General features: G+C 39.1%; 3 protein-coding genes and 1 long non-coding RNA gene across 5 annotated transcripts; 3 read left to right on the forward strand and 1 right to left on the reverse strand.

The window, feature by feature from the left end:
- The first annotated feature begins 6055 nt into the window (after positions 1 to 6055).
- On the forward strand, positions 6056 to 7207 carry LOC104598300 (uncharacterized). The gene is made up of 2 exons (XR_002022725.2): positions 6056 to 6407; positions 7008 to 7207. It is a non-coding gene; the product is annotated as an uncharacterized LOC104598300 (long non-coding RNA).
- A 3053-nt stretch (positions 7208 to 10260) lies between these two features.
- On the forward strand, positions 10261 to 14707 carry LOC148790347 (soluble starch synthase 2-1, chloroplastic/amyloplastic-like). Its single transcript, XM_088891154.1, has 2 exons — positions 10261 to 11990; positions 12092 to 14707. Exon 2 carries the CDS (start codon positions 13033 to 13035, stop codon positions 14377 to 14379), a length of 1347 nt encoding a protein of 448 aa, XP_088747280.1. The 5' UTR covers positions 10261 to 11990; positions 12092 to 13032; the 3' UTR covers positions 14380 to 14707.
- A 30645-nt stretch (positions 14708 to 45352) lies between these two features.
- On the forward strand, positions 45353 to 49935 carry LOC104598301 (uncharacterized). Of its 2 annotated transcripts, XR_735347.3 has the most exons (11): positions 45359 to 45719; positions 46108 to 46774; positions 46865 to 47007; positions 47095 to 47420; positions 47519 to 47622; positions 47721 to 47805; positions 47889 to 47985; positions 48274 to 48368; positions 48471 to 48543; positions 48616 to 48790; positions 49557 to 49935. XR_735347.3 is itself a non-coding variant. In XM_088891920.1 (10 exons), the coding sequence occupies exons 3-7, from the start codon at positions 47328 to 47330 to the stop codon at positions 48285 to 48287; spliced, it is 393 nt and encodes a 130-aa protein (XP_088748046.1). In that variant the 5' UTR covers positions 45353 to 46774; positions 46865 to 47007; positions 47095 to 47327; the 3' UTR covers positions 48288 to 48368; positions 48471 to 48543; positions 48616 to 48790; positions 49557 to 49935. The 2 variants fall into 2 exon arrangements, 1 of the variants encoding a protein (XP_088748046.1); XM_088891920.1 differs by having other exon boundaries at positions 45353 to 46774.
- Positions 49936 to 63975: 14040 nt separating this feature from the next.
- LOC104598302 (uncharacterized) lies at positions 63976 to 65436 on the reverse strand. The gene is made up of 5 exons (XM_088890919.1): positions 65346 to 65436; positions 65158 to 65251; positions 64869 to 64948; positions 64572 to 64750; positions 63976 to 64182 (listed from the first exon to the last, which is right to left on the reverse strand). Exons 1-5 carry the CDS (start codon positions 65388 to 65390, stop codon positions 64170 to 64172), a joined length of 411 nt encoding a protein of 136 aa, XP_088747045.1. The 5' UTR covers positions 65391 to 65436; the 3' UTR covers positions 63976 to 64169.
- Between the last annotated feature and the right edge of the window lie 6653 nt (positions 65437 to 72089).

Consider the following 72089-nt stretch of genomic DNA (forward strand, 5'->3'; position numbering starts at 1 on the left):
GGTTTTAATTCCTAGGACTCATCTGAGCAGAGAGTGCGACACTGCACCTTGCAGCCAGGGGAGAGGTCCTTTCCTGTCAGGCAGTGTTTGATCATTATAGCCTGAGAGGTTAAGTGTAAGAGACCATTTAGGATTGTTTTACCTAATGGGCTATATCTCACTTAAGTCTATTGTCCTTGGGCCTTCATAGGATGGTTTGACTCAATGACCATTTAATGTAAGTGTTGGGCCCATTAAGATCTCATACTGATGGACTTAGGGGTTCACAATATCCTTGATAGTGAATTCGGTTAGACATTTTTCACAAAGGTTGGGCCGAACCCATGTGGGCTTATGTGATGTCATTATTGAGGTCCCACGCCATACAAAGAGAACCAAATGGGTCAGCAACTACTTAGGGACGTGAGCCACTTGCTTATTGGGCCTAAAACCCATGATTAATTGGATTAATCAGAGTGTTACATGACAACTTAAGCAGTCATGTGATTTGGGTGAATATGGGTATGGATCAACCATTAGGATAAGAGGATAAGTCTTATCTACTTAGAGAGTCCAAATCCAAATAAAGATTTGGATTAGGAACCTTCTAATTTGATTAGGAGTGGTGATCCTTAAGACTTATAAAAGGAGGGCAAACTGCTCCAGTTATCATTTTGCTCTTTGCTCTTGTCTTCCCAGAAACCCTAATTCGATCTCCAGTTCTTGAACTAGTATAGATCAGTTCTGAATTCTAATTTTTGCAAGAAAATATCAGGTCCAATTTGTGCTCACCTCCCTTGTTCGATCCAAGGTGTTGAATCACATTTTTGCTGAAAACTGTGTTGCTGAACCGACTTCAATTGAAGCTGCGCCATGTTTAGTGGAAGTTAGTTTTGGAACTGTCTTTGGGCGTGAACTACCACTTTGGGAGCTACATTTGTGGAATCTGTATCAGGTATACTTCTCATTTCCTTTTGGTTTAAGGTCTGGTCTAGTTTTGGTGCAAGAACAATATTTGAAAAATGCAATTTTTCTAAAATTGAGAATACGATTCCCGAAAGGGTAAAAGAATTTTTTTGAAATTTTGCCCAGCCATCTAGCATGATTCGGCCATCCATATAATGAATTTCCCTTTTCTTCAACTATGTAGAGAGTATTCTTAGAAAATTTGGATACTATGACTGTAAACCTATTAAGACACCTCTTGACTATAGTATTCCCTTAAGGAAACATGTTGGAGAACATGTTTCACAAAAGGAGTATGCAAGTATAATTGGATTTATGTCTTACATAATGGATTGCATAAGACCAGATATAGGTATAACTGTTGGAAAATTAAGTCAACATACTCATAATTCTGGAAATGAACATTGATAAGCTCTAGTAAGATTATTAAAATATTTAAAAGGAACTATAAATTTTGGTTTACACTACTCAGGTTTTCTTCTTGTTTTAGAAGCCTTTACTAATGCGAATTGGATTTTAGATTCAAATGATAGTATTTCCACTAGTGGATATGTTTTTACCCTATGTGGAGGAACAATATTGTGGAAATCGGTAAAGTAGTTCTGTAATACTGGCTCAACAGTGGAGGCTGAATTCATTGCATTAGAATTGGTAGGGTCTGAGACAGAGTGGGTAAGGAACTTATTGGCAGATATACCACTTTGGCTACAGTCAGATCCGTCTATATCTCTCCATTGTGATAGTCAAACAACAATAGACAGAGCTAAGAACAAAACTTATAACGGTAAAAGATTGTTAGACAGTTTTGTATGCCCTTAGCTTCAATCAGAATGATGTACTTTATGAGTTTATTGTAAATGAATAAAGATGCATATTTGATTCATGTTCCCTTGGTATGTTTCTGTGTAATACCCTTAAACTGGACACTTAATGAGACTCGTGTTAGTTTAGAATGTTCACAGCCGGTGGGTCGGTCTAGGGAGACCTATCCTGACAAGGCTGACACTGTAGTGCCACCAAGTCGGTTGGGGTGGCTTGTCTCAGCTGCCAGGGTGAGACCCTAGGCACATACAGTGTAGGATTAATTGAATCTTTGAATTGGACCAGATTTCCAGTATTGCCCTGGACCTTGGAGATTGATGGGCAAAACTGGAAAGTTACACCCGACCCCTAGACTCGATTATGATACTACACTAGGTGTCGGATTGGGCTGTCTTTGATGTACCAATCAGTGAGATCCTTAGCGGGGGTCAAAACCTGGGTATGTTGGGACAGTCCGAGAATTCATCTGAGTGGGTGATCATAGTGACAGGATCAGCCCCTTTGTCGGACAAAGGTAATGATCGGGGATGCACTCTCACTGATGGAAACCAAGACTGCCGGCAGCCGATTTCAACCGTTGAGATTTGTTTTGCAAAATATATTTTATATAAGATATAAAAGTATATATGTATGGTTTCTAAATTGTTTGCAAGAAGGTTTTAATTCCCGGGATCCATATAAGTGGAGAGTGCAACACTATTCCTTGCAGCCGAGGGAGAGGTCATCTCTTGTCGGGCAGTGTATGATCATTATGGGCTGAGAGGTTAAGTGTAAGACCATTGAGGATAACACCTGATGGGCTAATCTTGCATCTGCCCACAGTCCCTGGGTGTTACAAGGTGGCTTGGCCCAGGGACCACTTAGTGTAAGTGTTGGGCCCATAGAGCTCATTTCATGGGTTTCAGGGGGTGCACTGTCATTAACAGTGTATTCGGCCAGGCCTTGTAACAAAGGCTGGGCCAAACTCATGTGGCTGATGTGTAGATCAATGCTTGGGTCCCACGCCATACAAGGAAGCCCAACTGGGCAGCAATTTGGAAGCCTTTTGAGTACATAACCTTAAATGGGCCTTAAGCCCATTTCGAACTGGGCTGATTTGATCAGTCATTTAAAGGGGGCGAATTCTAAAGAGGGTCAGCTGAAAGGATTGGGCTTAGACCCTATCCACTCAGAGAGTCCAAGATCTAAATGGGATTTAGATCTGGAAACCTCCTAATTAGATTAGGAGACAGCTGATCTTATCTGCAGATAAGATAAGGGTTATCCCTTATCACTAAGGGACTTCTAACCCAAATATGATTTGGATTAGCAGCTCCTAATCTGATTAGGAGCTGATCCCTTTTGAGATTATAAAAGGGGAAGGGGGCGGCAGCCTTCTACACAACTACATCATCAACAACATTCTTCTCTTAAAGAAAGAGAGATTGAGAGATTTCCTGCATACTGCGAATTCTCTCCTACTGTCACCTTCCTGCCATTGCCATTCCTTCAGTTCGATCTCCAGTTCTTGGGAGCAATCAAGATTGGATCTTGATTTCAATCTTTTGTGAAAAGATTGGTTGGAGCTGTACTCAAGTCGTCCAGTTGATCCTTACGAAGGATCAAGTTCTTTTGAAGAACGTTGCTGATTCTGCTCCACCCTGCACTGCGCCATCTTCAGTGGGAGCAGATTTTGGATTCTTCCTTGGGCGTGAACACCTCCATTGGGAGATAGTATTTCTCCGTATCAGGTATAATCCTCTCCCACTCTTTTTGGTTCAGATCTGGTTCAGTTTATGGTTCAAGATTGATCATTGAAAATATGATTTTTTAAATAGGGAATACGATTCCCAGTTGAAGGGAGAGATAAAATTTTTGAAATTCGCCCCTTATTCCGCAATCATTGGGCGTCCATGGGATGGATCTCTCATCCCTTCAAAGATGTCATATCCGCTTAAGGCATAACTTGGTAAGACAATACTAGACATGTAAAACGGGTCATGCCGGGCTGGCACGGCATGGCCCGTAGGCCTTCCCGGGTTGTGCTGCACTCCCTTGGGATAACTTGGGGGGTTGGCCTAGCACGACCCACATTCCAAGCCCGTGGATAACATGGGACTATAGGACTTTTACAATTCTATGCTAGATTGAGGAAGAGACTCATTTTTTTTTTTTTACAAAAGCTATGGCATTATCCAATGCAACAATGATGAAAATGTACTTAAAGATATCTAAACCCCCAAGAGGTTCCTTGCAGGTGGTGCTGATGGCATTGATACACTGATGATTGGAATCAAAGTCCTTAATCATGAGTTGATTTGGTTGTGTTGTAATGGTAATCTGGATATGGGGCCAAGGCAAGTATTATTATTTTATAATAAACATATACGTAAAAAGAAAATCAGCTACCAAACTCTTGGTCCTAGCTAGGCTTGTATTGTTAGAGTAGGATTTCTGTACCATCTGTAATATGATTGAGGAATCAAGATATAATAAAATTACTAGATAATGAAACTGCCATATCTCTATAAATTTAAACTCAATATAATGCAGAGACCATATAGATGACTAGTCTCAAAAACTTCATACTCATAGCCTAAATGGCTTTAAACTTCTATTAAAAACTTGATTTTGGTTTGTTTATCAATAGAATGATTTTGATTTGTCTTTGGTTTCTTAGCAATATAGGTTCTTTGAGAGGAGAGGCTTTCAGAAACCATAAACAAAGATTCCTTTGTGTGTATTTTGGTCCAAATGATGGCTACAAGAATTGGGTTTGTGAAGAGATTCTTTCTTGGGTCATCGTCCAAGGTTAATGACTTCTCATGAGGACTACTTAAGGTCTTTGGTCTATTGTCCATTTCGTTCCAGCTAGGGGTGCCAATTGGATTGGATTTGGTCCAATCCAATCTGGTCCAATGTGAGTCCATTACAAATGGATTAGGTCCAACCCAATTCATGAATATTTTGGATCATTTTTTATCAGTCCAATTCAATGTTTGGATCGTTCAATATGTTCACATTTGTTTTGATTTAGATTGGTTTCAACCCAAATCCGATCCGTTAACACATATATTCTTATCTTATATCAATGGACCTAATATTGGCTTAATCCAACCTAATCCAATATAAATTTATTATGGATGGATGGGTCCAATCCAATCTAATAAGTATTTTGGGCTAAATTGGTCTAATCCAATATGTCTTGTTGGTTGGTCCAATCCATCCAAATTGATTTTGAACTGAACAGGGTCCAATCTAAAACCGTTCCATTGACACCCTTAGTTCCAGCTATCTGTCATCTATAGTGAACAATGAACACCTTGCTTAGGTGGCTACCTGAATCAATTGACACTTAACAAATCCATTGGCTAAACAAAGTCAAGAACGACTTGTATTTGCACGATAACCATCTTGAATATAAACAAGGTTGAGCGGTTTGTTGCTATCTTTATAGCCTTTTAAGCTGTTCTGTGCCATTTTGGTGGCTTTCTTGATCGCATTATTTATTTGGTGGGATTATTCTGGTTTGATCCCACACTTCGGACATATTTTGTTTTTGGTACAGACCAAGACAAGGTTTTTAATTAAAATCAATGTGGACAACGAACTGGTCAGGGGTTCGGTTTTTGGATCGAACGGACCGATCATTCGAACTGAACGATTGACGCTTTCTGACAAAAAATAAAAAAACAGTCAAAACTGTTGAACGGTTCGAATGGTTCAATCGTCCAAATCAACGGTTTGTTGATCAAATTAACGCTTTTTTGATCAAAATCCAATTTTAGGGAAAAATAGAACCAATCACCTGACCGATTACCAATTTTTCTGATCCGACCGTCCAGTCCGATCCGATTTTGAAAACCATGGACCAAGAGAAGAGCTAATTTAAGTGGTGGTGTTGTTTATTTGTGTTGATTATCTTTTAATTCATCCCCGATTCCCCGTGGCCTCTTGCAGTCTTACTAGTACATATAGATAAATATAAACTGTGAGATGTGTGAGAGGTTGAGGTTCAGCGAATCAAAACTTGTGCGAACTTTAAGAAACATCATAAGACAAAATGGTTGCCACGACCGAGAAACATTAACCCTTATCTCTACTTCACCATTCACGAGACCCACAAACCACAGTTCTACTTAAACTATCAATGACAGACAGCTTTTTAAACCGAAGAATGCAAAAAGAATACTCTACTGTGGTCCAGCTTACTCCCGTGAGTTTTGAGTCACGACAGTCCTCAGTCACGGGCCCCAAACTTGTGTTCCTGCTGATCTCTATATAAGCGGAGGAGAGACTGCTCCATTGCTGTAAGTGAGGAGTTCAGAATAGTGACAGTAGTCCAAACATGGAAATGCTCCCAAGGATTGTCGTGGTGTTTCTGGTCATGACGGTAATATTTGGGATGCAAGAGGTGATGTCCAAGGAAGTTAGCTTGTGTAACATGAGCGAGAACGACCTATTAGCTTGCAAGCCGGCGGTGAGCAAGCAAAATCCTGCAGACCCGTCGCCGGCGTGTTGCAAGGCTCTCTCCAGTGCTGACTTGTCTTGTCTTTGCTCCTACAAGAACTCCATCCTCTTGCCTTCTCTTGGGATTAATCCTGACTTTGCCATGCAACTCCCTACGAAATGCAACCTTAATCCACCTGCCAAATGCTAAGGTCTCCTCCCTCTGTCTCCCCCACATTGCTGCGTGTATATGTGTGCAGGGATGCAAGTCGAGTGGGTTGGGTGTCCGGCCTGAGTCTGAGGTCAAGCTCAAACTATTCGGTCCGAGTTTGGGTTTGAACCATTCTTGGGTTGGAATTGGATTGGTCAATTAGCTTATACTAAAAATTGGTATATATCTGTGTATATGTATGTATAATTTATTAAAAGGATATGTATATATACATATATACATACATATAATTGGGTTAAGCTTAAATTGCGATAAGGTTGACTGAGTTCGGACTTCTTAAGGGCTATGCCTGAATCCAGCCCGAAAAATATAAAAATCCGAGCTTAATTGGTCTGAGCTCGGTTGTGCCCACCCAAGTTACACCCCAATCTGTGTGTATAAGTCAAGTAGTTGGATTCATCATTTTAACATCTTTTCTGTCCAGTTAAATTCGCTGGTTTGATGGTCTGATTTATTAGCTTTTATATCAATGATGATCTATAAGATTGCTGAACATAATATAAAGTAGATATACTAAATTGATAATCCTTCAATTATAATCAATTTGACCTTATTGTGGTCGATGTCTTTGTTCTTGCAGGAAACAAGGAGCTAATGAAGTGGTTGCTCTTATCTAAATGTGTTTGAAGGATGTGCTATGTTTTAGTTGTCCTCGTATCGTCATGTAGTGTATGCTTGTATTGTTCTTCTTTTTCGATCTTTAGTTCGGATGTGGCCATTAAACTATCTGTAGTTTGAAGGGTTAAAAATATAATAATATCTTAGCTAGTGTTTGGCCAACTCTTCTGTGCTTAGGCTCAGTTTGAAGATATATATATCTTGAATATTTGAATTCTAATTAAGCTACCTGACCAGACAGACAAGCGTGACATGCATTATCCATCTCCAAAGAATCAGTTCTTGTGAAGTTATTTGCCCAAAAATTATTTGGGTCTTGTTTGGTTCACAGGAATAGGGGTCTGGAAATTCCAACTGTTTGGTTGGGAGGAATCGGAATCCCAATTCCATTTCTGGTGGAATGGCATTCCCCCATTTGAAGGAATGACCATTCCCTCCCCTTCCCTTGGGAACGAAATCTCATTCCATTTGATTTCAATTCTAATTCTGATTCTTTTTTGAACCAAACAGATTATGGGAATAAACCATTCAGATTCTGATTTCAAAGGATTTTGATTCCGATTCCATCTACAAACCAAACAGATCCTTGGTTTTGTCAGAGATTCTCATAGGTATCGATGAATTTAAAATGTGATTTTTGTTATAATATAATTCATCATATTTTTTTTTTCAACTATCAAACTTTACTTCAGGTGAAAGAGTGGCCACCTTAAAATTTTATTAACCAATTTCAGATGAAAACAAACAAAAAAGTCCAGGGGAGGATATAGAAAGGCCTTGCCTTAATCCCAAAATACAAGAGATGCACTCTTAAACCCAGGTCAGTCCATTACAAAATACTAGTGAAATCTAATAACAGGAAGACCTAGTTGGTCCTCATGAGTCATGAATGAGACACCGGACCCAACATAACATGGGTGTACATTGCACAATTCAAACTCGTTCATGAAGAACATAAAAAGAAACTATCACGTCCCTCTATAATTCTGCAATTCTGTGACTGTCCAACCATTTCAACAAACACCAAAGACTTAGCTTTATAGGTTAGTTGATGATCTGAATTGCTACCAATGAGTCACTTTTGATCTTGACTACTGAATACCCAAGCTCTTAAAAAGAATAAAAAAACATTGTTGAAATGCCAATATATGGGTTGGGCAAACCCAGTTCTTGCAAAATCCAAGGATAAAATCTGCTTTTCTCCTATGATTGATCTGAAATAACCATGCTATGTTGGATCTAATCTAATTAGTGTAGGGCAATGGTGAGATTGGGAAGCGGTGAACTAGGTTTTGATGTTGAGAAGAAGAAAAGGTAAAGGGGTTTGGGTTTTAGGGACTTGGGAAGACATTAAGGGCTTGTCGTTTCCTCTTATTTCTTACCTCTTGAAAGGAATCTTACACCTTTAAGAGGAAAGTGGTTGTTTATTTCTTTTTCTCCTCTTAAAGAGGAATCTTACATTTTTTTGTTTGCCAATGATACCCCCAAAATACAAGACACTTCTCCTTCCTTATAATTCAAAGGCCTCATATGCAATAATAATAATAATAATTATTATTAATTAATTAATAAATAATAATAATAATAATAATAATTAAAAAGTTAATTAATTACTAAGCAATAATTAATTAATATAATAATTCATAATTAGTAATTATTATTAATTAAAAGAATTATTATAATTAACTATTAACAATTAATAATTATTATAATAACTAGTATTACTGACAAATTAATTATAATTAAATATGAATTATTATTATACAATCACAATTTCCAATTAAATGGTGTTCATCTAAGTTTAGTTCAAGTATTGTTTTTTGGGGTTATGTCAATAGTTTATCCAATCACAATTTAAGTTCTAAAGTGGCCAATTTCCTATTCTCTAGATAAATTTGTATTATTTTTTTTTGTATTTTAATGCTATTTTTTAAAAAAAATTATTAATTTTTATTGGTTTGTTATTATTTTTGTATTATAACAATTATATAAACCACCTTTGTGTTTTGACCCTAACAAAGGCCTCCCTATAATTTTGAGAAAAAAAGTACAAATTCCTCCTTTCCCTTGGCTTTTCGGTAACAAAGTCATTGAATTTGCCAAAATACCCTTACCATTGTTAATGCATTATCATGCATAATTTAAAGTTTCAACTTTACCCTCCACTAATTTATTTGGCCAAACAACTTTCAAAGAATAATTCTCCTTACTCTTCTTAGACAAAGTAAGGTGAAAAGGCTGAAGTGAAGTAAAATTAATGCATTACATCAACATTTTTCATTTGGATTAATGACGGAAGGAAGGTATTTGCATATTTTTTCAAGGATTTTTAGAAAACCCAAAGAGGTTTTTGTTAAGGCCAAAACACTAGAGAGTTCCATAGGATTGTTAGAAAACCCAATGAGGTTTTTATATTTTTCTTATTTTTAAATGAAATTTAAATTGATTTTAAAATAATTAAACTATATTTAAAATTCATATTTATTACTATTATTTTTAAAATTAGTAATATTGAATTTATTTAAATATTATTTTTTTATTAAATTTAAATTCATTATGAATTGTAATTAACTATATAAATTTTTATTGTTTAATGGAACTTAAGTTGGTTCTAATTAATAAAATTTAATTATAAAACTAATAATTGTTTGCTAATTTTGTATTAGTTTTAAATTTATCTTATTCCTTTTATAAATTAAATTATTTTTTATTATATTAATAAAATATTTTTTATTAATAACAATAATTAATAATTATTTTTATTTTATTTAAATAGCTTACTAAATTATTTGTATTATGGTTAATAAATTTATATTATTTTCAAATGGAATATAAATGGATTGTTGTCTTAAATGGAAGTAGATTATTTAGCGTAATAATATATCATTGGATATCTCAGTTTCAATATAATTAATCTTTAGTAATAATTACAGTTTAATGCAAATATATCTAATACATGTAAAATTGTAGTTAAATTGAAATAAATATATATAGGTAAATTTATTGTATTTTATGCAATTTAATGGAGTAATGGTGATGAGAGAGTTAATGGCACAATTAATGAGGAGAGATTATTAAAATAGTTAATGGGAAAGAGGGAGAAAGAATTCATCGGGTATTAATGATGAGTGTTAAAAATCTTAAAAGTGATTGATCAGTTGAGTTATTTTGCTTAATTTTAAGTACCCCTACTGTTTACCCATTGTCTTGCATACTCTTAAGTTTTCTACAATTGTCATTGCCATAACGAAATGTCAAATTTGCCCTTTTGTTCCTCTTCAATGGAGCAAGGTCTTGGTCTCTCTAATTCTCTCTCATTCTCTCTGTTTCTCGCGAAAACATTTCCGTTCTTCTTTCTCTATTTCTCAATTTCTCTCGCTCAAACCTCCGACAATTTACTGAGAACTATGGTGAACCACGGCGACCGGCGACAACAGTTTTGCAGCGGCGACCCTCAGCTTCTCTGGTTCTCTCATTCTCTCTGTTTCTCAAGGAAACCATTTTCAAGGAAACCACAACGGTGACATAGTGACTGTTGCAACAGGAAGCAAGCCAATAGCGGCGACCCTCAGCTCCTCTGCCAGTGAATCATTAATTGCAGCGGGGGTTTTAATGCGAGATTTACGAGTTAATTCAGGGATTATTGCAACAGGAATCAAGCCTAATAGGATACTGACTTCCAAGCTGATGCAAAGGAACATATACGGCAGTCCGCAATTTCCAATTCGGAATCCAGTACAACATAACCCGCGGTTTCCGTCTCTAGCATCCGCAAGCTTAAGCGGAAAGTAAGAAGAGAATGGTTCTATTATCGGTTATTTTAATGGGGAAACGGCTTACCGGAATGCTGAGTTCACTGCCGAGAACAGACCCAAAATCGTCTTTCACAGAAAAAGCGACAGAGTTGCAGTTATCGTTTTCCCCTTGTTCTTGAGAAGAAACAGAGGCACAATGCTCTTGGCTTTGTGGTACAGCCCTTGAGCCCTCTGAAGTTCTCCTACGAGGTTGATGACATGCTAGTAACAGTCCTCAGTTTCTCTCTGCGTCTTCGCGGCCTGATAATGCTAGGAGAGGCCCCTTCATGCCAAGTAGGAGTGACTGCTCTAGAAGCTTCTTGAGTGGGTACAGTGACTATCCTAATTACATGGCAAATACTGAATCATCCAGGGCCAAGGTCAGATCCCTTTGGGGGATTTCAGATCAAGTTTGCAGAGGGCTTCGGTTTTTTACGCCAACTTCACCAGTAAAGTGTACCCTGGTTCAGGGCGGTTGGATAGGCTTGGAATGCCATATTGTGGGGATTCTGTTGGCTCTAGTGGTGTATACCGCATCAGATACTAATATTTGTCGTGGAATCAAAGTTTTTCTGCTTTGTGTTTTCATGGCTTCTTGTGAATTGGGCTTGGGTCATGCTCACTGTTGAGTTAAGACTTATGTGATCTTTTTAATCTCTACTAGTTTGAGATTGTTGTTGGTTGCTATTTGCTAAGCTTGTCAGCAGTAGTGATGAAACAGGGGCGAGAGGGAGATAGAGAACGAAGGAACGGGGGAGAGAGAACGAAGGGGACGGGGAGAGAGAGAGCCGCTGTTGGAGAGGGTCCGCAGCAGTGGCGGTGATGAAACAGGGGCAACAGGGAGAGAAAGATGCTGTTGCAGCAGTAGTAATGAGGAGGCGGAAGACGGTGGGTTCAATGCAGATAATCGATCTTCTTCGATTTCTGAACGGATCTTGTGGTCCTGGTGGGCGCTGAATAGTTGGTCACCGGAGACCATAAGAGATTTAACTGTGCCCTTGCCGACAGCAACCACGTTGTTGGTCTGAGACGGCTCTTGGGCATCAGCTTCTCTTCATCAGAGAAGCTGCTGCAAAGGAACTTCCCCGCGAGGACGAGGGAGAAAACGTAAGAGGAATGGCCTTTGAGGGTGGAGATGATGGCATCCAAAGGTGGAGATCCTGGAACTTTTTGCACTCGCATGAGAACATCTTTAGATTGTATTCATAAATTTAATAAAAAATTGGATGAGTTTGTTTCTGTTATTGTACAGAGAGGATTAGGGACTGAACAAACGCTCCAGACCGAGATCTGGTCTCGATCTAACGATGTGGCTAATGACCCTCAGCGGTACTGGTTTCGATCCAACAGTTGTCGCTCGTATTACTGTTGAGAAGGAAAACAGTAATGGAACCCATGTGAAGCCCATCTCTCCTAGCCACTCGTCTGCCGGTGGAGAGAGGACGGGGAAGAAGCTGAGGTTGGAGAGGACGGTGAAGAAGCTGAGGTTGGAGAAAGCACTAACGATTCCCGTGGTCGGATATAGACGACGACAGTGGTGGCATGTCATGGTCACACCATCCGGCAGCGCATTGCGGCGCAGTCATCGGCAGCAGCACGCACAGCAGGCCGCACAACAGCAGGCACCGCCACACAGCAGCACGCACCGCCGATAGCCCGCATCACACACCACCAGGCTGCAGCGTGCACCGCACGGCAGCACGCACCGCGCACACGCCCGGCACCGCACAGCAGCGGCACCATGAGCCGTGCGCACGCACTGCGCGGCAGCAGCACTAGGGGCCGCATGTATGCACCCGGCAGCAGCAGTAGAGTGGGGCCCACACGGCAGCTCATAGGGGTGGGCCCACCCTTATCTGGACACATCATGCCAACTCGCCGCCAACTTATCTTATCCCTTATCCCTTATCCCTTATCCCTTATCTTATCTTTATCTTATCTTAAGTAAGAGTGTGTTATCAATAGGAGTAGGTAATTAGGAATTTGAGTTTAAGTTGGAGATTGAGTTTAATTAGGAATTTCCTTCTGTAATCTCCTATTTAAGGAGCTACAAATTGAAATAAAACATTCAGTTTTCCAGTCAAGAAAATAGTGAGGAGAGTTCGGGTGGTTTCTTGGACAAATCACCCGTTCAGCTTCCGCAATAGGGTCTGCACGCAAGGGAAGGCGCAAGGGGAAGCAGGGCTTCACACCATGGACCGACCCGTGACGGGATCCTATGCGCGGGACCATAACAAATTGGTATCAGAGCCAAACGTCATGGACGATATGGAGCAGCTATCTTCCAAGGTCGACGAATTGGAACACCAACTTGCAGAAACCAGCATGGAGGTTCCTGAAGTCAGGGAAGACGTCCGGGAGATGCGACGCCTGCTGGAAGCATTCCTCTCCAACAAAGAAATGAGTTCGGAGGGAATCGCCAACACCAACAGACGCCGTCCGGATTGGGCAGAGGCATGCAGCGAACAACAGATCGTTGCCCCTACAGCCGTAGTTATTTCCATGGATCAGTGCACGGAGGATGAAACTGTAAAGTCTCCTCCTTTGGCCGGGGACAATGTCACGAACATTATAGTAGAACCTGCAGAATGTGCTCCTTTGACGAAGGCAGGTGGGCTTGGCGATGTTGCAGGGGCTTTACCGAAGGCCTTGGCTCGACATGGACATAAAGTTATGGTGGCGGCACCACCGTATGGTAACTATACAGAAATCCAAGAAACAGGAGTGCACAAGAGATGTAAGGTGGAGGGGCGGGATATAGAGGTAATTTTCTTCCAAGCTTATATTGATGGCATAGATTTTGTGTTCATGGACAACCCTATGTTTCGTAATATTGAGGAAAATATATATGGGGAAGGCCGAGAGGATATTTTAAAATGCATGGTCCTCTTCGGTAAGGCCGCTCTTGAGGTCCTCTACTGTAAGCATACCTGGTGCATTCTTATGATCCATAGCATAGCACACTGGGGTCGTGGTCCAGTACGTAATTTCTGTTATGTGGACCTTCCACAAAACTACTTCAAACTATATGACCCAGGAGGTAGGGAACACTTCAATGTCTTGGCGGCTGGCCTGAGTGTAGCAGAGTGTGTAGTCACTGTAAACCATGGCTACGCTTGGGAGCGGGAAACAAAAGAAGATGGCTGGGGTCTGCATCAAATAATCCAGCGTTATGCACTGAGAGACGGGGCAGTCCCTGTTGTTCATGCTGTTGGTGGACTAAGAAATTGTGTGCAGCCGTTTGATCCATTCGCAGAATCCCAAACCATGTATCCAGAACACGAGCTTGAGGACAAGCTCGTAGTCCGGGAGGGGTGTAATGTTATGGTCACACCATCCGGCAGCGCACTACGGCGCAATCATCAGCAGCAGCACGCACCGCCGATAGCGCGCAACACACACCACCAGGCAGCAGCGCGCACCGCGTACATGCTCGGCACCGCACGACAATGGCACCATGGCGCGCAGCACGCACTGCACGCACTGCACGGCAGCACGCACCGCGCACACGCCCGGCACCGCACAACAGCGGCACCATGAGCCACGCGCACGCACTGCGCGGCAGCAGCACCAGGGGCCGCGCGCACGCACCTGGCAGCAATAGTAGAGTGGGGCCCACATGACAGCTCATAGGGGTGGGCCCACCCTTATTTGGACACGTCATGCCAACTCGCCGCCAGCTTATCTTATCCCTTATCCCTTATTTTATCCTTATCTTTATCTTATCTTAAGTAAGAGTGTGTTATCAATAGGAGTAGGTAATTAGGAGTTTGAGTTCAAGTTGGAGTTTGAGTTTCATTAGGAATTTCCTTCTGTAATCTCCTATTTAAGGAGCTACAAATTGAAATAAAACATTCAGTTTTTCAGTCAAGAAAAGAGTGAGGAGAGTTCGGGTGGTCCCTTCCCCGCAAGGGAAGGCGCAAGGGGAAGCAGGGCTTCGCACCGTGGACGACCCGTGATGGGATCCCACGTGCGGGACCATAACAAATGGTAGCGGAGAAACATGGAGTGGAACGGTTGGAGAGTGGTTCACTATAGCTACCGTCGTGGAGAGGGGTGGTGAAGGAGGGAGAGGGACGAAGGACAAAATTGGGTTTTGAAAAAAATTCATACATCACGTGGTGTTACGTGTGTATAAATTTCGATGAAACATTAACAGATATTAGAGATATTAGGTGTAGAGCTAGTGAGAAAACTTAACGATACCGACAAGACAATAGCTGAATAGTAGGGACCAAGTGTTATTATCTTAAATAGTAGGGGTAGTTTAAAAGATTTATCCTAATTTTAAAATTAAAAAAATTCCAAGAAAACATAAAAAAGGTAAGTGCATTTGAGAAGAAACCAAAAAAAAAATATAAGTGACTTTTGAGAATAAACCACAAAGAAGGAAAATGCCAACTTGGCACATTCCATTTTAATATATAGATACTAGCAGGGATTCATGCGATGCACAGGAAAATTTGAAAGATTTATTAATTTTATGTTTCATTTAATGTTGATTTATAAAAATAAATATTGTTAATTGAATACGAACAAATATCTTTTAATAAATTTAGTTTTATTAATAATTTATAGTAATTTTAATAATTTTTATTATTTTTAAATGAAACTTTGATTAACTTAAATAAATAAAAATAATTATAAAAACCAACATTTGTATTAGTTTCACTAATAATTAACAATTATATAGGAATGACAACGGGGTGGATTTAGGGCCGGGCACCCCATCCCTTTCCCTGTCCCATAGTCAAGACACTCTACCCCATCCCCGCCCTGTCCCCAGTGTCACGTGGGTTCAGGGCAAGGTAAACACTCCTCAATGATCGACGAGTTCAGGGCAAGCACCCCACTCCTCATCAAGGATGGAGAATCCTTGAATTTCCTTGCCCCATCCCCAATATTGTGTGGGTTCAAGTAGAGATGTAAATTGGGTCGTGCTAGGTCGACACGACACAACATGCATGTGGCCGACACAAAGTGCGAGTCATGTCGTGTTGGCCCACAAGGCATCCCGGGCCATGCCTCCCTCCTCTAGGATAATTTGGGGGGTCAATTTGGCATGGCCCATGGCCTAAGCCCGCACGGGCCCATGCCATGCCGTGGGTTGGGCTGGTCCATGGGTCGGGCCTTGGGCTAGGCCATACTATACACCAAGCCAAGTTCAATGCAAGGCACCCACTCCCTATCCAAGGTTTTTAAAATTGGACCGGATAGGGAACCGTTCTGGGGTTGAATGGTCTAACTATTTGGTCCGAACGAATGACTCGCTCTGACAACAAAAACAGGCTAAAAACTGTTGTCCGGGTTGACGGTTTAACCGACTAGGTCAGTGGTTCGCTAACCAAATAAACGATTTTTGGACAAAAAGTAGTTTTGAAGTGAAACAGTGCCCGGTTCCCAATTTTTTCAGTTTAACCATCTGGTTTGATCCAGTTATGAAAACACTGTCCCTGTCAACCCAATATTCAATTTGATGATATAAATGATCAAAAGGATTTATTGGGTATCAACCATATGGTAAATTTTTAAAAGTACAGTAAGTTGTCTTTAATATTCAAAAAATGTAATTTTATGAAAATTTTGGAAAATTTATTGTACATGTGTAATTTTGAAAATTTATTCAAATTTATTTAAATTTTTATTAAATAATTTATTTTCTTTTTAAATGGTTTACTTATAAAATTATATTAACTTATCTTATAATTTCTAATATAAACTAACCAATAATTTCCTTTTTTCAATATTATACTAATTTATCTTAATAATTTATGTAATTATTTGTTCAAATTATAGTTTTCCATTTCCCAAAATCATTTATCTTTAATAATTTTCAATAATTTGTAATGAAAATTACATAAATTTTCAATGGTTTTCCAAAATCTATCAAATGTAATAAATTTTCCTAAAATTTCCAAAATATTCTATTAATTTTCAATAATTATTTAATGCATTTTAGTAATGCATTAAATAACTTAATACTTTATATCTTTTAATTTCAAAAATGTTATTTTACTTAAATGTAGTTTTATGAAAATTTTTGAAAAATTTTATTACATTTATGTAACTATGGGGATTTATTGAATTTTTTTAAATTGTTATTAAATATATTTTTTTATTTAGTAGTTTACTAACAATATTGCACTAATTTATCTTTTATTTTTCAATACAAATTAATTAATAATTTCATTTTCTAACATTATAATATTTTGTTCACCCATTTGTATTTGGTTATTAATTATAATAATAACAATGACTAAAATTTTATACTTTTTGATAATTGTTAAATATAATTCTCAATTTTATAGAAATTGAAATTTTATAGAAATTAGTTAAAGGGTTTTCAATTTCTATAAAATATTGTTAATGAGTTAATTAATAATAATATTTATTAACTTTTGGTAATAACAATATTTAATACTCATTGAATATGGGTGAGATTAAATATTAACCATATTTAACTACTTATTAATTAATATGAATATTTTAAATGAGGGAGAGTGGATATAGATTGGGGGGATTAATTTTAGGAATTGATTAAGGAGTGGGGCAACATAATACTTTCCTATTAGTTTAAATGAAATACCTTAGGAGAGAGATTATAGGAATATTTTTAGATAGTTGAGTGACATGGCTTAATGGGAGTGGTGGAAAGGGGAGATGAGAGAAAGTGGAAGAGAATATCTTGATCAGTCAAAGAGAATAACGGATTGAGTAACCCTGAATCTTTACATTTCTTTTCACTTTTGAATTATAATATCTTGATCAGTTTTTAAAGTGGGCAATGTGGCTGCCCCAATTTGATAGCGATTTTTTTTTTTTTTTGATTTTTTGATAATGGGGGATAGTGGAAAGAGGTTGGTATTTATGAAGTGCTCATTGGATAATGATGATATTTTCTTTAACTTTGAAATCATTTTTTTTACCAATTTGCTTTTTTTTTGCTGCGATTTTTTTCCAAATTGTTTTAGATATATGCATCCATGCTTTATTGGCTCGGAAGGACAATTCCTGTTCTGAGAATTTGGCTACGGCTAATGCAAGCAGTTGGTCACCCCAAAACGTGGTATACAGGTCAAATGGCCAAGTATACATATGAAACTAAAGAATAGCCTTTTTCTCTGTTTTAGAAAAATTTCCCAAGGGGAAAAACCTACTCATATGTCAAATGCTTAAATAGACATCGTTCGACTTTTCTATCCTCCTTTATATTTGGGTGTAAGAGTTTCTTACATCAAAATCCATTTATGTACTCTACCTGGTTTCAGCACTAGCTACTTTCCTTTACTGGGTTCTATCTTATCTTTTCTTAGTTTTAAGCTATTGGCCCTTTGATTACAACTTTTACTAGGTTGAAACATACTAGCAGTATTAAACCTAGCAAATGTCAAGTATGGTTTTGTAGTTAACAGTGTTTCCATGTATTTTGAAGCTATTGTATTTGTTTAATTTTCTTAATATATTGCAGAAGACTCACATGTGGCAAGAGTGAAAATGAAACAAGTAAAGAAGTCAATTTCAACCTTCGGAATGGGAGGCATCGGGAAATGGTAATGTCTCACATATGTATATGTTTTATATATTTTGGATTAGTTTTTTGTATATGGGTTGTGCTAATTTAATAACTGAAAGGTCTGACACCAACCACTTTGTGTGAAAAATGCCAAAGGCCTAACAACAGTGGGAATAATAACCTTATAACCTTAATATGGAAGGATGCTAAAGTAATTACAACGAATGCTAGCAATAAGCATGGAATAAAGTAAACAAATATGTTCTGAATAGAGGAAAATAAATTTATGATAAAAATAAATATATAACAAATAAGCAGTAACCGTGGAACAAAGCAAATCAGTGAAAAAAAAATTAAACAAACAAAAGTTTGAGAACAAAACAGAAGTTAATTCCATCACACCATTCGTAACCTATTGTCATTTCAAAACCACAATGAAAGAGTGTGAGGCAAAATGAAGATATGTTATAGATTGAGATTGAAGATACACTAGCATGAAAATCCAGAAAATTGAGATATGTGATTGATGAAATACCAAGGTTAAGAATCTCCTCAACCCAAACCTTACCATCCCCATGGGATACAGAGAACTAAACAAGGGAGAGTACTGCAGTGTATATTACACTGAATTGAATCCTGATTTTCGTAATCCAGACATAAGTTCTTATCCAACTATCCAATAAAGGGACTTTACTTTACAATAATCCCAAGGCTTGGCATTTCAGAATTAAGTCCTAATCTTTGGCAGTTTTAGACAAGACTGAAGCCAACATTCTCTTGCTTGGCATTCCAAGACTTTACCATTGCACCGCCAATGGCCCCCTCATACAACCAATTCAATGGTTTGGACTAAGCACAAACTTTTAAGTTCAATCATTTCTTAGAGCTGGATTTTCCACAAAGTAAATGAAATAATATCCTAAATGATGGTTACCATGGTAACACATTTGGCCCATATCTGCCAATGGGCCATTAAGATATTTTTTTTTTGAAAAATAAAATAAAATTCATTTGGAAAATAATACATTAGGAAGGTGATAAAGCATCACCCAAAGTGGAAATAAACACAAGATCCCAACTTTGATCTCACAGATCCCATACTAATACCAGTAGAACCAAATGGCAAAATGTTATAATCTTTTCTCCAAATAACCTTTATCACAGTCCAATAAAACAAACGGATATATTCCTTTATTGCCAACAGATATTGCTTGTTTGCAATGGATTTTGCAGCTCGTTATGTTAAAAATTGTCATTTTAATTCCATCTTGGTAATTTTTTACCAAGTTAAATGATGGTTACTAGGTTGACACATTTTTCCCTATATTTGCCAAGGGGTCATTAAGATTTTTTTTGAAGAATAAGATAAAATTCATTAGGAAAGTGATAAGGCATCACCCAAATAGGAAATAAACCCAAGAACCCAACTTCGATCTTACATATCTCATACTAATACCCCTAGAATCGAATGTCAAAATCTTATAAATATTTCCCCAAACAACCATTATTACAGTCCAATAAAACAATCTAAGATATTCTTTTATTTATTGTCAAATGATATTTCTTGTCTGTAATGGCTTTTGGAGGCCGTTATATTAAAAATTGTCATTTTAAATCCATCTTGGTAACTTTTTATCAAGTTAGTTCATGGTTAACAGGTTGACAAATTTAGCCCCATATCTGCCAAGAGGCCATTAAGATATTTTTTTTTGAAAAATAAGATAATATTCTTTAGGAAAAAAAACACATTAGCAAAGTGAAAAAACATCACCCAAGCGGAAAAAAACACAAGAGCCCAACAATGATCCCATTGGTCCCATATTAATACCCCTATAAACGAATGGCAAATTCTTATTATCTTTTCTCCAAACAACTTTTATCACAATCTAATAAAACAAATCAAGATATTCCTTTATTGTCAAATGATATCGCTTGTTTGCAATGGCTTTTGCATTCCTTTATATTTAAAATTGTCATTTTAATTCCATCATGATAAGTTTTTATCAACCTAGTTGATGCTTACCATATTGGCACATTTGACCCTATATTTGCCAAGGGGCCATTAAGATATTCTATTTTTTTGAGAATAAGATAAAAATCATTAAGAATGTGATAAGGCATCACCAAAGCGAAAATAAACCTAAGAACTCAACAATCATCCCTCTTGTCCCATATTAATACCCTTAGAATCGAATGGCAAAATCTTATAATATTTTCTCCAAACAACCTCCATCATAGTCCAATACAACAAACCAAGGTATTCCTTTATTGTCAAATGATATTGTTTGTTTGCAAAGGCTATTGCATTCCTTTATATTTAAAATTGTCATTTTAACTCCATCCTAGTAAACTTTTACCAAGTTAGATGATTCTAATCAGGTTGGCATATTTGGCCGCATCTCTCCAATAGGCCATTAAGATATATTTTTTTTTGAAAAATAAGATAAATTTCATTTGGAAAAAGAATATCACCCAAAGAGGCAATAAACCTAAGAGCCCCACAATCGTCCCTCTGGTCCCATATTAATACCCCTAGATCCGAATGGCAAAATCTAATAATCTTTTCTCCAAATAACCTCTATCACAATCCAATATAACAAACCAAGGTATACCATTATTGTCAAATGATATTGCTTGTTCGCAATGGCATTTGGAGGTCTTTATATTAAAAATTATCATTTTAACTCCATCGTACAAAATTTGACCAACTTAGTTAATGGTTACCATGTTGGCACATTTGGCCCCATATGTGCCCATAGGCCTTTAAGATATTTTTTTTTTGTTGAAGAATAAGATAAAATTCATTAGAAAAAAGAATACGTTAGGATGGTGATAAACTCTCACCCAAAGAGGAAATAGTTTCAAAAGCCCAACTTTGACATCACAGATCCCATACTAATACCCGTAGAACCGATTGACAAAAACTTATAATCATTTCTCCAAACAACATCTATCACATTCTCAAAAAACAAACCAAGATATTCCCTTATTGTCAAATGATATTTTTTGTTGAAGAATAAGATAAAATTCATTAGAAAAAAGAATACGTTAGGATGGTGATAAACTCTCACCCAAAGAGGAAATAGTTTCAAAAGCCCAACTTTGACATCACAGATCCCATACTAATACCCGTAGAACCGATTGACAAAATCTTATAATCATTTCTCCAAACAACATCTATCACATTCTCAAAAAACAAACCAAGATATTCCCTTATTGTCAAATGATATTTTTTGTTTGCAATGGCTTTTGCATTATTTTAAATTTAAAATTATCATTTTAATTCTATCATAGAAAAAGTTTTACCAAGGTAGATGATGCTTACCAGTTTGGCACATTTGGCCCAGTCTTAGCCAATGGAACATTAAGATATTTTTTTTTTTGAAAAATAAGATAAAATTCATTTGGAAAAAGAATACCTTTGGAAGGTGATAAAGCATCACCCAAACAAGAAATAAACCCAAGAGCCTCATAATCATCCCACTGGTCACATACTAATACCCTTAGAACCAAATGAGAATATCTGATAATCTTTTCTCCAAACAACCTCTATAATAGTCCAATAATACAAACCAAAGTATTCGTTTATTGTCAAATGATATTGTTTGTTTGTAATGACTTTCGGATTTCTTTATATTAAAAATTGTCATTTTAACTCTATCTTGGTAAATTTTTAACAAGTTAGTTAATGGTTACTAGGTTGGCACATTTGGCACCATATTTGCCAAGGGGCCATTAAGATTTTTTTCTTTTTTTGTTAAAGTATAAGATAAAATTCATTAGGAAAAATAATAAATTAGGATGGTGATAAACCATCACCCAAAGAGGAAATAATTCTAAAAGCCCAACTTTGATCTCATAGATCCTATACTAATACCCGTACAACTGAATAGCAAAATTTTATAATATTTTATCCAAACAATCTCTATCACAGTCCAAAAAAATAACCCAAGATATTCCTTTATTGTCAAATGATATTGCTTGTTTGCAATGACTTTTGCATTCCTTTATATTTAAATTTGTCAATTTAATTTCTTCTTACTAAAATTTTACAAAGTTAGATGACGCTTAACAGGTTGGCATATTTGGCCCCGTCTCTGCCAATAGACCATTAAGATATTTTTTTTTGAAAAATAATATAAAGTTCATTTGGAAAAAAATATAAATTAGGAAGGTGATAAAACATCACCCAAAGAGGAAATAAACCCAAGAGCCCCACAATCATCCCTCTCGTCCCATATTAATACCCCTAGAATCAAATGGCAAAATCTGATAATCTTTCCTCCAAACAACATCTATCACAGTCCAATACAACAAACCAAGGTATTCATTTATTGTCAAATGATATTGTTTGTTTGCAATGGCTTTTGGAGGTCTTTATATTAAAAACTGAAATTTTAACATTATCTTGGTAAATTTTTACCAAGTTAGTTAATGGTTACCAGGTTGGCACATTTGGCCCTATATTTTCCATTGGGCCATTAAGATATTTTTTGTTGAAGAATAAGATAAAATTGATTAGGAAAAAGAAAACATTAGGATGATGATAACCCCTCACCCAAAGAGGAAATAATTCTAAAATCCCAACTTTGATCTAACAGATCTCTTACTAATACTCGTAGAGCCGAATGGAAAAATCATATAATTTTTTCTCCAAACAACCTCTATCACAATCCCCAAAAACAAACCAAGATATTCCTTTATATTCAAATGATATTTTTTGTTTGTAAAGGCTATTGCATTCCTTTATATTTAAAATTGTCATTTTAACTCCATACTGGTAAAGTTTTACCAATTTAGATGATTCTAACCAGGTTGGCATATTTGGCCGCATCTCTGCCAATGGGCCATTAAGATTTTTTTTTTGAAAAATAAGATAAAATTCATTTGGAAAAAGAATACCTTAGGAATGTGATTATCACCCAAAGACGCAATAAACATAAGAGCCCCACAATCGTCCCTCTGGTCCCATATTAATACCCATAGAACCGAATGGCAAAATCTAATAATCTTTTCTCCAAACAACTTCTATCACAGTCCAATATAACAAACCAAAATATACCTTTATTGTCAAATGATATTGCTTGTTTGCAATGGCATTTGGAGGTCTTTATATTAAAAATTATCATTTTAACTCCATCTTAGTAAATTTTTAACAAGTTAGTTAATTGTTACCAGGTTGGCACATTTGGCCCCATATATGCCCATGGGCCTTTAAGATATTTTTTTTGTTGAAGAATAAGATCAAATTCATTAAAAAAAAGTATACATTAGGATGGTGATAAGCCATCACCCAAAGAGGAAATAATTCTAAAAGCCCAACTTTGATCTCATAGATCCCATACTAATACCCGTAAAACCAAATGGCAAAATCTTATATTATTTTCTCTAAACAACCTCTATCACAGTCCCAAAAAATAAACCGAGAGATTCCTTTATTGTCAAATGATATTGCTTGTTTGCAATGACTTTTGCATTCCATTATATTTAAATTTGTGAGTTTACTTTCATCTTGCAAAAATTTTACAAAGTTAGATGATGCTTACCAGGTTGGCGTATTTGGCCCCGTCTCTGCCAATAGACCATTAAGATATTGTTTTTTAAAAAATAAAATAAAATTTATTTGGAATAAGAATACATTAGGAAGGTGATAAAGCATCATCCAAACAAGAAATAAACCCAAGAGCCTCACTATCATCTCACAGATCCCATACTAATACCCGTAGAACTAATTGACAAAATCTTATAATCTTTTCTCCAAACAACCTCTATCATAGTGCCAAAAAACAAACCAAGATATTCCCTTATTGTCAAATGATATTGCTTGTTTTCAATGGCTTTTGCATTATTTTAAATTTAAAATTGTCATTTTAATTTCATTTTGGTAAAGTTTTACCAAGGTAGATGACGTTTACCAGGTTGGCACATTTGGCCCAGTTTTAGCCAATGTGAAAGTAAGATTTTTTTTCAAAAAATATGATAAAATTCATTTGGAAAATAATACCTTAGGAAGGTGATAAAGCATCACCCAAACAAGAAATAAACCCAAGAGCCTCACAATCATCCCACTGGTCACATACTAATACCCTTAGAACCAAATGAGAATATCTGATAGTCTTTTCTCCAAACAACCTCTATATCAGTCCAATAATACAAACCAAGGTAGTCGTTTATTGTCAAATGATATTGCTTGTTTGCAATGACATTCGGATTTCTTTATATTAAAAATTGTCATTTAAACTCCATCTTGATAAATTTTTAACAAGTTAGTTAATGGTTTTTAGGTTGGCATATTTGGCACAATATTTGTCAAGGGGCCATTAAGATTTTTTCTTTTTTTTGTTGAACTATAAGATAAAATTCATTAAGAAAAAGAATACATTAGGATGGTGATAATCCATCACCCAAAGAGGAAGAATTCCAAAAGCACAATTTTGATTTCACAGATCCCATACTAATACTTGTAGAACTGAATAACAAAATCTTATAACATTTTCTCCAAACAACCTCTATCACAGTCCAAAAAAATAAACCAAGATATTCCTTTATTGTCAAATAATATTGCTTGTTTGTAATGACTTTTGCATTCCTTTATATTTAATTTTGTTAGTTTAATTTCATCTTGCTAAAATTTTACAAAGTTAGATGATGCTTAACAGGTTGGCATATTTGGCCCCATCTCTGCCAATAGACCATTAAGATATATTTTTTTTGAAAAATAAGATAAAATTCATTTGTAAAAATATATACATTAGGAAGGTGATAAAGCACCACACAAAGAGGAAATAAACCCAAGAGCCCACAATCATCCCTCTCGTCCCATATTAATACACCTAGAACCGAATGGCAAAATCTGATAATCTTTCCTCCAAACAACTTATATCACAGTCCAATACAACAAACCAACGTATTCGTTTATTGTCAAATGATATTGCTTTTTTGCAATGGCTTTTGGAGGACTTTATATTAAAAATTGAAATTTTAACTCTATCTTGATAAATTTTTACCAAGTGAGTTAATGGTTACCAGGTTGGCACATTTGGCCCATATTTGCCATTGGGCCATTAAGATATTTTTTGTTGAAGAATAAGATAAAATTTATTAGGAAAAAGAAAACATTAGGATGATGATAACCCCTCACCCAAAGAGGAAATATTTGTAAAATCCCTACTTTGATCTGACAGATCCTATATTAATACCCGTATAGCCGAATGGAAAAATCTTATAATCTTTTCTCCAAACAACCTCTATCACAGTCCCCAAAAACAAACCAAGATATTACTTTATATTCAAATGATATTGTTTTTATGCAAAGGCTATTGCATTTCCTTTATATTTAAAATTGTCATTTTAACTCCATCCTGGTAAGTTTTACCAAGTTAGATGATTCTAACCAGGTTGGCATATTTGGCCGCATCTCTGCCAATGGGCCATTAGGATTTTTTTTTTGAAAAATAAGATAAAATTCGTTTGGAAAAAAATACTTTAGGAAGGTGATTATCACCCAAAGAGGCAATAAACCTGAGAGCCCCACAATCGTCCCTCTGGTCCCATATTAGTACCCATAGAATCGAATGGCAAAATCTGATAATCTTTTCTCCAAACAACTTCTATCACAATCCAATATAACAAACCAATGTATACCTTTATTGCCAAATGATATTGCTTGTTTGCAATGGCATTTGGACGTTTTTATATTAAAAATTATCATTTTAAATCCATCTTAGTAAATTTTTACCAAGTTAATTAATGGTTACCAGGTTGGCACATTTGGCCCCATATATGCCCCTCGGCCTTTAAGATATTTTTTTGTTGAAGATTAAGATAAAATTCATTAGAAAAAAGAATACGTTATGATGGCGATAACCCCTCACCCAAAGAGGAAATAGTTTCCAAAGTCAAACTTTGATCTCACAGATCCCATACTAATACCCGTAGAACTGATTGACAAAATCTTATAATCTTTTCTCCAAACAACTTTTATCACATTCCCAAAAAACAAAGCAAGATATTCCCCTATTGTCAAATGATATTGTTTGTTTGCAATGGCTTTTGCATTATTTTAAATTTAAGATTATCATTTTAATTCCATCCTAGTAAAGTTTTACCAAGGTAGATGATGCTTACCAGGTTGACACATTTGGCCCAGTCTTAGCCAATGGGACATTAAGATTTTTTTTTTGAAAAATAAGACAAAATTCAATTGGAAAAAAAAATACATTAGGAAGGTGATAAAGCATCACCCAAACAAGAAATAAATCCAAGAGCCTCACAATCATCCCACTGGTCACATACTAATACCCTTAGAACCAAATGAGAATATCTGATAATCTTTTCTCCAAACAACCTCTATAACAGTCCAATAATACAAACCAAGGTAATCGTTTATCGTCAACTGATATTGTTTGTTTGCAATGACTTTCGGAATTCTTTATATTAAAAATTGTTATTTTAACTCCATCTTTGTAAATTTGTAACAAGTTAGTTAATGGTTATTAGGTTGGCATATTTGGCACCATATTTGCCAAAGGGCCATTAATATTTTTTTTCTTTTTTTGTTGAAGTATAAGATAAAAATCATTAGGAAAAAGAATACATTAGAATGGTGATAATCCATCACCCAAAGAGGAAAGAATTTCAAAAGAACAACTTTGATCTCACAGATCCCATACTAGTACTCGTAGAACTGAATAACAAAATCTTATAATATTTTCTCTAAACTACCTCTATCACAATCCAAAAAAATAAACCAAGATATTCCTTTTTTGTCCAAACAACCTCTATCACAATCCCAAGTTGGCATATTTGGCCCCGTCTCTACCAATGGGCCATTAAGATATTTTTTTTGAAAAATAAGATAAAATTCATTTGAAAAAAGAATACTATAGGAAGGTGATAAAACATCATCCAAAGAGGATATAAACCTAAGTGCCCTACAATCATCCCTCTAGTCCCACATTAATACAGCTAAAACCGAATGACAAAATTTAATATCTTTTCTCCAAACAACCTCCATCACAATCCAATACAACAAACCAAGGTATTTCTTTATTGTCAAATGATATTGTTTGTTTGCAATGGCTTTTGAAGGTCTTCATATTAAAAATTGTTATTTTAAGTCCATTTTGGTAAATTTTTACCAAGTTAGTTGATGGTTTACAGGATGACACATTTGGCCCCATTTCTATCATTGGGCCATTAAGGTTTTTTCGTTGAAGAATAAAATAAAATTCATTAGGAAAAAGAATACATTAGGATGGTGATAACCCCTTATCCAAAGAATAAATAATTCCAAAAGCCCATTTTGATCTCACAGATCCCATACTTATACTTGTAGAACCAAATGACAAAATCTTATAATCTTTCCTCAAACAACCTCTATCACAATCCCAAAAAACAAACCAAGATATTCCTTTATATTTAAAATCGTCATTTTAATTCCATCCTGATAAAGTATTACCAAGTTAGATAATTATTATCAGGTTGGCATATTTGGCCCCATCTCTGCCAATGGGCCATTAAGATATTTTTTGTTTGAAAAATAAGATAAAATTCATTTGGAAATAGAATACCTTAGGAAGGTAATAAAGCATCATCCAAAGAGGAAATAAACCTAAGAGCCCCATAATCATCCCTCTTGTCTTATATTAATACCCCTACAACTGAATGGCAAAATCTGATAATCTTTTCTCCAAACAACCTCTATCACAATCTGATATTCCTTGTTTGCAATGGATTTTGGAGGTCTTTATATTAAAAACTGTCATTTTAACTCCATTTTGGTAAATTTTTACCAAGTTAGTTGATGGTTACCAGATTGGCGCATTTGGCTCCATATTTTCTAATGGGCCATTAAGATATTTTTTTTTGTTCAAGAATAAGATTAAATTTTTTAGGAAAGAAGAATACATTAGGATAGTGATAACCCCTCACCCAAAGAGGAAAGAATTCCGAAAGCCCAACTTTAATCTCACAGATCTCATAGTAATTCCCATAGAACTGAATGACAAAATCTTAGAATATTTTCTCCAAACAACCTCTATCACAGTTCCGAAAAACAAACCAAGATATTCCTTTATTGTCAAATGATATTGTTTGTTTGCAATGGCTTTTGCATTCTTTTATATTTAAAATTGTCATTTTAATTCTATCTTGGTAAATTTTTACCAAGTTAGTTGATGCTTAGCATGTTGGCACATTTGGCCCTATATCTGCCAATGGGCCATTAAGATATTTTTTTTCTTGAAGAATAACATAAAATTCATTAGGGAATAAAACACATTAGGAAGGTGATAAGGCATCACCCAAGCGGAAATAAACCCAAGTACCCAACAATGATCCCATTGATCCCATATTAATACCCCTAGAACCGAATGACAAAATCTGATAATTTTTTCTCCAAACAACCTCTATCACAGTCCAATAAAACAAACCAAGATGTTCCTTTATTGTGAAATGATATAGATTGTATGCAATGACTTCTGGATGTTTGTATATTAAAAATTGTTATTTTAAGTCCATCTTGGTAAATTTTTACCAAGTTAACTGGTGGTTACCAGGTTTGCACATTTGGCACCATATCTGCCAAGGGGCCATTAAGATTTTTTTTTTGTTCAAAAATAAGATAAAGTTTATTAGGAAAAAGAATACATTAGGGTGGTGATAAGCCATCACCTAAAGAGGAAATAATTCAAAAAACCCAACTTTGACCTCACAGATCCCATATTAATACCAGTAGAACCGAATGGTAAAATCTTATAATCTTTTCTCCAAACAACCTCTATCAGAGTCCAAATAATAAACCAAAATCTTCCTTTATGGTCAAATGGTATTGCTTTTTTCTATGGCCTTTGCATGTCTTTACATTTAAAATTGTTATTTTAATTCCATCTTGGTAAGGTTTTACCAAGTTAGATGATGCTTACCAGGTTGGCACATTTAGCCCCATCTCTACCAATGGGCCATAAAATTTTTTTTTGAAAATTAAGATAAAATTCATTTGAAAAAGAATACTTTAGGAAAGTGATAAAGCATCACCCAAAGAGGAAATAAACACAAGAACCCAACAATGATCACACAGGTCCCATATTAATACTTATAGATTCATTTCCCTTTCTTCATCACTTGCTTCTCATTTGTCTTTATTCTCACAATCTCTCTCAAGTGTATCGCCTTTAGAGACATGTCCTTCCCCCGTCGCCTCCTCCCCTCACTCCCCTTCCAACCTTTGTAATCCCTCATGGGTGTTCACTCCCAACTTTAAAACAACAACCTCACCAGAGTTGTTGGTCCCATCTCCTCCCCCCTACCGTCCCCTATCTGATTTAAAGGCAATTTAATTCATTGAAATATTTTGATTCCTTTTGCAGTTTGATTTAATCTTTATATGGTTTGTTAGGTTGACAAATCATTTATTGAGATGTACCATGTGTCCTTGGTCATACCAAAATTTGTAAATGCATACTAAGAGAATGGAATATGACTTCATTATTGAAATCAACTTCAACCTCAGATGGTTCATTAACTACGGTAGATTGAATTTCCATACAAAACATTTGGCAAGATCCATTTTACTAATAGTTTTTTCACTTAGGATGTAAGATACAATCTATTCTCATCAGTTTTTTCATTCATATTGTCCTCATTTAAAGTGTCTTAATTGCTAATTTGGTAGGAGTTTACCAAGTTAGGGACCGATGGATTAATTTCAAGGGTGACGACACATGGCAACCATCATTAATATTTAATATTATTAGCTAATGAATCAAATGTGGACTGCTACACGTATTGGTGTCAATTACTCTTCCATCACGTTATCACAATTTCCTTAAATGCCAAACTGATAAACATTTACAAATATGAGTGTGAGGCATTGATTAAGTTTATTGATGTGGATATAACCATCCGTAATTGGAATTAATGTCCCAACATCAATATTTGAGTTATGTCACTTAATTCAATTCCTTCCTTTGGGCAACCAACATCTATTTCAATCCCTTCCTATTGCCTATCTTACCAATAATGTAATAATGTTTTAATTATCATGTTTCATCATATCTAAGCATATTTTTAATGAATTAAATTACTTTCCTCCATCACCGATGTGCTTAAGAAGGTGTCTATCACCGAAATTGACATGAGGTTGTTTGGTTGCATAGTAATTGTTATTCTTTTTATTATCTTGTTGAATGGTGTGCCAATTTGTTTGAGTTTTAATCAGGCAAAAGGGGAAACTTTATATAATTGTTTTTATCTCAAGTTGATATACAATGCACTATGGATTCTTTATTATTTTCTTATGTATATATACTTGTTTCAACTGACCTTGATTATTTTCTGCAGATATTTACAACGCAAGATGCAAGTATACACTAGAAATAGTATCACTCATTTGGTGAAGTTTATTTCATCACTTAACTTGTCTAGCCATAAGGGTGTTGAAGATGTCGTAGGACAAACACCATTTGCACATTTTCTTGACTTCCCAGATGTAATGTCTGAGAAGTCACTTCTATGTGCACTTGTGAATTGTTGGGACATGCAGTCTGCTTCCTTTAGGTTAGGGAGAAAGCTTGTCACATTCATAGCATCTGATGTAGCTTTGATTTTGGGTTTGCCTACGAGAGGATAATTTGTAGATTTGTACATGGCCCCACATACATTACATCTACAAACGATAATCTTCGGAAAAAAATGTGATACAATGGGGTGATTTAGAAGAAAAAATTAGGGAGTTGTTAGGAAACAAGAAGGCAGAAAGGAAATATGTCCCAAAGTTGCTTATTGTCTATATATTGGGTCAATTCCATTTTAGAAAGACCTGATATATCATTGATTGTAAATCGTTTAAGTACTCTGATAAGCTTAAAGAATTAAGAGATTATGATTGGGCTGGTGCTGTTCATAGGGAACTACTAAATAGTTTGAATGAACTCTCTATGTCAATGATGAAGGAGGCACCACCCAAATCTGGGTGGCTACATGGTTATGCTATTGTACTCATCGTAAGTTTACATTTTGTATAAAAATTAATTCCATTTAATAAATCTTGTATGCTAACGTTGAGTGAGTTCTTCTTATCTTGTTACCTGCATATTTGATTGTTTGAACATTCCACTGTATGGATTCTTTCCATGATGGATGCATTTCCAAGAATTACAAAATGGTCTAGCACCACTTATCATTGGAGGAGAACATATAGTGATGCTATTGCCATGCTTGCAGATGATGAGGTAAAATCAGGAATTTTAAAGTTCTTCAAATTTTAGTTCCTACATCTAGTGAAGAAGTGGCTATGTTGGATGATGGAAAATGTGAGGAGGAAGGAGTCTCATCAAATCAGGAATTGGTTTTGGAAATTAGAAGTCTTAAGTCAAAGGTTGCACAATTAACCGAGGAGAACATTTATCTTCGGTCCTTGTTACCTCACAAGTATGGGAAGAAAAACAAGGTGATGAAGAATATCAACCTGAAGAAGGTGGTAGGAAGGTTCGCTCTAGGCAAGAAAGAAAGAAAGTTCATATTTTGTGTTCACCATTTGTTAACGAAGGAATAAAAATGATTGAGAAAATGCACATGATTGATATGGATAGTACAACATCACCATCAAATAAGGAGGTATATTTCCATATCGTATCTATTAAATACGATGGGTTGGCAAAACAAGTTTAACAACCTAGCAACATTTTATATTTCAGGTCATCGATGGAAAGAGATTATGGAGATCCTACAACTTCAAATGCCAGTTACCTAAGAGCCAACAATCAACTATTAGACGGTTTTTATCAGCTCCAATTGCTAGGTTGATTACACATGCATTAGGCATTGGTAAATAGAACACCCTTGATTTATCGAGTTATTAATACAGTTTTACATATGCAGTGAAATTATTTGGACCGATGGGACCAACAGTTTGGCTGGGGTATACTTGTACTCACTATTTGATGGTGGCCTGATATGAGATGATGTATGTAAATCTTGCAGTAGATTTTTTCCACCTATAATAATTATATTTTTGTTATAATTTGTATATAACTATTGGGCTGCCTTTATTTGTTTTATAGGCCATAAATGCATATGGATGTCTTTTAATTGAAAGGGAGGGGTAAAAATTGGGCAATGCTGAATGTGAAGGTTCTTCTATATTAGCACATTTGCACAGGTAATGGGTTTTAGCCCATTTTATTTCATTTACTATGTACTCATATATTGAATAATCTATTTTTTCCCTTTTCAAATGCATATACCAGGAAATGTTTAAAATGGGTTATGATGCTGCAATAGAGCCCTATATTGGCCTTTTTCTAAGGCAACGGTATAGCAAAGTATTTATACCCTTGCAAAGTAATGGGCATTGGCGCATTTTGGTAATAAACGGGGATAGCGATTGCATTGAATGGTATAGTTCAATCCAGTTTGCTATATACAAGCAATTTGCCAGAACAATGGTATGCGTCTATGCACTACAATATTTTCATGTTCATGTGTTTTTATATTAATCCACAATCATCATTGACTTTGTAATCAATATTTGTCTTAGTCCAACTACTATAGGAGTAAAATCTTGGGAGTGGGGTTTACAAGCAAATGGGGATTTAAAGGATGCAAGGATGCTCCATCCCAACATGCCATTGGGTATGATTATCACGTTGTTTACCATCAGCCTTTATTACACTGATACATATCTTAAGTATTGCAAAGTAATTTCACCATATGTGTTGTACAGGACCAAATGTGAGCTTTTTGTAATGAAATACATGGATTGTTTATGTCGAAGTGCCCCATGGGATTTTGCCTTCAATGATACACAAATTTTATGGTGGAAGATTGGTGCATAAATATTGCAATCCCAACTAGAGTAAACCATCACTAGCTCATTTAGGTCATCCACCCCATCTATACAACTGTGTGTGTTATAACGAAATAGTGTATTAATTATATTAATTATCTGTGATGTATTACTTGTGGTGTATGAGTTACAACAGTATGGTTTGAAACTTTTGTCATTTGCTTTTCTATCGACACCAATCAATTCTTGAATACAGGTGGTGCAAAACTTGCTTCGTGTAAGGTCTTGATGTTGCGTGATCCGGTCACTCCTAGTTGGCACTTGCATGGCTCTTGAGAGGTACTTGAGACGAGAGGAAAGAGGAAGAACTCCCGGGGGGTTTCCCGGTGGGAACGCTCTGATGATAAGTCAGTACTGTGTACAAGAATAGAAGGGAAACAGAAGGCTAAGAGTGAAGGTTGCGCAAGTGATTTGAAGATACCTTGTTCCTTGAGAATGATCCCCTTATAACCGAATTCCATTGCTTCAGGCCCTCTGATTTCTGACAGGGCAGGTATAACCGCCACTGTCAGCCTGTCACAGCCGTTACAGGCAAGGCTGAGGTGGCACGTGCAGGGCCGTCGCTGCAGGGTATGTGCCTGTTAGGCACGAGACACCTTTTTGAAGGTGACAGGCGTGACGCTATCTGACGAGGGACATGTCTGCTATCCACAGATTTTTCGGGTAGGGCGGTCGAGCAGGAAGCTTTCCTGCGGTATACCGAACTGCCCTTCCGCGGATCACCCTGAGCTGGGTTGTCTCTTGAGTGACGAGTTGCCTGTAGTAGTTTATGCCGAGCTGGCTGACTCGAGGTGTCCATGCCTCGGGGTGTCTAGAGATGGATCGGTGCGTTCTTGCCTAGGAGTGGCCCGAGGTCCATTGGGGGGAGCTCAGGCCTTAAGAGAGGTCAGGACGTCCCGAGGGATGTCCCGAAGTGCCTTAACCCCGAGGAGGAGGTGCGGGTAAGGCAGCTCCCGGCGAATAGTTTACCCGCCGAGTTGCCGAGCTGTACTCGGTGGGACTTTCCCTCCGAGTTGTGTTCACGCTCGTTGTGCTGTCATGCTGAGTCACTGTTTGAGCAAGGTCACGCCCACGTGTATCCATGCTGCGAGGTCAGGCCAAATCACCCTCCATCAATTGCCCCCCACGCTGAGTGGATTTGGCGTTGGTATTCATGCCGCTTTGTCGCGCGCTCCGTCCAGCTGGATCGGTTTAGCGCCTGGTTTGATAAAAAAAGGTCCCGAGTCGCGTCTGGATTACACGCAGACCTCACACGATTTGTACTTTGCAGACGTCAAAAACGCACTAAACTGCTTTGGCCTCGAGGAACCCGTAGCTATGTCTATAAATAGAGGGACCCTTGGCCATTTTCCTCGCCACAAAGTGTTTGAACTCTTATCATCAGTGTTTGAACTCGCGTCGGGGGTCTCAGCACCATTTTGGCCATGAAGAAGAGCGCTTCAGGTGCTCTCCCCGGGCACAGGCAATTCTACTACCTGTCCCCCCGCCCGGGTTTTAAACTCATGCACAAGCTCCCGAGCAAAGTCCCAGCTTGGAAGCGGGACTACTTCGTAGTCCGGAGCAGTATGGGGTGGCCCTTCCCCACTGATTGGAGGATAGCCGTTCAAGACCCCGGTGTCATCCTAGACGGGAAGACCAAGAAGGTGCTCCAGTCACTGGCTCAGCTTGGGTTGGATTATAAAGACTTCACTTCTGAGGAGAAGCTCGTCCAGGCGAGCTTGAGCCCGGGTAGGTTTTCCTTTACTTCGGCTTTCTGTTCGTATGTTTACTTTGGGTTACTGATGTCATGTTTTTGCTGCAGGTCCCATGGAGATGGAGAGAATAGACAACCAGAAGTTCTTCCGCCAGATGAAGAGAAAGAAACGCATAGCCAAGAAGGCGCGCATTGAGTCCCCCGCGAGCTTCAGTTGAGGCTCAACCTCCACAGACTTCAGCTTCAGGGCCCGAGGTGACAGCGAAGCCTGTCTTCGATTTGGAAGGATAGGTGGTGCCTCGGGGGCCCGAGGTGGTAGCGGAGCCTGCTGTTAGGCCCACCGAACCTGCTGCCAAGCCTACTGAGCCTGCTACTGAGAGCGCTGCCGAGGCTCATGCTGCAGAGGCTGCTGCCGGGGCTCGTCCAGCCGAGGTGGCCGCCGAGGCCTCTGAGAGTTCCACTTACGACGTGGAGATGATGGCATCCAGCTCGGAGGGCTAGGGGAGTCAACTATTTTGAATCCCCAGCGCAGCCTGGAGAAGAGCAAGCTGGCTGCATACCCGGGGGAGGTCAGCGAGTGGGCTGAACTCACTCCTAGTCAGCTCGGTTTCCGAGCTGCCACTCATGCTATGGTGGTGAGTCTCTCTTTTCTTATCTTTTTTCTTCTCTCTCTCCTTTTTTTTTGGGTTTCCCTTCTGACTGGTTTTCCTTTCGCATGTGAACACCGTCATTCGTGCCTTGACTCTTCAATCAGATCGACACCTGAAGCGGGCTCTAGAGGTTGAGAAGTCATCTTGCGCAGCCCATACCGAGTTGAGGGCAGCTCGCTGCCAGGTCCACCGCCTGGAGAGTGACGCCTCGGCTCAAAAGAGCTTCATCGAGGTGTTAATGGCGGAGAAGCGGAAGCTGGCCCGAGATAAGGACAAGCTGAGGGCCGAGGTGAATGGTCTCTAGGTCAGTCAGGAGGCCTTAGGGCTTGAGGTGAACAGCCTCAAGGCTGAGCGGGACGCCTTGAAGCTTGAGGTGCAAGGCCTCAAGGAGGCAAAGGGGAAGCTGGAGCATAAAGTGGAGTACCTCTAGGAAGACATAAGAGAGAAGACTGCAATCTTCAAGGGTGCTCTCGAGGAGGCCAAGACTCAGGCCGTCCTTGACTACGTCAATTCTTCAAGGTTCGACGACGTGATGGCGGAGGCCTACCGTAAGGACTTCAAGCTTAGTCGGTGGCTGATCAGGCATCTCTATCCTGACCTGGATACGAGCGCCATCACCACTTCGCGGATCACTGACAACATCGTGCGTTAGCCCAAAGATGATCCAGATTCTGAAGATGAGGGCGCCGAAGATGAGGTAGAGGCTGCTGGCCCAGTTACTACCCCCGAGGAGGTCCCTAACAAAGGCGACGAGCTTCCAAAGTAGTTTGCTCCCGTATTTGTAAACTTAATCTTCCCCCTTTTTCTCTCTCGTAACCAATACGTTCCTTAATGGAGTTTATGTAATGGATTTTCTGCAATGAAAAGATTTTTTCTTTTTGCCAAAAGCTTGTGCAATTTATTTTGTCGAAGTGGTCATTCACTCCGAGCTGTTAGCCTACCGTATTGAACTTCTGAAGTGGGTGTTCCTTAATCGGCCATCGTGGCCCCGAACTGTTTAGTAGGGGTAGCCTTGTGTATGCCGGGGTGAGGGATATAGTAGGGCGCATGCCCGACCTGTCTACACCCGAGGTAGCCTGCTGTTAGTTGTCCTCATGGGTTTAACTCTTTGCATGCTAGGGCAGGCTATTTGTCGTAAGGTTCGTGCCTGAACCGCCTGCACCTCAGATGCTGCAAGTACATAGTTCGTGCTGATGGGGCAACTTAACTTTGTATGCTGCCGAGGTTCCTTCATTAGCTTGGCGTTTCAGCCCTTAGGCTGGAGGAGTGGCTCGTGGCCCACTTTTGGAGTAGCTCGTGGCCCACTTTTGGAGTCTACCCATGCCACAGAGGCGACTGGGTCCTGCTGTGCTGAGATCATGTTAGCTCGGTATTTTGGCCCTTAGGCTTTGAGAGTGGCTCGTGGCCTACTCAATTCTTACAGATAGTATCATCTTAGGTTGACAATATTCCATGCCCGAGGTACTTGTTTCCCTTCGAGGGTCTCAAGCTCGTAAGTTCCTTCCCCGAGCACTCGCTTCACTCGATAGGGACCTTCCCAGTTGGATCCGAGCTTGCCAGCGCCGGGCTCAAGTACCATAACTTTACGAAGGACCAGGTCACCAACGCGGAGATTCCGCTTCTTGACCCTAGCGTTATAGTACCGAGCTACTCTCTGCTGGTAGGCTGCTGTCCTGATGTATGCGGGGTCCCTTACTTCGTCGAGTAAATCGAGGTTGGTATGTAGCCCATCTTCGTTTGTCTAATCACTATATGCTTCTAATCGTAGCGTAGGTACTTCGATCTCTGCGGGAATTACTGCTTCGGTGCCGTAGGTGAGATTGAAGGGTGTTTCTCCCATGGCGGTCTTCTCCGTGGTCCGGTAGGCCCATAGAACACTGGGTAGTTCCTCTGCCCATAGTCCTTTAGCTCGGTCTAGTCGTGCCTTTAGTCCACGGAGGATGGCTCTGTTCGTGACTTCGGCCTGACCATTTGCTTGAGGGTGTGCGACTGAAGTAAAGTTCTATCGGATTCCCATGTCCTGGCACTAGTCTTGGAACTTGATATCCTCAAACTGCTTGCCGTTGTTAGAAATCAATACCCGAGGTAATCCAAAGCGGCACACGATGTTCTTCCAAAAGAAGTTTTGGACATTTCGGGCTGTGATCGTTACAAGGGGTTCGGCCTCTACCCACTTGGTAAAGTAGTCCACTGCCACTACTAAGAACTTCCTTCCACCCGTTGCTGGCGGGAATGGCCCGAGTAGATCGATGCCCCATTGTGCAAAGGGCCACGGGCTGGTGAGATACTTGAGGTCGGCAGCGGGTTGATGGTGAATATTGGCATGTCTCTGGCATTTGTCACATTTTCTGACGAACTCGATAGCGTCTGCTTTCATTTTTGGCCAATAATACCCCTGTTGAAGTGCCTTCTGGGCGAGGGCCCTGCCCCCCAAGTGTCCGCCACATAATCCCTCATGAGTGTCACGGAGTACGAGCTCAGCTTCGGTAGGTCGCAGGCAACGCAGATCGGGGAGCGTGAAGGATCTTCTGTACGGCCGTTCGTCTATCATGACGTATTTGGCTGCCTGGCGCTGCCGTTCATCTATCAGCCGTTCGTCTATCTACAGGGAGGGTCCCATGTAGCAGGAAGCTCGCGAGTGGGTCAATCCAACTCGGCTCAGCTTGAACGATGGGAGTGACCTCCTCTGCCCCCCCGAGAATGCTTGGTCGGGGCAAGTCCTCTATGTGCACTGTCCTCATGGTGATGTCGCTGGCGCTGGCTAGTCTGGACAGGGCGTCGGCCTCAGCATTCTTTGACCTTGGTACCTGCCTGATGAAGTGTGACTAGAAGTTGAGCAGGGCCTCTCTAACTTTGGTCAAGTAGGCAATCATGGTTGGCTCGCGAGCTTCGTACTCGCCGGTGACCTAGTTGACCACGAGTCGGGAGTCGCTGCAGATAACAATGTGCTTTGCTTTTACTTCTTTGGCTAAGGCTAGTCCGGCTATCAATGCCTCATACTCTGCTTCATTGTTAGACGCCGCGAACTCGAAGCGTAGCGCGCACTCCAGTCTCGTGTCGCTTGGTCCGCGTAGAACTATTCCAGCTCCGCTGCCTTGTTGGTTCGAGGAGCAATCTACATGAAGGATCCAGGGCTCCTCATCCCAGCTCGCGGTTGGCCGAGCTAGGAGAGATGCCACACTGGCTGCTACCTCACGGGGTTCGAACTCGACTGGCCTGGGAGCTTCGGGCTCACCCGAGCTGGGGGCCTTGTGCTCAACCGGCTTGGGGACTTGATGGCAGTTTGCGGCTTGTACTGGAGGTCGTACTCGCTGAGCTCAATGGCCCACTTTGTCAACCAACCAGAGACCTTGGGTTTAAGTAATACTTGCCTCAGAGGTTTGTCGGTGAGGACGATAACAATATGAGCTTGGAAGTACGGGTGGAGCTTCCGAGCTGCAATTACTAGTGCGTATGCTAGCTTTTCTATCTCCGGGTATCTCGTCTCTGCACCCTGCAATATTTTGCTAATGTAATAGATGGGTTGTTGAACCCGATCTACTTCCCTTATTAGCACCAAACTAACCACTTCGTCGCTCGCTGAGAGGTACAATTCTAAAACCTCGCCCTCCTCGGGCCGGGTTAAGGTTGGCACACTAACAAGGTATTTCTTGAGCTCATCAAATGCGAGCTGGCAGTCTTGGGTCCATTCGAACCCTTTGCTCTTAATTGCCTTAAAGAACGGCAGACAACGGTCCGCCGATTTGGACATGAAGCGGCTCAGGGCGGCTATACGACCATTCAACCTCTGAACCTCCTTCAACTTCCAGGGTGGTCTCATATCTAAAATGGCCTTAATCTTATCTGGGTTGGCTTCAATGCCGCGCCGGTTAATGATGTATCCTAGGAACTTGCCCGAGGTCACACCAAATACACATTTGTTTGGGTTCAGTCTCATATTAAATTTACACAGAATTTCGAAAACAGAATGCAAATCTTGTATTAATTCATGCGAGAATTGAGTTTTGATGACCATGTCGTCTACATAGCATTCTACTTTTCTGCTGATTATCGGTGCAAACAACTTATTCACAAGTCTTTGAAAGGTTGCCCCTACATTTTTCAACCCGAAGGGCATGACCTTGTAATAGTACATGCCGAATTCCGTGATGAAGGCAGTCTTTTCTTCGTCCGTCGGGTCCATCTTAATTTGGTTATAGCCCGAATAGGCATCCAAGAAACTTAGCAACTCATGCCCTGAGGTCGCGTCCACCAAGCGGTCGATTCTAGGGAGTGGGAAGCAGTCTTTTGGGCAAGCCCGGTTCAGGTCGGTGTAGTCGACGCACATGCGCTACTTGCCGTTGGCCTTCTTTGCCAAGACGGGGTTAGCTACCCAGCTCACGTAGTGGACTTCTCTTATGAAGTCAGTTGCGAAGAGCTTTTCGACCTCCTCGTCGACCGCTTTCCACCGCTCTGGGGCTAGGTTGCGTTTCTTCTGTCTAACGGGCCTAATTACAGGATCAGTATTCACCTTGTGAGTTATGAGTTTGGGATCTATACTGGGCATCTCTGCCACGGACTATGCAAAAATATCTAAATTTTGAAGTAAGAAGCTTACCAGTTCGGATCGTAGGGGCTCTTGGACGGAAGCACCGATCTGAAGCGTCCGAGCTGGGTCTGCTGCTGAGGTCGGGACCGCGACTGTTTCTTCTATAGGCATGGCTCGCTCTTCGCCTTGCTCCGTGGGCCGCTCCAGTTTGAGGTCGTCGACCACCTTGGTTTTCCCCTTCAGGGCAGCAACATAGCACTTGCGGGACTCGAGCTGGTCGCCCTGCACTACCCCCACACCGAAGTCTGTTGAGAACTTCATAGCCAAATGGTAAGTAGAGACCACTGCCCGTAGGACATGGGTGATTGGTCGACCTATTATGACATTGTAGGGGGAGGGGGTCACGACCACCAGGAAGTCGTGTTTGAAACTGACCACACAAGGCCATGCGCCGACTTCTATAGGTACTGTTATTTTCCCAAGGGGACAGACTTCTCCGCTGAAGCCCACCAAAGAAGTGTCTGTAGGCTTCAGGTCGCTTCTCTACAACTGAAGCTGGTCGAACGCAACTTTGAAAAGGATGTCGGTTGAGCTGCTTGAGTCAACGAGTACGCGCTTGACCTCGAAGTCGTTGATTCTTAGCTTTATTACGAGTGCATCATTGTGGGGATAGTGGACCCCTCGCGCATCGTCTTCTGTGAAGAAAATTGGGTCTCCCGTCTTCGGCCACTTCGGGGGGTTCTGCTCTTCCCGGGAAGCCTCACGAATTGACGTCCGAGCTGCTGTTGAAGTGCCACCCGCAACGACCGAACCTCCCAATATCATGTGGATGGTCCCCCGAACTAGCCTCTCCTTCGGAGGCTGCCTCTGCAGTTGTTCGGATGACCTGCTGCTGGACTCGGGAGCATCCTTACCGTGCTCCCCTTGCCAACCTGTTCTATTACCATTGTTATTATTATTTTGTACAAAGTTTCTCAAATATCCACGACGGATGAGCTCCTCTATCTCGTCGCAGAGGTTTTTACAACTCTCGGTACTGTGACCGTGATCTTTGTGAAAACTGCAATACAAACTTATTTCTTTCATTGGGATTCCCCCTCAGACGGGGTGGCCGCTTCACATACGGAACGTCCTTGATCGCCATTAGGATTTCGGCCCGCTTCGTATTCAGTGGGGTGTAATCGGTTTGGTCCACCGCAGGAGCTCGGAACGACTGTCCTGGCTTTGCCCCCCGAGCTGCATCCTTTTTCCTTCGGCTGTCCCCTTGGCTGGAAGTCTCTCCTTCCCTCTTCCTCTTTTCGGGCGCACTCTCGCCCTTTTGGTTGATCTCCTCCTCGGTGGCTATGAACTTGTCCGCGAGCTTAAGAAATTCAGTTATAGTCGCTGGTTGGTTGACGTCCATGTGCCATTTGATCTCCTTGTGCGTCACGCCTTTCTTAGCTGCTGTAAGGCGCACGGCGGGGTCCAGGTGCGGTATCTGCAAGAAAGCATCGTTGAACTGCTTAACATAGCCCCGGATGGATTCTCCTTCTCTTTGCACTATGTTGAGGAGGTTCTCTTCAGTCCGCGGGCACCGCTTACTGGTAACAAAGTGAGACGTGAAAGCCTGCGCGAACTACGCCCAACTTCTTATTGATTCGGGCATCAGGTTCCGATACCATGTGTGGGATACTCCCCTAAAGGTGGTGGAGAAGGCCATGCACATGCACGACTCACTTGCTCTTGCTAGGTGCATCTGCGACTGGAAGACATCTATGTGATCATTTGGGTCGAAAGACCCGTCATACTTATCAAGAGGGGGGAGCTTGAAATCTTTAGGCATTGGGACTGCCAGTAGCTCGGGGGATAGGGGGGATTGGACTGAAAGAATGGGCGCTTTGACCTCGCCCGAGCTTACCTCTTCTTTGCCTCTGAGTTCGGGTAGGTCGCGGGTAGCAGACCAGCGAGCTCGGCGGCGGCGTCTCTACTTTCTGGCGGGCTCGGCATTCGTGCTGCTCGCTTCTGTTCTGTTAGGAATGGTGTGTGTAGGAAATAGCTCAGGCCGCTGGTGATGACTTCGGACAGAGGGCTCTTGCTTGGAACCTGCGGCTAAGGCTTCAAATCGGTTTTCTAGGAACGGGGTACTTGGCCTCAAGGGTTGAGGTGACATGGGCCTGCCGAGCTGAGGTCCTCCCAACCTAACTGCCCGTGGTGAGGTCGGGGCGACTGGTCTTTCTTGTCTGCCGTGGGTGGAGGCCTAGCTCCTTGGAGGGTTCTTGGGGGACTCTCCTCGGCGAGGCGGGTGCTCCTCCTGTCGGCGAGACCCAGCTTGCTGTGAGACTAGGTGCCGAGGGGGAAGCTGTGATTGCTGAAGCTGAGGCTGAGGCAACTGGGGAAACTGCTGCTGATACTGGTACTGGGAGACCTGGTGTAGCATATGCTGTTGATAGAGCTGAAGTTGCTGGAACTGTTGCATTTGGGCCTGCATGGCCCGCATGCATTGCATCAAGTCCTCCATTTGATTCGGGCTGGCCGCCGGGGGCACGACCGAAGTTTCGGTGAACGTCGCTCCGAGTGTAGCAGGGAGTGGGGCGACGACAGGTGCCACTGTAAGAGGCATATTCAAGCTGGGGATTCCGTCCGCCGAGAGGGGAACGGTGAACTGTCCGATACATACAGTAGGGAGCTGGGGTTGTTCCCTGGAGTTATCCATTTCCGTGCTTCATCCGACGTTGCTAGAGGAAGCCACGTGTGTTGGATTTTTCAAGGAAGAAAAGAACTGCGAAAGTTTAGGGAGAAAGGCCTTTTGAAGCGTATTCCCATAGACGCCGCCAAATGATGTTGCGCGATCCGGTCACTCCTAGCTGGCACTCACCTGTCTCCTGAGAGGTACTTGAGACGAGAGGAAAGAGGAAGAACTCCTGGGGGGTTTCTCGACGGGAACGCTCCGATGATTAAGTCAGTACTGTGTGCAAGAAGATAAGGGAAACGGAAGGCTAGGAGTGAAGGTTGTGCAAGTGATTCGAAGATACCTTGTTCCTTGAGAATGATCCCCTTATAACCGAATTCCATTGCTTCAGGCCCTCTGACTACTGATAGGGTAGGTATAACCGCCACTGTCAGCCTGCCACAACCATTATAGGCAAGGCTGAGGTGGCACGCGCGGGGCCGTCGCTGCAGGGTACGTGCCTGTCAGGCACGAGACACCTTTCTGAAGGTGACAGGCGTGGCGCTATCTGACAAGGGACATGTCTGCTATGCACAGATTTGTCGGGTAGGGCGGTCGAGCAGGAAGCTTTCTTGCGGTATACCGAACTGCCCTTCCGCGGATCACCCTGAGCTGGGCTGTCTCTTGAGTGACGAGCTGCCTGTAGCAGGTTATGCCGAGCTGGCTGACCCGAGGTGTCCATGCCTCGGGGTGTCCAGAGATGGATCGGTGCGTTCTTGCTTGGGAGTGGCCCGAGGTCCATTGGGGGGAGCTCGGGCCTTAAGAGAGGTTAGGATGTCCCAAACTCGGGACATCCAGAAGTCCCTTAACCCCGGGGAGGACGTGCAGGTAAGGCAGCTCCCGGCAAGTAGTTTACCCGCTGAGTTGCCGAGCTGTACTCGGTGGGACTTTCCCTCCGAGTTGTGTTCACGCTCGTTGCGCTGTCATGCTGAGTCACTGTTTGAGCAAGGTCATGCTCACGTGTACCCGTGCTGCGAGGTCGGGCCAAATCACCCTCCATCAGGTCTCAATGGCAATGAAGATGGAATTTGAAGCTATGCCAAAAAACTAAGCCAATGCTCACCTTGGTTACATCTTATCAATATTGCTATCAAGGCATGCAGTGCTATTGAGGTATGGGTTAGAAAGATTGAGACCCTTTCTTGTTCATAGTGTTTAACTAGTGAACTTTATATTAAATGAGTCTGAATTCTATTTGAGACTTCAGAACTACTTACATAAGAACCTTCATTCTTGAACTTATAAGCATTATAAGTTAGTAGATGGGCATATGAATTTGATAGTCTAGATATATTATATACATACTCAAAATATTTAAGTAAATTCAGAGTGGAATCTTTAAAATTCTTCATAGACCAGCCTACCTTCATGTCTTCGACAGTTGCATCTGTAATAGTAGTAGAATTGCAAAAAACGATCATATGTTTTACTCTCAATCTCTTGGCTTTCATTAAATCATCAATTACAACCCTTCATTTAGATTGAGCTGCAATAGATTCTTCTTCTGTTTGTATAGACAGAAGACAAATCTTCATACATTATCATAAAACCAATCCCTCCAACCTTAGTTGTTGGCACGTGAGACCCATTTGTAAACATTAGGACCTGAAGCATGACAACAGAATTGAAATGGGATTTACTTGGTCAAGAATATTTTCTATAGTGCTGGTAATGAATATTTCACATTTGCTACAATTTGAGTTGGGACGGGCAAAGGCTTTTGTACAATTTTGCATGTTTTGGCATCTCATATTAGTCTGATTATAATTAGAAACTTTTCCAATAATAATTGTACCTCCTACCTTTGGTAGGTAAGATAATTTAACAAGAAGAACTTGTTGATTGAGGTTGATGGGGATTAAAACATTGTTAACCCCTCTTTAGGGTTAAAGTCACAGCTCACAATGCATAGAGTGTCCTCAAGTCAACACCTTTTGTCTAGCACATCTCTATATGAATCATCTAAATTAGCAATTTATCTTGGATTTAAGTTATCAAAATATCAAACCTTATGTTATTCAATCACTTCAAAATTTCATAATTGGGCTCATATGACATAACCACATAGTTATGGGTACAACTTCCTATCACATGATGAAATTGGGGAATCAAATTGCCCAGCTCCCCTTTTGCTCACTTTCACACAAAAACCTTGTATTCTTCCTTATTCTTGTTCTTGTTCTAAAATAACTAATAATTCATATGAATTATAGTCTGAATGCTCCAACACTCTCCCTTGAACCAATACTCTAATATAGTACATAGCTATTTAGCAAATAAAGTTGCTTGCTTAAATCCTAGTCCATACCTAAACTTATGGGATACATCCATGAAAATCCTTTGTTCTTTGGGTGGCGCTTAACCCCGTATAGCATTTTTCAGTAATGTTGATACAACTGGACTGGACCAGCTAGTTGAACCGGTTAGACCGTGACCCGCAATCTTGCTAGTCCGAATATATCCCAAACCCAGTAGTGACCGACCGGTTCTACCGTCTACCATAGAACCGGTAACGGTTTTGTATAACCAGTCGGTTTTTTCATTTTCACATTTTGCTCGAAGAGAGAAAAAATGTCAAATTGGGCCAAATAGGCCCTAGGTCCATTCGAACCCCAAGTTGCCTAGTTCCCAACCAAGCATATTGGGCAAAACCATCGATCTATCCTATTCAAACAACTTGACACCACCAACAGCGTGTCTCCGTCTCCGGATTATCCACCCGTCCACCGCCGCCATTACCGCTGCTGCGGCCACCGATAGATACTCTCTTCTTCTTCTTCTTCTTATTATTATTATTATCCAATGAAGAAACCCAAAAGTGTTAGTTATCTTTGAATCTTTGTGCGTATTCATCACAGAAAAATACAAAGGATTACCGAATGGCGAAATACAAATTTACACCCGCCGGTGGACCCTTTTCACCGCGGGCGTCCCTATCCCTGTAAATCAGCCGACCGGTTTCTTCTCCTCCTCCCCCCTTATTGTTCTTATTATTCATCCTCTTCTTCTTCCACTGAAGAAACCCAAAAAATGTTTGTTAACTTTGTGCTTATTCATCGGCAAACTACAAAGGATTAGCATTACATTTTGGGCATGTTTAGATGCAATTGCCATTGGCTTGATTAGTAATGTTGTTTGCAATCATTTACTTGTCTATTTATATATTTGCTACGGAATTTCCTATACAACTAAAAGAATATATAATCTCTATGGTGGTTTCTCCAGTTGAAGATCTAGCCAATGGGTCATTCATTTTACGTTTTATGTCTAAATTTCATTTTTCGTGTCTGATATTTGATTGATGCATTACTCTTTCTTTTTCCATGCAGCCAATTATTGAATTCCAAAATGCAGATATTTAGTAGAAATAGCCTCACCTATTTCTTAGCCTTTGTATCTAAACTAAAACTCCAAACACATCGAAGGGTTCGTAAGCAAATGGAGAAAACTCCCTTTCATCATCTATTGCATACGCTTGATGTGAACAATAATGATAAGGCATTGTTAACTGAGCTTGTACATAGGTGGGACATGAAAAGTCAGTCATTTATATTAGCAGATGTTCATGTCCCTTTGACACCGACTGATGTTGCTATGATATTGGGATTGCCAAACAAAGGCAAATTTGTTGATCTGTATATTGCACCTAAACTAACCGATCTGCATGAAGACTTATTCAATGGGGCCAAGTTGGACTGGACCGATGTGGAATGAAAGACATCGGAGTTATTGACGAAGGATGAACAAGAGCATGATTATATTGCAAATCTCCTAGTGTTGTATATCTTGGGCCAGTTTTTATTTACGAGAACTAGTCGAATCATTGATGCAAAATGGTTTAGGTTTGCTGAAAACCTACAACAATTGGGAGAATATGATTGAGCAGATGCGGTGCATAGGGAGTTAGTGAAGAGTTTGGATGAATTAACATTCACAAGGATCAAAGAGCCTGATTCCAAATCCGGGTGGTTGTGCGGTTGTTCTATAGTACTAATTGTAAGTTTTCTTCCTCATATTATAGATTTATTGGTTTTATTGATTTCTATGGTCAGATCACTAATTGCTTTATTGTGTTTCATGTCATAGGGGTGGTTATTTGAGTACACCACTATCTATCCTTGTTCGTCCTAGTTGACAGGTAGTGAATTTCCTCGGTTAGCAAAGTGGGCAAGTTCCACATTTAGACGAAAGACAACATATGGTGAAAGTGTTGGCAACTTAGATCAGAGGTAGGTTTTTGTGCACCTCTTTCACATACTCAGTATTAATAACTTAAATGTATTTGATGAAACTAAATGTTGTGCAAAATGAATCAGATCATTGAAGTATTGCTGCCAGAAAGTAACAAAGAGAAGGTCTTAGTAGAGGAACGTGATGGTCAGGACTCTAATAGGCCGTCTTATGAATCACTATGTTCAAGAATTGGTGAGTTGGAGGCACAAGTTAAACACTTGTCTAAGGAGAACCAAGAATTACATGCAAGGCTTAGAGCTCACATACACCGGCATGGTTTAATGAGTGCGAGAATCAAGTACGCCCACCTGGTTGCATGCCCTCCACATCACATAGAGCTGAGGCCAAGGAAGAGATTGTCACTAGAAAAAAAAGAAGATATCCAAAGCAACCATTCATTATGACTATAGTAAGTTTGGGTTTCTAAACTTATGCATTAATCAAGATTAAACCAATGGGATTGTTTGATTTGGTATATCTCAGAGCAACCATTCATTATGACTATAGTGTGTTGATGGCAAACTGCTTTGGTGCAACTATCAAGAAAAAAAGAAGACATCCAAAGCTCATTTGGAAGAAGTTAAGAGATTCCTTTATCGGCCTATTACAGGGTATGTTTGTAATATATTTTTGGAAATTGTCCATACATATTGCTTAGCAACTAATTCAGCTTACTATACATCAATACTCACTGAATTTTACTATGTAGTGAAATTGTATGGGCAGATGGAAGCAGCCATTTAAGTGGGATACATCTGTATTCTTTGATAAGTGGTGAACATATATATGATGATGTATGTTTAATTATGCATTTAAATACTATTTCTCTTTTGATAGGTAAGATTAATCTATTTTCTTTTATTTTTTTGTTCTATAGGTCATAAATGCATGTGGTGCTCTCTTGATTAAGCGACATCAACAACATAACAGTGCTAATGAGCCAGATAAATTTTTCTACGTTGTCTTATGCTCAGGTACCTTAAATAAAGCCACAACCTATTCAATCTTGCAATAAATATTTAGGTTTTCATATTGCACTTGTGGCGTTATGAAACAGCAATTGATCCTACAAGACAAATCTTGCAACATTGACTCATATATACACTTATTGAAAGAGCATATGTACCAGAAGATATTTTTGCCAATACAAAGTGGAAACCACTGGCATTTACTAGTCATATATACACTTTGTGTGTTCTGCTTTGCCTATACAAACAAACTAAGTGCTTTGAATACTATTTACTAAATAACATTTGGTATAGGCAAACTATTATAAAGCTCAGCTCGTCCAGTTAGGTATAGAAGGTGTTTGGAATGTACAAGTTTGTAAAGATGCTCCTTCTCAGGGTGGAAATGGGTATGCGTCTTTGCCAAGCAATTCCTTTAGTCAATAGTTGGATTATTGGTGATATTGATAGTTTTTTTGTAGTTTTTCCTAAACTTATATTACTTTTTACAGCAACGAGTGTGGTGTATTTCTGATGATGTACATGGAATGTTTGTCGCGAGGAAGCAATGTGGACTTCAATTTGGTATACAATAATGATATTTTATTTAATTTGATCCCGAACAATTATAATTACACTGACATTGTATTACAACAGGATGACACAAAAGTCTTGTGCTGGGAAATGGCTGAACAAATTTTAAAATCGGAGATCCCAATGGGTTGGTGATACATGTTTTCAGTTCTCTCTGTGAGGAAAATTAGTTATTGCAATGGTTCTCTCTGTCAAAAACATTGGTTCCCAAGGCTGTTGTTGATGATCCCTACCATATGTAAGTAAAGTCTCCCCTCTTATATTTACTTGTTGGTGGTTGTCGAAGCAATTACGAAGTGAATGTTCAAAGATCACTTTTACATCCGTTATAATGCTTCGATTGGTTTTTGTTTTTTTTTTTTTTTTTTTAATTTAATAGAAAAAGTGTTTGGGATGAGTGTGTTTAGCTCAATGTTGCTAGAGAAGTCAAACTACCTGAGAAACTTTTAGATTTGGAGTGAAATTTCTGTAAAGGATTGGAAATTGGGTTTGGGGTTTGTGGAATGGGTCACGCAACTTGACCCAGATTGGAAGTTGGGGACCCGAACTAGATCTTTCACCTGCATACCCTACATTCATGTCTTTATTCACACTAGCCCAAGTTGCTGATCTACTAAATTTGCTTCAATACCAAACAACTAACCTTTCATCTTATGGACTAGTTTCAGATACAACCCATCTACAAACTATCTGGTATCATCTCAAGGATTTTTTTTAACATAAGAGTAACATGGTGTAGAAGGTGATGGTTAAGTATGAGTATGAGTTTGTAAGCATCTCAGGTGGGATTTGCATAAGCATATTATAGATATGGATATGTGATGGTTGAGTATGAGTTTGTAACAACTGAGTATTAGGTTATGAAAGTTAATGCTTATTGTACTTTATTTTGTGCCTTGCTGAATTATGTATTAATTCATTTCTCTGTATTAGTTGTAAAGAAAGATTGGGAACTACTTTTACCTGCTCATATATTGATGCTAATCAATTTTTATTGGTCACAGGTGATGGTGCTCTATGGAATGTATCAAATGATTTGGAAAGGGAGCTTCAATTTACCTACAAAACTTGGTTCTTCCCGATGGAGGTGGATGCAAAAGCAATATCATACTTTCAGATGTAGCATTTGTTTTGATCTCTCTTAATGGTGAACAAAGATCGTGTTCGGTGTTTTTTGGACAGGCATATCATATCTACTAGGGATGATTTGTTGAATTTATTTTGCTAAATTCTTATGTATAGTAATTACTGTAAATACCAAAAAAATTGTCATAAGGACTAATATGGTGTTGGTTAAATATTTTTGGACGATGAAATTTATTACTCACTTGTAATGTTTTTGACAATGGCGTGATTGTTAATTCCACATCAACTATAATTCAATATTGGCTTGATGGGCTAAAATGCCCAACTTGATATATACTTATGTAGATGGATGTGAAGTGTTGAATGGAAAAGTAAGACATAAGACCATGTTCACCCCCTCCTTAATGAACATTTATCAAATAAGAAGGTTATGTAGGTGGATGTGAAGGCTTGATGGGCTAAAATGCCCAACTTCGTTCATGTAATGGTCATATATGCCTCAACAACCACCTTTGTAAAGATTTACCAAGATGGAATTAGAGATGTTGGTTAAGTTTATCTGAAAGAACATATCATCTACAATTGGAACATCTGTTTCATATGAATTAACTGATAACAAATGGTGAAATAGTGTCTATTATTATTATGTGTTTACCCTTTTCTTAATGGCCATTTTCCAAGGACCCCATATTATTCAAATTTACCAGGTTGGCTCATATGACCACAAGTTGCCAAATAGCCATCTAGCATTAGCTACCCCCACCCCCCAGTGGCCACGAAGAAGAGTAACTAAATAATTTTGCTGGTAGTACCCCATCCTGGGACTGTTATCCTAATCCCATTCAGTGAAAAGAAAGCTTTGCTAGATGTTGGGGAGGAAGCGGTTGAATTCACCACAGTGGAAACAAAAGAAGGCACTATGGTGATCGAAAACTGGTGTCCGTTGGCTAACACAACAATTCCTATTGTTGGAAGATTCAAATTGAAACTTTTGGGCTTACCTTTTCACCTATGGAAGAAAACCATTCTAGAGGCGATGGGTGGTGTTTTGCTCTTGTATAAAACCTTAGACTTGAGAGTAGTTCATTTAAAGATTATTGGTATAATGGCTGAAGTTGTGTCGATAATGATCAACCTCTGCGCAAATGGATACTGATTAAAGATTTGGGTCGCTTCAAAAGTTGAAGAGGCCAAAGCTTGAAGACGATGATGACTTGGCAAGATGGATAACACTTGGTGGGAACAACAAAAAGCTAGATGGACGCATCAGCACTAAGGGGAAGTTCTTTCTAGAGAAAAGGTGAAGCTTTTGTTTGAAACTGAAAAGGTTGTCTCAAAAAATCAAGCAGTAATTACGGAGAAATTTTCCCCTTTTCGATTTACCCTGATTGCTGAAGTTTTGGGGAGGATTATTGAGAGGGCAGACTCTAGAGGTTTGGTAAGTGGTTGGAGAGTTGGGAGGAGTTGGGTTCCGATCACTCATTTACAGTTTACAGATGACACAATTCTATTTTGTGGAGGGGATGAGATTAGGTGGGTTAGAAACTTGAAATGGGTGATTAATGTGTTTGAACAAGTGGCCAACCTCAAAGTCAACCTTGATAAGAGTTGCGTGATTGGCATTAATATGAGTGCTGTAGAGGTGGAAGAAAGGGCCCGAAAATTTGGGGCTTCCCTTAGGGGATAATCCTAGCAAAAGGGGCTTTAGGAATCCGTTGATTGAGAAGTTCACAAGAAGGCTTGCTTCATGGAAGAAAAACTATCTGTCTTTGGATGGTAGGATAACTTTGATCAAAGCAACCTTGGCGAACCTCCCGATCTACTTTCTATATGTGTTTAAAATTCCTAAGGGAGTGTGTATGGTGCTAGAGAAACTTATGAGAGATTTCATATGGGAACCTAGGGAGAAGAAAAGGGATCATAGAGTTAGGTGGGGTGTAGTCACTAAAGCTAAAAATGATGTTGGGGCACAGGGTATAACATAGGGACACAAGAGATTCTCCCCAAAAGTCTATTCATGCTATTCTTCCACCCTTCCTTCCTTTTATTAGGTATGACCTTTGCTCTGGGAGGGGGACACACTTTTGAAAGAGCAGTTTCCTTTATGTTATCTCTATCAAGGTTTAAAAATCCTGTTACTACCTTCTTAACCTTTTCTAATTCTGCCCCTGATTGGAACCTGGGCTTTCGAAGGGCTCTTAGAGACTTTGAATTGGATTCTATTTCTAGTTTGCTTAAGATCCCGGAGGAGGTAGTTGTTGACCCCTTTAGACTGGACAGTAGGAATTAACCCAATCCTAATCGGCCCTTGATTTTCCTTTCCTAATTTCGGAAGTTTGGAGTAGACCAATTCCTCCCAGAGTAGGTGCTTTTTGCTAGGAAACTATCCTAGGAAAGTGTAACACTTGTGACCTACTTCAAAAGAAAGGGCCAAGTTGGTATTTATCTTCGCACTGGTGCATCTTACGTAAGAAGAATGGTGAGAATTGTTATCACTTATTAGTTTTCTGTTATTTTCTATAAAAAATCCGGTATTGGTTTTTCTCTCTCTTTGGTTGCAAGTGGCCCACCCCTCCAAGTGTGCAAAGCTTGTTTATCACTACTTCAGCGAGGGATTTAAAAAGAATAGGTAAAATCTTGTGGAGATGTGTAAGAGCAGGTATATGCTGGACAAGGTGGGAGGAAAGGAATCAACATACTTTCCATGAAAAAGAAAAGAACAAAGAATCCATCATTAACTTAATCTATGTTAGGGTGATTCACTGGGTCAAGTCTATGAAGCTATTTGAAGGATTCTCAACAAGAGATATCATTAGAAATTGGAAAGAAGTAGCTTGGTCCGCTTAGTTGATTAATTCCCATGTTCCAACTTGCTCTCCTCAAACACGGGGTGGTTCACTAAATTGAACTTTGATGGCAGTAGCGAAGGAAACCCAGGCCCTTTAGGTATAAGTGGAGTGTTCAGGGACGAAGAAGGTTGGGTTTTGGCTATGTTTTTAGGGCCTATAGGTTGGGGGGATTCTTTGAGAGCTGAAATTTCAGTAGTATTAGAAGGAATAAAAAGAGCCAAATAGTTGAATAGTAGGAAGTTGCTAGTGGGGGGTGACTCTAGATTAGCTATTAACTGGCTGCAACAGGAAGATGTTAGTTTGTGGAAATTCTTGAATGAAAAAAAAAAGAAAATTTACCAGCTCACTCAAAACATGCAAATTAAGTTTTAGTGGTCCAAGAGGAGCTACCTTTTAGCTAAACAAGGGGTGGGAAGAGCTACTTTCTTTTGGGCTATGTTATAATAGTAGTCGATCAAGACTACAATCAGTCTTGAATCCCAAAAAGGTTTCAGATTGAGAAAAGTAGAAGGAAAGAAGAAGAAGAAAAGAAGAAAGAAGAAGTACACAAGGGTTTAGGAAAAGAGGGACAGATTGAATGAGTCTGCCGCCGCCACCCTCTCAATATTTCTATGTTATGTTCACTAATTGTAGGAAAGGGCAGAATTGTCATTAATGCTTACATGGCAAATAAAAACAATAATAAACTGAAATAACAAGCTATCTGAAATAACTACCAACTAACACTGATATAACTAACAAAGATTACATGTGTTGCCATACGAACACAGTGGTGACCACAGCCATGGGGCCCACATCAGTGTTCTCTACACTACCCCTCAAGTTGGGAATAGATATTTGTCATTCCCAACTTGCATAGGTTTACCTCTAACTTCTTCCTTGAAACAGCCTTGGTGAGAAGATCTGCGAGCTACATGTTGGAGGTGATATACGGGAGACACACTTCTTGAGATGATACCCTTTCTCTGACAAAATGTCAATCAACTTCGATATGTTTAGTTCTGTCATGCTGCACCAGATTATGAGCTATATTAATAGCCACCTGATTATCGCAATACAACATCAAGGGCTTTTCATAATCAATACCCAACTCTTCAAATAGTGACTTCAGCCATAGGATTTCAGCCACTCCATTAGCCATCGATCCATATTCAGCTTCGACACTAGAGCGAGAAACAATACTTTGTTTCTTACTCTTCCAAGAGACAATGTTACCTCCTACAAGGGCACAATATCCAGAGGTAGACCTCCTGTCATCTGCACTCCTAGCCCAATCAACATCTGTATAGACCTCCACCATCATGTGATCATTATTCTTGAACAATATACATCTACCTGGTCATCTCTTCAAGTATGCTAATATTCTCTCAACTGCAAGAAGATGAGTAGTTCTAGGGGAATGCATGTACTAGCCGACAACATTGACTGCATAACTAATGTCTGGTCGTGTGAGATAAAGATATAGGAGTTTTCCAACCAACCGTTGGAACAAAGCCTTGTCTTCAAGAGGCTCTCCACCCTTTGCAATAATCTTGTGATTCTGTTCAATGGGTGTATCTGCAGGCTTGACACCTAACTTTCCAGTTTCCGCTAACAAATCTAGAACATACTTCCTTTGAGAAATAAAGATCCCCTGTTTAGATTTAACAATCTCACTACCCAAAAAGTATTACAGTGCACCAAGATCTTTCACCTCAAACTCTTGATGAAGGAGTTGTTTGAGGGACTCAATCTCACTATTATCATTCCCTGTCACTACAAGGGAATGAACAATGTATGGTCTGACTGGGCCTATACATAGCCGAATTTTTCAAGGGCTAGTCTGAATCTATCAAACCAAGCTCTAGGGGACTGCTTTAGTCCATACAATGCCTTATTCAGTCGGCAAACCTTCTTACCTATCTCTGCATCATAAAATCCAGGGGGTAATTGCATGTAGACTTTTCTTGTAAGTCTCCATTCAGAAAAGGCATTTTTAATGTACATCTGGAACAAAGGCCAAGAATAACTTGCTGCAAGAGCTAACATGACTCGAATAGTGGTCATCTTTGCTACTGGGGAAAAAGTCTCCAAGTAGTCTATACCATAAGTCTAAGTAAATCCTTTTGCAATCAACTAGACTTTGTACCTTTCAATGGAACCATCAGCATTATGTTTCACAGTAAATACCCATCTACATCCAACCGGTTTCTCAAAAGGGCATCCATTTCAACCATCATTGCATCTTTCCACTCAGGAACTGACAAGGCTTCTTGCACTGTTTTGGGGATAGGAATATCAACAATGGAAGTGAGAAATGACCTGTAAGAGGGAGACAGGTGATCATAGGACAGAAACTGGGAAATGCAGTGAGCTATGGATGTGGTGCAACGTCGTTTCCCTTTTCGGACTGCAATAGGGAGGTCAAGGTCATCCAAAGGAAGGGAAGTAGCAACAGTGGAAGGTATCCCAATGGGACCTGGATCTGATAAGGGAACTATAGCACTTGGATCTAGATCCGCAAAAGAAATTGGGGCTGGCTTGAACTGCTGATGACCGAAATCAACCTGCCTCCACCACTTGTGATAGACTTTCAACAACTGATCCCTCTGACAACCCTCACCATTACAACCCTCATCACTCAATGGAATGGGTAAAGGAACCTCAGATGAGTTAACCCCACTCTCACTGTGCTCCCCCTGAGGAAAAAGACCCAAATTCTCACTACTCTCCCCCTGAGGAGAAACCCTAGGGTAATAGGGTACCTCCTCAAAGAAAGTGACATCCATTGAGACAAATCTCCTCCTGGAAACAGGATCATAGCAGCAATAGCCATTTTGAGTTTGTGCATAACCGAGAAAAATGCATTTGGAGGACTTAAGGATCAAATTTGGAATGATGAGGTCCAAGAATCAGAACAAAGTAGGTGCAACCAAAGTTTCTAAGAGGAACAGTAAACAATTCCCTGTCTGGGTATAGAAAGGTAAATGGAGGCTTCATGTCAAGAACCCGTGAGGGAACCCTCTTAATGAGATACACTGCCGTGAGGATAACATCTCCCCAGAAACGGATAGGCACATTGGAGGTAAACATAATGCTTCTAGCCACCTCCAAAATGTGCCTATTCTTCTTCTCGGCAACCCCATTCTGCTGTGGTGTATAAGGACACGTGCTCTGGTGAATAACCCCATGATTGAGTAGATAAGAGGCCAGTAGCTTGGCAAAGTATTCTTTTGCATTATCAGATATGAGGATTTTGATTTTGACCCCAAACTGGGTTAAAATCATCTAATGAAAGGTCTAGGTTAGAGCGGGAACCTCATCTCGAGAACGCATAAGGTAAACCCAAGAAAAGCGGCTATAGTCATCAAAAAACAACAGGAAATATCTGTACCCCCCCCCCCCATAGAAGGGATGTGATACGGGCCCCGCACATCGGTGTGCACAACATCAAAATAATTACTACTTCTTGTATTACTCAAGGAATAAGATGTTCTACAATGTTTTGCAAGATCACAACTCTCACATCTCAAATTTGACACCTCAACAGACTCAAACAAATTAGGAAACAAACTCTTCAAAGACCGAAAAGATAAATGACCTAACCGATTATGCCAGAGCATAACCGAACTCATAGACTGAGAAACCAAAGACTTCTTATCCACAGACTCTTTCCAATGAGAACTCTCTCCAAGCAGATAGATCCCATTCGTCTCACGGCCAGTCCCAATCACCTTCCTCGTCTCCAAGTCCTGAAAAACACATCGGTCAGGGAAAAAGGTTACTGAATAGTTCTGATGTTTTGTAATACTATTGATTGAAAGCAAATTAGTATCAAGTTTTGGAACATGCAAGACTGAGGATAAGGAGATAGTATCAGATAACTTGATGTCACCCTTGCTAGAAATGGGAACAAGGGAACCATCAACAATGGATACTTTATCTATACCAGAAGATAAGTGATAAGTAGTAAACAGTGATGGCAAGCTAGTCATATGGTCAGATGCACCTGAGTCTATTACCCAACAATGTTCAGTGTTACCTGGAGTTGAAGCATGGTAAGTTGAGGCCTGAGTACCTGAATGAGCAAAGGCTGATGTGGCAGGGGTTGATGATGACTGAGCTGAATTCCCAACCTCCTTTTCCAACTGTATTAGGGCAGCCCAAACTGTAGCTAAGGTATCTAGGGGCGTGCCTTTTATGCTCGATGAGGATGCAGAATCGGTATTCACAGCCATATGAGCATTACTCCTTCCTTAGTTTTGCTAGGACTAAATGAGGGTGCAACTTCCAATATGTGTCTTTAGTATGCTTGGGTTTCTTGCAATGTTTACACACTAGATCCCGCTTATCTTCCTTCTTCATGTCCCTTTCTATATCACCCCCAGACTTAGGTTTAACTGCTACTAGGGCTGGGGGGAAGGGCTGATGCTGCATCATAACCTTTCTCCTAGTCTCTTCACTATGCACCAAAGAGTAGGCTTGAGATAATGTCACACTATCTCTTGTCAGTATTTGCTATTTCACAATGTCATAATCAGAATTCAGACTAGCCAGGAATTCAAGCACCCTATTGGTCTCGACTTGCTTTCTATGGGTCTATGCATCTTTTGGACTTTCCCACTCAAGAGTCTCCAGATGGTCAATTTCATGCCACAGAAATTTCAAGGTAGAGAAATAAACAGAGACTGGTTTCTCTCCTTGTTTGAAGTTATTTACCTCATACTTCAGTTCATAGGCTCTAGCAACATTAAGGGGTTGGAAGTAGGTCTCTTTCATAACATCCCAAATCTCCTTGGCTGTTTTTGCCCACAAATAATTTCGGCTAATATGTGGTTGCATAGAGTTGCACAACCATGTCATAACCAAGTAGTCCTCCTAAACCCACTTGGTATACATTGGGTCCTCCTTGGAAGGTTCTTTCACATCTCCCAACAGGTAGCTAAGTTTTCCTCTTCCCCCAATAGCCATCATGGCCGATTGGGCCCATTCCAAGTAATTGGATCTGTCAAATCTCACAGTTGTAATCTGAAACGCAGTTTCAAACATATTATCAGAACTGTTATTCCCAAAGACATCTTCCCCCTGATTTTTGAACTCCATTCTTGGTTAAGAATCAGTAATTAAGAACTATTAGGGCTATTGCAATAGAAAACAACACTTAAATAACTGATCACATTCAAAAATCTATATGAGATCAATTCAGATCTAATCTGAAACCAATCGGCAGTCAGAATATAAGCAGTCCGATAACAGTTCTCACCCCCAAAATAGGCTCTGAAGCTGAAACAGGTCTAGAAACCACTTAAAAAACAATTTGTAATGCTGAAGCAGAATTAGGGTTTTAATCATAGGGTTAGGAAAAACTTTGTGAGAACATAAACAGGGCTCAGTCGCACCTTCCAAAAGGATTCACAATCAAGTCTGGCCGTAGGGTTAATGACAAACCCTATAAGAAAAAAACTGATCGCCTATGAGAAAATAAAGGGGAGTTCAGCCGCTCCTCCTAGATAGGTCCAACCTATCTTTGATTGATAACGATCTCAAGGAAAGATAAAAACTTACCCAGAAAACTATGATCGCTACCTTCAATCGCGACCTGAACCCTAATATTGATCCTTTGAACCTTCTTTGATTCTTCCTGATTACCAAAACACTCTCCAAGCCTCTACAAGCCTTCAGACAGCTACTAAACCCTTCTGGTAACCTCCAAGAATCAGCCAACGAACATACCTTTGTAAGCTTCCAGCCCTAGACAGTTCTCATGTGGTCGACTGGACTAGACACACGTGAGAAACCCTAGATAGGCTCTGATACCAAGTAGTCGATCAAGACTATAGTAAGTCTTGAATCCCAAAAAGATTTTGGATTGAGAAAAGTAGAAGGAAAGAAGAAGAAGAAGAAGAAAAGAAGAAAGCAGAAGTACACAAGGGTTTAGGAAAAGAGGGACAAATCGAATGAATCTGCCACCGCCACCCTCTCAATATTTATATGTTATGCTCACTAATTGTAAGAAAGGGAAGAATTGCCCTTAATGCTTACATGGCAAATAAAAACAAGAATAAACTGAAATAACAAGCTTTCTGAAATAACTACCAACTAACACTGATATAACTAACAAAGATTACATGTGCTGTCACACGAACACAGTGGGGACCAAAGCCATGGGGCCCACATCAGTGTTCTCTACAGTAATGTGATGTTTTACTTTTAGGGTGGGGTAAGAGTTTTTACCCCCCACCCCTCTGCTTGTATTTTCTTCCTTCTCCTTTATTAATAAAAGTTTATGTTATCGATAAAAAAAAAAAAAATAGTTAGGCATACAAGTCCACTGTGGATGGGTGATCGAAATATAACTACCACCACCATGGACAGTAAAATATCCTTTTATTTAACTTCAAATAAAATCGCCACTGTGTATCTTGTTATCCTAATGAGGCTAGTCATGTTAGCGCTAGAGAAACAAGACAACATTTGGTAAGCTTTTACCAATATTGCTATTAGAGCATGGAAGGCTAGCTAGGTTGGAAGGAGAGATAAATATAAACACAACCCCAATGCATAGAATATACTCAATTCATTTGCGATCAATACTATATATTTTAGATGACTTGTGCTCCCCAAACTACAAATTAGTTATTTCATCCCATCCTAATAAATGTTTACTAAGTTGGCCGATAGAGCCCCATGAAGAGATTGTAATGACATAATAGCATACTCTTTTCATTAATCATCCACTATATCATCTCTTAAGATGCAGGGATAGTATATATTACATTCAATACCACACAATACTACACTTTTGTGATATCTACCACATGTCCCAAAGTTTCGAATTAGTTCCCATATCTTATCCATGTAAATGATTACCGCGTTTGGTTGATATCACATTATATTGCCAAAGGGCAAATAGGGAGAGCCTGATGACATAAGGTTTGCTAATACATTCTAATATGGGCCTTTGAGCACTCAGTCCCATCATATTGTCCAAAAAAGCCGAGCCAACTCACGAGCTACATATAGCTTGAATAGCTGGTGAGCCTAATCGAACTTCTAATAAAATATTATTTTTCAATATATTTTTACTTTTAATATAAACAAATATTAATATTTTATAATATAAGTAAATAAATTTATAGTAAAATTTCACAATATATTTTTATTTATAATATTTTAAATATTAATTTATTTGAAAAACCACGCAACCCAAGTCTGTTCAGGCCACATGTTTCTACGTACACTTGGGGCCATTGAAAACACATATGGCATCTGGTTCAAATTCAAATAGACCGTTACAAAACATCTGGTTAAAGAGCCCATCTTGTCAAGCATTTATAGCTGCAGCTCCTACCTGTTACTTTACTTACTGATACTGACTGAAACTGAGAGCAAGCCTTAGCCGCCCAGAGGAGAGGTGTTCATTGGTTGATTGGTCACGCTCATCTCTACTAACTATGGTACAACATGGCTTTTCTCTATCAAATATTACTCAAAAATAGAAATTAATTCGATTACAAGAAGCTCCAAAACAAAGAAGATGACCACTGAAGGTCTCTGCTTGCTTTTCTCAGAGATCACGGCTTTGCCACTGTTACTTGAATGAGCCTTGGATTCATTCAAGCTTGGTATTGGTATGCGCATGTGATGGTCCTCTTATTGGGACCACGCCCATCTGTCCTTTCTTTCAGTTTCAGAGTGTTCTTTATGCATAAGTTGATAGAGAAGATATATCTGTTTGGATAAATTTTTGCTTTTCAGCTTTGACTTTGGAAAAAACAATTGAGTCAAAAGGGTTTTAAGCATTCGTTAACAACTTTTAATTTGAAGCCAAAACACTTTTAAATAACCCATCCTTAACCTTATTAAAGACATTATTCAAGTGTGATGTGGGGAACTCAGACAGAGCCACTTAACTGGCCTAGCTAGTTGGATTTTTTTTTTTTAGACCAAATTCATTATGGCTGTATTTGGCTGCATTGCGAATCTAAATTAATATATGCAAAATTTGCACCCAATATTAAGTTTTTCATTTATTTATTTGTGATTTGCACTTTTATCAGGTACAAATTTGTACCTTTTTGTCTCATCTGCACTCATTAGCATATAAATATTGTATCTCAAAAACTGATGCAAATTTTGCATCACCTTCTCTCTCTCTCATGTAAAGTGGGAATCATATAATCCAAATCCCTACCTCATTCCAAACCAATAACCCTCCCTACCTCCATTCTATTTCAAGTCAGGTGGGGTATCACATCATTAATTTTACTTCCTATTTTGCTTTTTACACTCAACCTATTTAAATTCCATGCATTACAAGATTAAATCTAAAGTAAAAGCAAATCAAAATTTAGGCCTTGGATAGACTTTTAAAAAGTACTTTTATACTTTTGAAAGTATAAAAGTATGAAAAACCCGACTTAGCGTTTATATTATGTACTTAATACTTTTTTCTTTCATACTTTTAAAAGTATGAAAAGCCCTAAAAGCACAAAAACGGCTTTTTATACTTTGTGCTTTAGGTGAAATTGTGGTTTTGTTTTCGTGCGAACAGGTGATCACGTGTGACCACACTTTGATAAAACTCTCGACCCTACCTCCGCTCGCAGCTATTAGAGAATATCATACTTCTGTTTTAAAAAGCATATTTTTTAAAATTTTTAACCCAAACAGTTTTCAAAACAAAAATATCAAAGTAATTAAAAGTATTTTATGTACTTTATACTTTGATATTTTTAAAAATATAAAAGCAAAAATCTATCCAAACAAAGCCTTACACTCAACGTATTATTTGCATTGCAATCAAGCGCAAGCTAATATTCATAATTTGATTGGATGTTATCTGTTTGCTAAATTCACAGTAAATGGCAGAGATTTGGGCAAAACTGACATAATTACATTCTCATTTCTCATGAATACTATACCAACATAAAAGAAAAAAAAACTCATATTTATCTTTGTTATAATATATTATCTTAAACAGTAAATTTTCTGGGTACTTTCTAACCGTTATGGCTGGTCCCCTAATGAAGTCACAAAACATTTTTTGTTTTTGAGGATATTTGTTAAATGAATTCGATACATACGATGTTTGGTTTTGATAAGTATATGTTTGGATTGATAGAAATGGAAAGTTGAGGGAAAGTTTTTTACAAATTTTGTAAAATTCATTATAAACTTTTCCTAAAAATTTTATGTTTCTCTGTTATTTTGTATCAAACCAAACATACCCCATAGATCTAGGGTTGAATGAAGGCGAAGAAAAAGGATTAATTCATGCATTACTTGTTAAATTCAAAGCATAAGCTAAATCAATTCTATACCTCTATGTTTACAACTCTACATATGAACATTTGTCCTCCCACCAGAGATCTTTCCTCCCTAATAAATTATGAGACATAAAGATAAGAAGTCTGATACACAACATGAAGGGGGCCCACTTTTTACAACATGAATGATTTTGTTTTCATTTGTTTTTGGAATTACCACATCAACAAAACAATAAGAACATGTTCTTGAATTTTATTTTTGTTTTTAAAGGGGAAAATAAGTTGGTTTTGTTTCAAGAAATAATTAATGCATATACATGTTTTTGAAATCAACAAAATATTGATTTTTAAAAACAAATTTTATGATCTATGGGACATGACGTTGAATAATCAGATGAAAACATGTTTTTAGAATCAACAAAGTATTGGTTTTTAAAACAAATTTTATGATACATGGAACATGAATCAGATGAAAACATGCTTTTGAAACCAGATTCAAGAACATGTTTTGGGGTTCAGTTTTGAAAACAAAAAATACATACACATCCAAGAACATGAATATTTTGGGTTCAACTATGATACGGAAAAGCTATGAAATCCGACAAATGTTTAACCGCTCAACTGGAATCATAAATGTAGTAGCCGATCCGGTGTTATTTTATCAAAATTCATGGGTAGGTTTTAATTGGTCAAAACTCTTTCCATGCCATGTCTTTTTTGTGTCATAGATTTTAATTTCTCGAATATTTTTCATAAAAAATAAAGAACATGAATATTCAAAATCCCCTATATATCCCCACTGAAATGAGGTCTAGCTAGTTTAATGACTTGTTTTCAAATTAGTCGCATCTTGGAGGGCCTTATTATTGATTGCATAGAACCCTGGATTTCCATCTACATTTTTTTTGTTGATAACTAAAAGAAAATAAATAGTAGAGGGATTTCCCTCTACTTAATTCATTGTGGAATAATGGAATATACAGTTTTGAAATTTATTCATCCCAATTCGCAACAAAAAAAAAGAAAAAAAGAAAAAAAGGAAGAAAATTGAAGGGGACCAATGAAAGGCCACGCGCAAGACTTTTTAAGATCCTTGTTTGTTTGAGATACATGAGATAAACATTTTGTTAAAATAGAGCCAAAATGAGTATTGTCGTTTTGATGTAAGACACTGTGTGATTCAGTCATGTACTGGTTTTGTCTCATAAATTTTCTTTATCGAGGTTGTTGGAAATAAAACAATATTTGATCCCTCAAAGGTCAAGCCTTGCCAAATTTTCAAACCCTCCAGACAAATGTATCACATGTACATGAAAGAGTGATCAGAGAGAGAGAAAAGGGCTCGATATTTTACATTTTTCGCGTAAAAATAAGGCTACGTTTGGTTGCAGTGCAATTTTATTTATATTAGTACGAATGCATGAGAATGCAAATGAAAAGAATATAGTTTCTGGTTTAATTTTGTTTTAGATTTTATTCCGTTTTATTTTATATCTTATTTTAATTCATTTATACTGTGATCAAATAAAATAAAGTAAAATTTGAAATAAAAATAAATCAGAATTTACACCCAAATCGTTTATACTATCATAATTTTGCATCAGTGCAAATTTAAAGAAAAATTATTGATACAATCAGAAAATGTGAAGAATATCTTTTAAAAGAAAGAATTCATTCAGTGGGAATTTCTGCGTGTATAAGTCAATTAAAATGTTACCTTTTGTAAATTTTTGGCACACCTGGTGCATCAATGTAAAAGACTTAGGGTCTGTTTGATTTGCACTTGGAATTGGAATCAATATCCTTCGAAGTCGGAATCAAAATGGTCTATTCCCATGGTCTATTTGGTTCAGACAGGAAAGAGAATAGAAATTAGACTCAGCAAGAATGGGATTTCATTCCCAAGTGAGAGACAGGGAATGGCCATTTCCTCAAATGGGGGAATGCCATTCCAATAGGAATGGGAATGTGATTCCGTTTCCGCCCAATCAAACAGTTGAAATCAGAATAGCCCATTCCGATTTCGACTCCAGACCCCTATTCATAAGCCAAACAGAGCCTTAAAGAAGGCAAACTTTGGATTAATCTATAATATTCCAACTCATTATAATTATAACTTTCAACAACTATAAGCTAAGACGCATAATTCAACAGATATTTTATAAGAAAAAGAAAGCAAAACAATTCATCATTCAGTAGAAGAAAGTAGAAAAGTTTGGTATACAGAGTATCATTTATTTACCAAAAGAAATAACAAATATTTTATTTATATTTACATTTTGCCTGTGTAAATATGCATATAAAACTGTAAGTTTGTATACACTTTTTGACTACATATCACCTATGAAATTGGTGAAACTCTGGTCTTGCTACTTCCAAGAGGTTGAATCTTGGTATATGGAGTGTCCACTCTCCACCAGAATGTGCACAAGTGCTAGTAAACTAGCCTAGAGAAGTGTAACAGCAAAGAAATAAGACCAAGAAGATGAAGAAAACAAATTGACCAAGAAAAAGAAGAAAAAGGTAAAATATGGGCCATTTTCCCAATCCTTCTCTCCATTAATGAGGACAAATAGAAAACAGAAAACCCACAATTCATACAGTTTCTCATTCAAAACAAACTGCAAATTACAGCTCTCTCCAATGACTCATCATTTGAACAATGGTTATACAACAGAATGATATCTAACAAATAAGAAGACAAATATCCTGAGATGTTGAAACCTTTCTGAATCTTCAGTTTGATCTATAATTTGTTTATTAGACTCATACACTCTCATTCAACTTTTTTACTTCCATATCTATATTAACAAAGCGCTGTCTTGTTGTTGGTTACCTGTGGCAGACACATCTGTAGTGGTATGCACTGTTGATTGGATCATTGGCATCAACTGGAATCTGTTCTGCTCTGCACTTGAACTTACACCCTCTACATTCATTATAAGTGCATACAGGAGCCGTTGACCCGATCATTAGTCTCCTTGAATTCTTCATCCACCATTCTCCTCCAACACCCTACAAGGTCCAAATTAATGGAAGAGAGAGAAAGAGAGAGAGAGGAGCTAAAGTTTTAAATTGTTGAGTATTTCATGACACAACAGTTCCTTAGAGCTATTAAGGATTTGTATGTTACCTTTAAATTCAATTCATTGAGGGATTGAGAGAGATGAGAGAGTCCTTGGTGATGATGAGATGCTATTCTGGATGCATAACCTGCAAATTCAACAGACATTATATATAGCGAATATTTCTAGCTAGTTTTAACAGATAATCAAGAAATACACAGACAAATCACGTAAGATAACTACAGAATTCGTGAGCAGTATTCGTAAAGCAAAAGAATAAAATAACAAAATAAATACTAGGGAGTTTAGCCCAAATCCAAGGGTGGGGGCAAAACAACAGTGTATGTTGAGTCTGACCTTGTATAAAGAATAATGATGCAAAAAGGAAGGTGGTGAAGATGAATGTTATGAACAAGTGAGTTGATTTCTTAATGCCCATTTGATTTGCACTCTGAAATTGGAGAAGATATGGAATGATAAATGGTCAATATGTTGAAGGAATGGTAGAAGAGAAGAATGAGAGAGAGAGAGAGAGAATGCTGGACCTGGACCAGAATTGAATAATGGCCACATTGGTGACAAACTGGCATAATGTGCAGTTATTCAGAGCAGAGCATACCAAAGAGGTCCCCATAACTGACAGGCTTGATGTGCACTATAAAAAATTATCTCATCATTGAGATTGAGATGCAGTGCAATTTTATTTACACTAGTACAAATGCATGAGAGTGCAAATGTAAACAAATATAAATTCTTGTTTAATTTTGTTTTGGATTTTATTTTATTATGTTTCATGTCTTAATTTATTTCATTTGTATTGTAATCAAACAAAATAAGTCAAAATTAAAAAAAAATAGATCAAAATTTACACTCAAATAATTTGTACTGCCATGGTTTTGCTTCAGTGCAAAACCCTCAATCGTGGTTTTGCACTATTGGTAGATACACCAACCCTGCAATACTCTGAACCGCTGGGAATTTTGAGTTGAAGCTTAGATACTGGTGGTTGGACCAAGTGAGTCCCATATCTAATATTATGATTTTTTTTTTTTTTTTAAATTCTGTATGGTCTATTCAATTCATTCTTGGGTACATTGAACCGCAAGGAGACAAGGAAAACAGCTATACAATAACTAGGAATCCGGAAAAAAAGAACACCGATCTCTCTCTCTCGCGCGCATTTTAAGAGAATAATCCCAACATCACGCATAAGATTTTTCCGTACTCGGACGGAGACATGATTTCTTGCTGGCCTAACTAAACAATTCTACAGTGGCAAAGGAAATCTTGTGGATCTGCTACCAACAGTACGCTGCCAACAAGTTGAGAATATCTCAACAGACCAACATTGTTGGTAGCGTTATATTGGTTGCAGATCAGTGTTGCAAGGGGCGGGCCTAACCCGAGCACCATCTGACTCAATCTGAGCTTTTTTGGCACAGAGCCCAGCCTGAGTTGTGTTGGTTAAGCTTAGGTTGGGCCAGTTGGGTTGATAAACTTGAGCTTAACCTGGAATTGGGGCAAGTCCGAGCTTTGGGTTTACACCTTTAATGGTGGCCCTGATGAATTCCTGAAACCCAATACTTTATTCCTATCATTAGAATTTTTTCAATTAACTTCATGGTGTATTTCTTTAAATATTTCTAAAACCTCAAACTACACTTACGTTTTTCTATGAGATCATTTTGCCCCTTTTAACATGGATTTTCTAAAATCCTAACTTTCACATGTTTCTCTCAACTTGCTTTCAACAAAGTTCTTGGGAATGGTTATTTTCATCATTTTGATAATTGTTTGTATCATCATCAACTTGAGGATTAAATATTACCTAAGTCAGAGTGGTTATGTGTAATTTACCCATATTTATTATTATACTAATTTTTAAAGATGTGCCTAAAATTTTCTAATTTTTTATGTATATATTTTTATTAAATTTTAAATTTTTACTATTTAATTATGGTATCATGAGTTCACATGTTTGATCTAAATGACATGATTACTTCTCTGCCACATACAAAAACTAGTTTCATTTTTAGTTGATTTTAAAGTATAGGTTTTATATTATTAATATCAATGTTCATTGATTTAATTAATAGAATTTAATGATAATAGTAAAAAATACCTTAAATATAGGATTCAATGAGAGAGAATAAGAGTTAATGTCTTAAATATGAAACTTTATGAGAGAATGAAATGCACCAAAAGGCAATATTCAAATTACCATTTGTACCATCACAATAACCAAATTCAAAAAGAGGGGTATTTTAATGAAGAAAAACTCCCAAAACCATGAGGAAGCTATTCACACTTTTTATAGTAGTATAGATAATTCTTTTAAGAATCAAATTTTTAGAAGGCTTCTTTTAAGAATTAACGGGAGTGAATTTTGATTAGATGTGTATAATCCATCAGGTCGATGATATATGTAATTAATAGGGTTAAATTTTTTATGAGATATATGAAAACAAAGAAATTAACATATATCCAATGAGAAGAAGCCAAATTATGCTAGAGTTGTGCAATCATACATAAAGCTCTAGTTGAGCATTTAGAAGCAAATGAGATAGAATACAATGCCACACAAGGGAAAACAAAGAAGTTGTGATATAGTAGAAAGAGCCAAAGCTTCAACCACGTGTGAAAAACCCCTGTAGAAACCTTCTCTTTCCAGAAATGTTTACCATGTAAGTATTTTTCTCTCGAAATTGCTAGCCCAATTTAGATAGCAAGGCTTTATTTCTATGCCCCGTTGCAACTAAAAGCACAACCCACCTTTAGATTTAAGTTTCAACATGCACTCCCATTTGGATACATGAGTTCTTTTTCTTGTCTTCCGAATCACCCCACCAGAAAATTCTACATAAAATATCAAGATGATGACAAATTTCTTTAAGCATGAAATGATATTGCATCAGGTATAATGGGATAGCCTCTAAAATAATCCTTCTCGCTTGAGATAACAAAGGTGTGAGTAGGGGGGTAAGACTACGTATGGGAGTCTTTTTGAAAGACGAAGGAAGGCTGAAGGCAAATGTAGGCTAGAGGCTAAGGTGAATAGAATGATAGAATGATATCCTCGTTATGAATTGGATCTCTATTTATAGGGAGGGATCCCGAGGTCCCAAAAGGAAGGAGCTAAAAGTGTTTGATTCCCACTAGGGAAGGGAATCTTTGATTCAGTGTCACTTATCAGGGAACATCACTAGGGTTTCGCCACATGTCTTATGAGATATATCAAGGACGATGTTTTCTTTCGTCTGAGGATTCTCATAATACACATGTGCTACTTCCTTTTGCGAGTCTCTTAAACTGACGTGACATGGGTGACGTCAATACTTACCTCATGTGTCTTTTCTAATCCTATTGGGCGTTCTGTCACACGCGTTATTGATGAAGCACGTGTTTCTTTACTCATTGTGACTTGCGATGGTCTTGGACTCATCGCAGGTTTGTGATGAGTTTGAGCTCATCGCAGGTTCATGATAGTTCTGAGTTCATTATAGATCTTCAATGGTTTCATGTTCATAACGAGTCTGCAATGGATTTGAGCTCATCACAGGTTTGCGATAGCTTTGAGTTTACTTTTATTATTATGGTTATGGGCCTATTGTGGGTCTATGGTGGTCTTGAGCTCCTTGGAAGCTCGTTTCAGGTTTTGAGGTCATCACAAGTCTTTGCAAGTTCTAAGCTCGTCACTGATGTTCTTGTAGTATCGATTTAGCACTTTCTGTGTCCCCACAATCATGGCTATTAACATATACCTACAAAAGGGATTTTCCATCTTGTCAATCTAGCTTTCATCCGTTCTAAAACATAAGACCATCCACCAATATTCCTCCCTCCTTTTAGGAGGGGTACCCTTAGGTACATCTCATCTTGATTCATGTGTCATACATTCAAAGCATTTGAGATAAGATTTGAAGTAGATTGCTGATTTCTAAAAATTTATGAGTTGTCCCGACCATTGACAGAAAACGTCTAATTGTATGACACCTTACTTAGCCTAATGGGGTGAAAATTTAAGGGAAATTTGAGTGTTTGATTTATAGAAGAAACCGCCTCTGGATTGGAGAAGCAATGTTGGACTAACTTCACAATATCATTCCCTACTATATATCCCAACACCTTTGATAGACCGCTGCTGCGCATGGATACCATCTGGTCCTAGTGCTTTATGAGCACTCATACTAAGTAAATAAAACATTCTTGATTTCTAAGGCCTCAAGTAGCTTGCATAATAAATCATTCCCTACTATATATATATATATCCCAAAATTAAGTGATATCATTGAGATCAAGGATGCAATTAAAATCACCCAGAGCACAGGTACGTAGGTCCACCCAAATGAGCAATGTTATCTTGTAAGTAATTGATAAAAGCATTATGACCCTCAACACTAAAAAAGCATCATAAATACCACTCTAAGAAACTTGGATAATTTATTACTTTGGCACATATACATTGGGAAGATGAATCAACAATTTTCAATTTGATTTGTTTATCCCAGCCTAAAGTGAGACCACCAGAGCGGCCACTAAATGGAAGGATGAGTTTATCATAATGTGAAGTGAATCGAAGAAGCCTTCGGGCCTTCTTCTCTTGACATTTGGTTTCACATAAAAAAGAAAAACTTAGGTTTCTTTGAGCTGAGAATTTTTTCAAATAAGGAACTGTAGGGGAATTTCCCAACCCCTTGAAAGTTCCAACATAAAACATTTATGATGACTGATGAGAGGTAATTTGGTCCTCCAATGACATCATGACACATGGTATCGCAAAACAGCTAGGTGATACTTCGTCACCATGTAAGCAAATCACTTTAGACACTTTGTAACTGCATCAGCAAACTTAACACCACCCCAGTAGGCTGAACTGTGAACAGCTAGGCAGGACCTTAGGTCAATGTAAGTGACGACCTGCTTCTACCAAACTGCCTGGCCCCAGTTAGCAACCTGCTTGATGTGCCAAATGACCTCACCCTTAAGTGGTCAATTGACTCTGAATTCCCTGGGATCACGACGCCACGTTGGAAGAGCTGGTTATCACCTCACCCGTCTCGGATGAGATTGGATAGACATTACCTACTTACATGGAGTCCACCTCCAAGCGTGGAATCACCTCCAAACTGGATGGGTTGGAGATCTCGAACGCGTTTTGAGGAGCTCATGGCAGCTCACCTATATAAGGGCCTCATCTCCAACCTCATGAGGTACGCACAATTTATCTCTCAAGCATACTAGTTCGCTCTTTATAGCTCTCCAAGAACTTATCACTGACTTAAGCATTAGAGTGCCCACCTCAGGTTTAACAACCCAGACACTCTAATCTCTCTCTTCTTACATCTCGACCAAGTGACCTACTCAGTCCAGCGTCCAAGTTGTCTGCCAGCAAGGAGCATCAGATCGTGCACCATCTATTGGCACCATTTGTGGGATACCTTATACAAAAATCCGTACTTTCACACTTCCCTTTCAAGTAAATCTTCAATGGCATCGTCCAACAACACTCCTGTTAACAACCTTGTCAATAACAACTCGGTCACAAGGGAGCAAGACCAACCCGTAGTGCACCCCGAGATCTCCTCTGTGACTATTGGGTAGTCCACTATACCCCTAACCTTACCAAGCATCCCTGTCATGCAGGATCCCAACTTTCCTCTGTCCAACATGAATGCGCCTCTCCCTCTAGCCCTTAGCGGTTCCTGTCAAGATCGACGGTGACGCATGCTACTCCAATGAATTGATGTAGTACGTCCACGGGATAAACCTGTAGATGGGACATGGGAAGGATGCTTTGCCGCTCTGGTAGGGATGCAACAACAACACCAACGAGGTCAGGCCGTTGGGTAGAAGGCCGACCAGAATTAGAAAAAGTAGCCCGACAACTAGAATCAGAACCCGGTACCTAACCCACCTCTTCGCTCTGACGACTAGAACCAAGTCCCAATAGAGGAATAGAGCTAGGCTACAACACCTATCGAGATTGAGTGGTCCCAGAGGAGGCGCCACAAATGCACACGCCGTGCCACAGGAAGGAGTTGCCTCACTCCGAATGACATTGAGGAGGCAAAAAAGAAATAAGAAGAAAAGGAGGTGAGCCAGATCAACACCTTGCCAACAAAAGTAGTGTCTCGGACATCGCTATTGGCTGTGGAGATCCTTGTGGCCCTACGATCGAAAGACTTCAAGGCCCCTAGCCTAGAATCCTATGATGGGATGACCAACTTGGTTGACCACCTCAACAACTTCCAAGCCCTGATGCAACTACGTAGGGAAAATGACATAAACCTTTGCATGGCCTTCCTGACCACCTTTCGGGGCACAGCTCAAATGTGGTATTTGTCACGGGCTCTATAAAGAGTTGGAACCAGTTTTGCGACCTGTTTACTACACACTTCACAACGAGAAAATGGTGCCCGAAGTCGGTGACCTATTTGTTGAATGTCGTCCAACAACTTGACGAGAAGCTTCGGGACTACATCAAAAGATCTAACTTGGAGCGACTTCAGATTCCTAACCTCGACCTAGCCATCTAGCTCACTATAGTAGTTAACGGCATCTGGCATCCCGACTTGCACTTGGAGGTCGAGTTGAACTCTCCAACCTCTATGGACGAGTTCCTCAACCAAATGGCCAAGTTTACAAAGCAAGAAGAAGCGGTCAAATCCCAGTTAGAGCTGAGCGGCAAGTGGAAGAGGTCAAAGAACAAGTCGGGGAGCAACGAATAGCATCAAAAAGAGTAAGTCACCAAGGCGTAGTAGCCCACTCGGACATCATTCTTGCACTCCCCCGTCCAGAACCAAAACTACACCACTTTGAACGCGAAGATGGGGGAAATACTGATGCAGATTAAGACGGCCGAGTACATCAGAACGCCACCTTGGATGAGAGGAGACCCTGCCAATAGGAACCCCAACAAATATTGCCACTTCCATTGGGAGATCGGCCACGACACAAAATTGCCTCAACCTCAAGGATGAGATTGAGGAGCTGATCTACTGAGGTTATTTGAAGTAGTTCATCAAGCGGGAGGACTGGAGCCGACCTGCTGACCAGGCAAGTGAAGTGCCACAATCAAGTAGGGACCAAACCAGCCTCCTCGAGACCCACTACCAGTAAAGCAGCCCATCCATGGTGTCATTAACATGATCATGGAAGAGTCCATAGTAGTAAGATGCAGTACCTTGGTGGGGAAAAATTCAATTCAGGAGCTTGAACATAAGGACGAGAACCCATCGAAGTGCCCTCCTATGGAGGAAGTGATTTACTTCACCAAGAATGACGCTTGC

This window comes from Nelumbo nucifera, chromosome 7 (assembly GCF_055504915.1).
Source record: "Nelumbo nucifera cultivar China Antique chromosome 7, China Antique-T2T, whole genome shotgun sequence".
In the NCBI taxonomy this organism is placed as follows: Eukaryota; Viridiplantae; Streptophyta; class Magnoliopsida; order Proteales; family Nelumbonaceae; genus Nelumbo; species Nelumbo nucifera.

Excerpts from the sequence above, each read along its gene's own strand:
- LOC104598302 (XM_088890919.1), bottom strand. The coding sequence starts at position 65,390 with ATGCCAGTTTGTCACCAATGTGGCCATTATTCAATTCTGGTCCAG. Across the intron at positions 65,252-65,345 it reads ATTATTCAATTCTGGTCCAG|AGTGCAAATCAAATGGGCAT; the intron begins GTCCAGCATTCT and ends CTCCAATTTCAG. Across the intron at positions 64,751-64,868 it reads TCAATGAATTGAATTTAAAG|GGTGTTGGAGGAGAATGGTG; the intron begins GTAACATACAAA and ends TGGACCTTGTAG.
- LOC104598301 (XM_088891920.1), top strand. The coding sequence starts at position 47,328 with ATGCCCTCCACATCACATAGAGCTGAGGCCAAGGAAGAGATTGTCACT. Across the intron at positions 47,421-47,518 it reads AACCATTCATTATGACTATA|TGTGTTGATGGCAAACTGCT; the intron begins GTAAGTTTGGGT and ends TTATGACTATAG. Across the intron at positions 47,623-47,720 it reads CTTTATCGGCCTATTACAGG|TGAAATTGTATGGGCAGATG; the intron begins GTATGTTTGTAA and ends TTTACTATGTAG.
- LOC148790347 (XM_088891154.1), top strand. The coding sequence starts at position 13,033 with ATGGACCGACCCGTGACGGGATCCTATGCGCGGGACCATAACAAATTG.